The 72,089-nt window shown below is 34.8% G+C and overlaps 5 protein-coding genes across 7 annotated transcripts in view; 2 read left to right on the forward strand and 3 right to left on the reverse strand.

Annotated features, from left to right (window-relative positions):
- The window catches only part of LOC111876121 (syntaxin-132), a 3,573-nt gene extending 2,254 nt beyond the window's left edge, over positions 1-1,319 (reverse strand). The window contains exons 1-3 of the mRNA XM_023872655.3: positions 1,153-1,319; positions 682-793; positions 33-143 (exon numbers count right to left, since the gene is read on the reverse strand). Coding sequence (XP_023728423.1) covers positions 33-143; positions 682-699 — 129 coding nt within the window. The 5' untranslated portion in view covers positions 700-793; positions 1,153-1,319. The remainder of the gene's footprint in view (positions 1-32; positions 144-681; positions 794-1,152) is intronic.
- Positions 1,320-17,681: 16,362 nt separating this feature from the next.
- Positions 17,682-19,672, reverse strand: LOC111876120 (eukaryotic translation initiation factor 2 subunit beta). 2 transcript variants are annotated; one of them, XM_023872653.1, is made up of 8 exons: positions 19,628-19,672; positions 19,448-19,550; positions 19,275-19,369; positions 18,710-18,784; positions 18,457-18,602; positions 18,038-18,180; positions 17,864-17,949; positions 17,682-17,759 (listed from the first exon to the last, which is right to left on the reverse strand). In XM_023872653.1, exons 1-8 carry the CDS (start codon positions 19,670-19,672, stop codon positions 17,682-17,684), a joined length of 771 nt encoding a protein of 256 aa, XP_023728421.1. The 2 variants fall into 2 exon arrangements, with proteins under 2 accessions (XP_023728421.1, XP_023728422.1); XM_023872654.1 differs by lacking the exons at positions 18,710-18,784; positions 19,275-19,369; positions 19,448-19,550.
- Positions 19,673-23,699: 4,027 nt separating this feature from the next.
- Positions 23,700-27,251, forward strand: LOC111876119 (receptor-like protein kinase FERONIA). The gene is made up of 2 exons (XM_023872651.3): positions 23,700-23,876; positions 24,388-27,251. The coding sequence occupies exon 2, from the start codon at positions 24,409-24,411 to the stop codon at positions 27,082-27,084; it is 2,676 nt and encodes an 891-aa protein (XP_023728419.1). The 5' UTR covers positions 23,700-23,876; positions 24,388-24,408; the 3' UTR covers positions 27,085-27,251.
- A 9,570-nt stretch (positions 27,252-36,821) lies between these two features.
- On the reverse strand, positions 36,822-39,987 carry LOC111876118 (endochitinase A). 2 transcript variants are annotated; one of them, XM_052767203.1, is made up of 5 exons: positions 39,529-39,987; positions 39,066-39,171; positions 38,561-38,670; positions 37,535-38,464; positions 36,822-37,444 (listed from the first exon to the last, which is right to left on the reverse strand). In XM_052767203.1, exons 2-5 carry the CDS (start codon positions 39,076-39,078, stop codon positions 37,055-37,057), a joined length of 1,443 nt encoding a protein of 480 aa, XP_052623163.1. In that variant the 5' UTR covers positions 39,079-39,171; positions 39,529-39,987; the 3' UTR covers positions 36,822-37,054. The 2 variants fall into 2 exon arrangements, with proteins under 2 accessions (XP_052623163.1, XP_023728417.2); XM_023872649.3 differs by having other exon boundaries at positions 38,561-38,687; positions 39,529-39,986.
- A 31,112-nt stretch (positions 39,988-71,099) lies between these two features.
- Positions 71,100-72,089, forward strand: part of LOC111876129 (V-type proton ATPase subunit E1) — a 1,847-nt gene continuing 857 nt past the window's right edge. Inside the window, exons 1-3 of the mRNA XM_023872663.3 lie at positions 71,100-71,284; positions 71,775-71,875; positions 72,003-72,089. The exon at positions 72,003-72,089 is cut by the window's right edge and continues 70 nt beyond it. Coding sequence (XP_023728431.1) covers positions 71,183-71,284; positions 71,775-71,875; positions 72,003-72,089 — 290 coding nt within the window. The 5' untranslated portion in view covers positions 71,100-71,182. The remainder of the gene's footprint in view (positions 71,285-71,774; positions 71,876-72,002) is intronic.

The raw sequence follows: 72,089 nt of genomic DNA on the forward strand, positions 1-72,089 counted from the left end.
TAGAAATAAAAGGATATAAGTATATAACACACCTTCTTGAAAAAATCATTCAACCCTAACTCTGCAGAATTCGAGTTATTTTGTGTTCCCATTTCAAGATCACCATGGCCATAATCTTGACCCCGAGGATTCTCAAATGATTCCTAAAAGACATTATTGGATAAGTATGTTTCAACATTTTAATAGAAAAGGACAGGTGTTATAAGTATAAATTGATATATACTAAATGAAGATTAGGTAATAAAGGTTTGACATCCAAAGTCAAAGGATCGCAGGTGAAAGAAAACGAAGAAATTAAGCTCAAAGATCCATTTGTAGTTCATATGCCTAATATTACCTAAAAGTAGCTGATACAAGTTTGAAAAATAGCTTTTTTTTTGTCCTTTTTGTTTAGAATCAGAGGTATAGGTTCAAATTTTCAATCGGACAAATTGATTACAGAGTTGATGTGACTAGAGCGCATAAATGAATTCATAGATTCCAGTTGATTACAAGCTTAAACACCAACATTCATCACCGATAAATATGAAACTGGAAACAAGATCTAAAAATTAATCTAAGACTTGAAGAAGGTACTGAGAATTTCGATAGCTGTGAGCAATGCAGCTTTTGTAGCTCAAAAATTCGAATTTCCCATCACCAAGAAATAAAAAGGGATAGAATTTCTGAAGAGAAACTTACAGATAAAAGATCGTTCATGGTGAGTCGCAGCTAGATCTTCTTCTCAAGACGAGGGATTTTTTGCATGAAACAATCAACTTCGAACAGATACTAGGGTTTCAAGTTTCGACTCCTATTGAAACAGATTGAGCAATTTTTAAACAGGAAACACATAAACATAACAATCAAATCAGCAGAAATACGACACACAATTGAGCAATTTTTAAACAGGAAACACATAAACATAACGGTATCAAGCAAATCCAAACACATAAAAAGGATCTAACTTCGAACAGATACTAGGGTTTCAAGTTTCGACTCTTTTTGAAACAGATTTGACTCAACCAAAGAAATAAAGTTTAAAAAAAAAGTGCATGAAACAATCAGATCTATGAAGTTTAACCAAAAGGGGGAAAAAGTTAGCTGAAATAAAGGGGAAAAAATTTCGAGTTCAATTAGCAGTGAAGAACAAGTAATTTGGGAAATGATTGCCTGAAAAAGATGTAGATTTGAAGTTGCGACGAGATGTTGAAATCAATGCAGTAGCGCTTAAGCCATAGATTGAAGAAACATCAATTGATTCTTGAAGTAAGAGAGACGAATGTGTGTTCATCAGAACGTGGTTGATGTAATAGCAGAGCATACGGTGGCAGATTGTGTAAAATTGCAAAAACAATCCTCCAAGTTATAGCCAATTTTAAAATACGTATTTTTATCAGATAAAATACTAAAAACGTAAGTAATTAGTTCAAAAACTTCCTTTAGTGTATCTCTTATTTTTTGCCACTTTATGTAATATAATATAAAATACTGGAAAATCTACTCTGATAAATGAAAGTTTTCATACTCTCATGGTAAGATGTCATTTTGTCATAATTTTCAATGTTTTAAAAACCAGTTTGAACCGGTCGGTCGAACCGGTTGGACCGGGAACCGGGAGAGGGAGCGGTTCAACTATCACCGGTTTTACATTGATTTCTGAACCGGATTGAACCGTCCGGTGTTTAGAAAAACCCGGTTGAACCGGTTAAACCTAATAAAACCACATGAAAAAAAAAAAACCATTTACATAATAAATTTTGGTGATTTTTTTCAAATCTATTTAGTTTTTTTTAAATAAAAATATATGATAAATTTTATAAATTTTTTTTTATGTGTTTGCATTCATCTAAAATTATATTTTGTTTCGGTATTATACTTTATTTTCTTTTTGACATATATGGATTGATATAAAATACTAAAACTTATGGTTATATGTTATTTTAATGTATTTATATTCATCTACAACTTATTTTTATATGTATTTTTAATGTTTAAACTTGTAAACATCAAATTCATAATTTATATATGTAGGTATGTGTAGGAAAATAGAAAAAAACATGAAAAATATAGAAACCGGTTCACCCAACGGTCGAACCGGTTAAACCGGTTGAACCGGGAACCGGTCACCATACCAGTTCAACTAAAAAACCGGTTTTTAAAACATTGATAATTTTAAGATATTTATTTTTCAGTTGTTATTTACTTCATTTATCATTATGGAATATATATGATTGATTTAGTTTCTATAAATTAAACATACCATAATAACTATATTAATTTTAAATTTCAAATTTCAAACATCAATTTTAATTTTAAATAAATTTACAATTGAAACCTTCGTATTTAAAATTTTGTTATAATTAACATATTTAATACTCTGACAAGTAAACACATAATTTTAATTTTATTTTTTTATTTTTTTTAATTTATACTTATTTCAAATTTCAAATTCAAATAAACTTTATGTTTAATCATTTGTATTTAACATTTTGTATTAATCAACCTGTATATTATATAGGTATCACAACTAGTGTTATATAAAATGATAAAACTTGCTGAATCGGAACAATTAAATAATTATTTTTTGATTTAAAAATATATTAATATCTTGATAAAGTAATTAAATATGTTTTTTTTGTAATTTAACCCAAAAGAATCAAGATCATTTTCTCAATGTTAATATTTGTACTTTCATTTGTGAAAATTATAAACGACAAAAACCATTATTCGTCTTTGCTGGGGAAAGATAAACGGTAAAAACATGTTGAGCAAAACACAAAAACTCGGTATGCAGGGCACTCAGACTGATGTTTGTCGAGCCATATCAGCATGTCGTACCCGTATGTATGCAGGGCACTCAGACTGATGAAACACATCAGCGTGTCCGACCCACTCATAACCCATTTTTTGAAGGTATCACTTGAGATTTCAAATCTATCCAGTTGTTTCGACACACACACTTTCTCTCTCATTGTTGCTTTTCTCACTTCTTTGAATAAAACCTAAACCCAATTTGAATCCCCAAAAAAGGTTAAAGATATAGCCAAAAATCCCTCGTCTTGAGAAGAAGATCTAGCTTCGTCGAATTTGTTAAGCTTCGCATCATCCCCATGTTAAGCTTTACTCATCTTTGTTGAGAAAAGATAAACGACAAAAACATGTTGAGCAAAACACAAAAGCTCGGTATGTCGGACACTCTGGTGTTTGTTGAATCATATCAGCATGCCGTATCAGTATGACCGAAACACATCAGCATTTTTGGGCCACACATAACCCATTTTTTTAAGGTATGACTTGGGATTTCAAATCCAATAAAATAAGATAAAAAATAAGATAAAACGAGCATAAGCCGATAACAAAAGCCTGTCTTCACGATCTGTCACCGAATTTCTCTCCCTCTCTTTATCCTGATGTTTCGACACACACACTTTCTCTCTCATTGTTGCTTTTCTCTCTTCTTTGAATAAACCTGAACCCAATTTGAATCCCCCAAAAGGTTAAAGATACAACAAAAAATCCCTCATCTTGAGAAGAAGATCTATGTCACAACTAGCATTTTAGCTAGGAAATTCTATTCTCATATAAACATCATCCATTGTGAAAGTCTATACTCTATTCTCGTTCAAATACATCTCATATGTTCAAATAAGGGTTGGAAACCCTAGAGAGCCCGATTCAAGTCTAATGTGCTCTAGGATTCTCTTGTTGGGCCTAATGGACCAATAAGTATCCAAGTTGACTACTTTGGGCCTAAAAACCCTAATTATGTTCTAATTGGACCCAATTCATAAATCTATAACTTTTTGGGCCATGATGGGCCATAAAGGATTTAATTAGCCCTAATGGGCCCTAAACTAATTTCTTTTGCCATTTTGGGCCGTGAGCCTCCTTAAGAGCCAATGGGCCAAAAAAATAATTTTTGGGCTCCATAAATATTCAAACAAGACCAAGGTTGAACCCAAATCATTTCACTCTTAATTCTTTGGCCCAAATCTCGGCCCAATGGAGATAATTATGCAATTAAAAAAAAAAGAAGGAGATTAAACATGCAAGTGCCACCTAATCTTTGCATGGTGGACTTCCATGCTTAAACCCACCATTTAACAATGCAAGTTACATGTATCTAGACAAGAATTACTCTCCATCCCTCCCTTCTTCAAACTCACGGCCATAAGGCCTCCTCACCACCTCATTCCCTTTCCAAAACCTTTCAAGAACACCTCTTCCCTTTCATCAAAAATTTCGAGAATTAGGAACATTCCAAGGAAGCTTTTCATTGAAAAATTACACCAAGATACATTCTACTATTCTAGTGGTAAGATCTCATAAGACTAAGTGATATACTTTCTTTATACACTTAATCATTCCTCTTACCACCTCAAATTCGTGACCATGCTCCCTATAACTCATCAAGATTCGAAGATCACATCAAGAAGCTAGCTAGAGTCATAACTTACACCACCTTCTTCTTATCTTCATCAAAACCGAAATCCAAACCCTAAGGTGAGTTCATACCCCTTGTTTTCTGTTTTTATATGATTTTTGGGGGAGAATACAAGTTGATTTGTGTAGATTTATGTGTATATGGATGTCTATGTGTGTTTTCCATGAATTATTTGGTGATTATGTGTTGATTTCTTCACTAATCTAAAAATATGTTAAGAAACTTGAAGTTTATCACTAGGATCTTCACATGAATCTTGAGAAAATTATGTTTTATCACAAGTATTACATGTGAACATGTAGATCTGGGATTTGTATACTTGACATAGCAAAAATAAGTGTTGTGTTCAAAGATCTATAAACTAAACCCACAAAACAGCCCTTGACAGAAAACTTTTGGTCCAATCTCGAACTGTTTTGACCATCCAAATGGAAGTAATTTTCAAAACTGTTTTACATGGATAAATTTCAGGTTTATAGATTTAAAATGACTACTCGCACGTTTTCATAAGATTTTTCTACAATTTTTGGCGAATTTTACAAAACTGCCTATCATATTTGAAATAATTTCGGACCAACCTGTGAAGATGAGTAATTTCACACTAGTTTGAAGCCATCAAAAATTATGAGAAAAATTTTGAACAAAGTAGACAAAATTTCCAAACTTCCAAAATTTACGGATCCAGATTTTGACTTACGATGAATTTTCTACAAATTTTCTAAAAACTAGTTCGGAAAAGCCAAAAACCAAAAAAATATGTATTTTCACAAAACCAAGCCAAAAATGATATTTTTGACAAAAATGGGTTTAAAATGCTATTTTTATCACAAAGTAGTCATCAACACAAGTTTTTAACAAAATTGGAGATTAAAGTGTTATTCTTACAAAATTGGGCCTTAATTGTACATTTTTGGCTTATTGGGCCAAGAATGTCATTTTTACAAAAAGTGGGCTTTAGATATCAATTATGTAAATAATCAAGCTAAAATAAACAAAACAATAACAAACGGGTTAAAAACGACATTCATATACTTATTGGGCCTGGAAATAATATACATTTTTAGTGGGTCTTAGTGTCATTTTACCTGTATATTGGGCTCGAGATAGGTATTCATATCCTTATTGGGCCTGGAAATAATATACTTGTTTAGTTGGCCTGAGTGTCCTTTTACATGTATATTCGGCTCGAGATAGGTATTCATATCCTTATTGGGCCTGGAAATAATATATTTGTTTAGTGGGCCTTAGTGTCCTTTTACATGTATATTGGGCTTAGGATAGACATTCACATTCCTTGAGCCTGGAAATAATAGACACGTATAGTGGGCCTTAGTGGTGCACTTACATGTTTATTGGGCCTAGGAATGGGTTTTATATGCGTTATTCTTTTTATGCTATTTTAGTGGATACTATTTGCATGCTATTTGGGCCTATAAATACCTTACATGTGAAATGGGCCTTAGTTGTCCTTTCACATATATTTTGGGCCCATATTATATAATCTTATTCCCTTTAGGTCTTGAAATGATTTACATGTTTAGTGATGCCTTAGTGATTCACTTACATGGATCATTGGTCCTAGAATGAGTTTATACATTTTCTTCGCATAAATTTGATTAAGGATCTAGCGAGTTTTTATCGGTTGGCACCTATTAAGTGTACGATCGTAGCCTGTAGTTATAACCAGAGTCTCTTGGAGGGAGAGCGGGGATTTGTGTATAGATCTATACGGGGATGCCACCCCACACCTGAGCTGTTCGCTACAGTTAGACTAACTCAGTCTAGGGTGACAAAAACCTTATTCTATTTTCCGTCGGCGTCCAACGACGCCAAGACAGGCGAAATTGTCATTATTTAGTATGGTTATGACGGCTCGCTTAGAGGAATTAACGTTATGAAGTTTACGGAAGACCATTCACCATTCACCATTCTCTTGGATTACTCGGAAACATTCTCTTACTAGTACTCAACCTCGGGGGTTGGTACGACAACTTTCTCTTGTACAGACAACATCGGGTTGTCTGGGAATATTCTCTTTACATGCTCTTACATTCTCTCTACGTTCTCTTTACCTTTTTAGTCAAATAAACAATAACATACATGCATTAATACAAGATCTAACACAAACACACTAAACAATTTTCAGAAAATATCGGATTTTTTGGTGGTTTTCAAAGTTATACAAATCATTTTCTCAAACATGCTTATGAACTCACCAACATTTTTATGTTGACCGTTTTCAAAATAACTTGTATTCTCAGGAAATCGTTGAAGCAGGATGAACAAAACAAACTAATGGATATTGTGTTATATTTTGTTTCATAACACTCTTACTATTTTGGCGTGTAATATTCAAATACAATACACGATGTAAACAATGAATGTTGTAATATTACATGTGTGATGATGATGATGTTATGTTTGAATTATATTCACTGTAATGATATTTCAAGATGAAGTCACGCACAAGCCCCTGGATGTTTCCGCCGTCTGGTTCGGGGGTGTGATAATCTAGCTTCGACTCACCATGAACGATCTTTTATATGTAAGTTTCTCTTCAGAAATTCTATCCTTTTTTATTTCTTGGTGATGGGAAATTTGAATTTTTGAGCGACAAAAGTTGCATTGTTCACAGCTATAGAGATTCTCAGTGCCTTCTTCAAGTCTTAGATTAATTTTTAGATCTTGTTTCCAGTTTCATATTTATCGGTGACGAATGTTGGTGTTTAAGCTTGTAATCAACTGGAATATATGAATTCATTTATGCTCTCTAGTCGCATCAACTTGTCTGATTGAAATTCTATCCTTTTAAATAGGCTTATGGTACTAAAAAAACTCAATATCATTGTGAAATAACCTATAACACCGTAAATTTTCAAAACAAAATTTTCATTTATAATCACATAATTCTCACAACACTTTTTACAAAATCTCATTTATTTAATTGACAATTCGCAACTCCATAATTGTTTGATTAAAATCCAGGATCTTCAAAAAATAACTCTTTCACTGGTGCGTACAATCAAGTCGGTGCCTTCCCGCGATTCTGAGAAAAACCAGAAACACATAACACGGTAATCACGAAGTTTAATGAGTTCCCCAAAATACCACATACAACACATTAGCCACTCGAGGCTATAACTCTGTAAGACCCTCCGGTCTATGTGTCTCGGTGGGACCCTCTGGTCCGGTCTCAGTGAGGACCCTCTGGTCTCACAGCTCGTTGGACCCTCCGGTCCGGTCTCGGTAACACATAACATAGCATATATATCACACAGACAAAATGCATAACTCAAGTAAGCACAAAAGACTCTCTGGCCACACATAAATACCACTCAAGGTAAAGTATAGAGAGAAGACTCAACTTACGAGCAGAAAGCAAATAACCTCGCATCTGAATCTCGAACTAGCCTCCGCCTATCACAAGGATGAATATCTCTATTTAATACTCTTTTTTCACGACTCTAATAACTAAAGGCTATTCTTTCTCTCCCTAACTCTTGAATAGGGTAGAAGACCATTTTACCCCTCCATGGTCTCCATTACTCATGTTGACCAAACCCTAAAGTCAACAGAAGTCAAACTCAAGTCAACAATACATGTTTGGCCCGACTCGTCGAGTCCCCTCGTTTCCTCAAAAGTATCAAGAAAGTCCAGCTCAACTAATCGAGTTTGCCCCGCAACTCACTAGGTTATCGCACAATCAAACCCATCGGTACAAACCCTCATCGACTCGTTGAGTCAGGCCATGGACTCGGCGAGTCTGTTGGGTCAAAATATGGTTTATACTTTGCTTTTATGGGCAATTATATTTTTCTGTAATATTTTTTGAGTTTACGGTTGAGTTTACGGTCGTAAACACCTTACGGCCGTAAACCCAATTACGGCCCATGTTCTCCAAGTATAAATATAGGTGTTAGGGTGAGGAGTAGAGATTGATGAAACGAAAAGAGTTTACGGCCAGAGAGAGAGAAGAACTATTGTGTGTTATTGTGTGTGTGAATCTTTTGTATCTGGAACTTTAACTCTAATCAATTCATACAGAGATTCATATTATTCTTCTTCTCCTTCTCTTCTATTTGATATGAAATCATCCGTTTGATTGGGATTCCGCACCATCAAACGGATCTGACTGATACACACGCAAATTAGGGACTTACAATTGGTATCAAAGCCAAGTTGTATCAGTAAATTTTGTCAGATTTGGGGCATTATTTGATCTTATTTTCAAAATATTCTTGCGTTTTTGGATAGGTCTCTGAAAATTAAGGGGGGTTTGTTCTTCGTGTTTTTCATAAAAAAGGGTTTTTGATCGAGTTTTGGAGCAAAAAATGGCAAAAATCACTGTTTTTGGTCGTAACCTGCGAGGGGGTGGCGGCCAGCAGCTAGGGTTTCCGAGGAGTTCACAGCCCGAGGTTTACGGCTCGGAGTTTGCTGCCTCGGCTCGGAGTATACGGCTCAACAGTTTGCGGCTCGGTCTCACACGTTTTCGGCATCTAAGTTCTCGGCCTCACACCTCGGCCTCGCAAGCGCAGCCTCACAAGAACCACCCTCGCTTCGCATTTAAAAAAATCAAACATGACTTTGGACTTGCTAGGGATCGAACCCGCGACCTCTAGCTCGCATTCCTTCAGCGCCTTACCAACTACTCTAGGTCACAAGTTGATACACTCCTTCCCCATTTAATTCATAACCCGTCTTTTTCGCTTCAAGTTTCGCATTTTTTACACTTTCAGCCCAAAATTCAGTTCCTTTTAATTCTAAATTCTTTTTTCATCCAAAAAAAAACATTAAAAAAATAATAAAAATAATAATAAATAAATAAATAAATAATAAATTAAATTAAAATTAATAAATAAAATTATATTTTAATTTTTTTTACTTTTATTTTTTTTTTAACTTTTGACCTTAAATTTTGACTTCGACTTCCAAGTTTGACTTTTGACTTTAAACTTTGACTTTCTCGTTTGGCTTTTAAATTTTCAAATTTAGCTTTTCAGTTTGACTTTTGAGTTTGACGTTTTAAATTTGACTTTTAAGTTTTATTTTAGCTTCTAGTTGTGCTTTTTTAATTGATTTTAAGGTCTACGAAGGAGTTGAAAACATGAAAGAGAGTCGTCAGGATATGTTAAGACAAAATTTCAACATTTTCGATTATATCCCTGGAGAAACCTTCGAAACTCAGTTGCAACGATTTACTACACTTACTACTGAGATGAATATAGCTGGGATCTTCTCGTCTAAGTTTGAGATAAACAAAAAGCAACTCAATTCACTTCCGAAATCGTGGGATATGAACGTGACTATCATCAAGAAGACAAAAGATCTCAATCATCTTAGTCTTGCTGATGTAATTCAAGAACTTGATGCTTTGATGTGTAGAGAAACAATGAGTTCTGAAAACATTCTGGTCACTGAAGTTACATGTACTCCAGCTTGTGAAACTACGATTAAGTTTCTTCGGGAACAAATTGATTTATTAAAAGGAGAAATTGAGGACCTGAGATATGAAGGATATCAACTCAAGAAATGACAGAAATCCCTGAAGGCTGAATTAGATGCAAAAACCAAGGACTTTAGGAAGCTTCAGGAAGAGTATAGCAACAAGTGTGAAAATTATGACTATATTAAGAGACAACTTGCTGCTGTGACTGAAGAACTTGACACTTTGAAAATTAAGTGTGGAAAAACAGATGTTAGTTTTAAAAATTATATTGTGTCAAGTCAGACAGTCGAGTCGTTATTTGAAACCCAATTAAAATTCAAAGACAATCAAAACAAGGGTTTAGGGTATGATAATGTTCCTCCACCTTTCAATCATAACTACACATCCATCCCTATGACTCAGGAAGAAATTGATAGGGAGGCACATCTTCGATATGGCAAACCAGTTGGGTTTGTGTCAGGAGGTATTCAGGTAGAAAATACTAATGTTTCTACTTCATGTGCAGGTAAAGTAGCAGAAGATGAGAACAAGGAGAAAACTACTGAACAAACCAATGGCTCCTTGAACTCAGAATCTGTTTGCTTCGAATTCTGTTACTCCTAACAAACATGTCGTTGAGAAATACAGGCCACCAATTCCAGTGAAACAGAGTGTCTGTTGCAAGTGTGCATGTGGGAACAATAAGAGACAAGGCAAGGATACGCCACCAGGGGCAGGAACAAACAACTTCACAGTGAAGAAAAAGACATGTTTTCACTGTGGAACACCTGGACACATTGCCCGAAACTGTCCAAATCGCGCATACGTTCCCTACAGCGCACAAGGATGGCAAAACGCACCAAGTGGGTGATACTTCAAAAGAAATCCTTCCAGTTCACGTTCAAACAATGGTGACTGGAACGCATAGAAGGCCAAGAATCAAACCCACAAGGCAAAGAATCTGAATCCCAAGGGCAAGAAGGGAATGCCGGCCAAGAAGCCAAATCCAAGAGATGCTCCTGTGAAGCCAAGACCGGTTAGGTCAAAGTCATCTCGGCAGCCGACTTCAAGTTCCAAATCAAGTGCCGAGGCACCCATCGGATCGAACAAGAAATGGGTTAAACCCGAATATAGATGGGTACCAAAGGTGAAAACTCCCAAATCCTTTAATGACTTTAATATTTCATCGTCTCCTGTTTGTGACAATCAGGATATGTCATGGGAGAGGGTATTGTGCGTTGATGATAAAGGTCAACCCCGTTTCAAAATGGACTGGGTTCCAAAGACCAAATGATCCCGCTCTGTTTCGGAGCAGCTATGGAGGCATATCATCAGACTTCGGTTTGTTGGTAGTGGTTGCTCCTGGCATATGATTGGGGACATCTCTCAACTGTACAACACTCGGAACATTATTTGAGAGTATGCGTCCTTTTGCGGAAAGGAAAGAAAGGAAGGGATCACTCATGGGGATAGTACTTAACGATGTGAAGAATTTTTGGATCAGTTCTAAGATTACGCATGCTGTTCTCAGACCTTTTGGATGCAAATTCAATCGGTGACTTACGTTTGAGTTTTCTTCTCTATACTACGGAGTTTTTCTTAAGTTGATTCGCTTTAAAGACTAATTTTTGTTTTAGGATAGTTTAAATTTGCGCATTTACTTTCGTTTCTCTCCTATGCGCAAATTTAGGGGGAGAAATAAAAACAAAACAAAAATTAGAAAACTTAAAAAAAAATCCAAAAACATTAGAAAATCAAAAAATCAAAAATATGGTGTTAATGGAATGTGCTTGCAAGAGATGTTTTGGGAAATGAAAATAGCAAGTGATAAAGGGAAATCTGAATTGGCGTAACGTACCTAAGTTGAATCATCTACGCTCTGTGCTCGATGCGCTGGTAGGCACGAAAGATTTTAAATGGACTTGACTAGGAAAAGTTGAACCTAACAAATTCAAGGACTTGACAAACTTTGACCTAGTTAGATCCGTTTAACCTGATGTCACGACGCTCGGATAGGTTGAGCAGGGAGATATACATGGGAATCTGTCAGTCACATTAAATAACCCGTATCTAGAACTGTGGATTCACTTTTCCTCGATGTGCGGATTCTGTCCTTAATTCCGGTTGGATGGGGCGACTGGTAAATTCTGATAAATTAGGTCTGTTATCATTTTCTTTCTTTCTGTCTGTTAGTCATATGTTGTCTCCTTTGCGTGACTTCCAATTCGACCTGGTACACAACATATGCAACTCTATTTCTCTGCATGTTATACATATGAAATTCCTCCTATATGTTAGCCATATGTTGTCTCCTTTGCGTGACTTCTAATCCGACCTGGTACACAACATATGCGACCTTCTACTTCTCAAGCCCTCTTAAACAATAAGTAATAGAATTCTGAATCTATCCCCCTCATGGTTGCCTTATTTGACTTATATTGCTGAGGAACCCCCGAAGCATGTGCTGTCGCCTCGATGAAATATTCTTAAACTAGGTCCCTTATGTTAGTTGTCTTAGAGACGTAAAGTGAGAATAACGGGAATGGGTAATTGGGTTATTGTTGGTTGGTGGAAGTTAAATATGATTATTTATTGTGGGTTGAAAACCCTATATGCTCACCAGGCTCCCAAGCCCGACCCACTCAGTTTATTTGTATTACAGGTAGTGGCGCAAGGGCATAGGATGGATGAACCATCAAGTTATTTTGTTTACAAGTCTGTATATGTATATATTTGTTGAATGACTTGTAATGTTATCGTTTATACTTTATGGTCTGTATCGGAACATGACATCCCGAGTTTTGATTATATAATGAAAATACATTTCTTTATGAAATGCTTTGGTAAATATTATTTTATCATACTTTGTTTTTGGGAACAAATTCCGCAACTCTTTCAAATCAAAAGGATTTACTCTGAAATTATTTTAAAAGCATAAATGAAAATCAGTCTTTTCTGGCCGGGATTTTGGGGATGTCACATCATCATAGTGTCCAAAATTCTTGAATACACTTTCAATATAATGGGATTGAGTAAGAGTGTAACCATCTGGTCTTCTTTGAACTATTACTCCAAGGATCACATCTACTACTCCCAAGTCCTTCATGGAAAAAGAGGAGTGTAGCCTTTTCTTGGTTTGATTGATCACATCCAAATTAATACCCATTATAAGTATATCATCCACATACAAGCATATGATGACATAAGCATTCTTGTATTGTTTGACATAAACACATTTATCACGTTCATTTATTCTAAATCCATTAGAGAGTAATGTGTTGTCAAACTTCTCATACCATTGCTTTGGAGCCTGTTTTAGTCCATAAAGTGATCTAACTAACTTACAGACTTTGTTTTCTTGAGCTTTAACCACAAACCCTTCAGGTTGATTCATATATATCTCTTCATCTAGTTCACCTTACAAGAAGGCAGTTTTCACATCCATTTGGTGTATTTCCAAATTGTGAATGGCTGCAATTGCTACTAATGTGCGAATTGATGTAATTCTTGTAACGAGTGAATAGGTGTCAAAGAAGTCTTGACCCTCCTTTTGACGATACCCTTTCGTTACTAGACGAGCTTTGTACTTCTCAATTGTACCATCAGTTCTAACTTCTTCTTGAATATCCATTTGTGTCCAATTGGTTTTTGCCCAGGTGGCAAATATACCAATTTCCAAGTGTTATTCTGCACAAAGGAGTCAATCTCACTTTTGATTGCTTCTTTCCAAAAGGGAGCTTCAGAAGAATCCATAGCATCCTTATAAGTTTGTGGTTCTTTATTCACTACATAGGTCATGTAATCAGCTCCAAAATATTTGGCTATTTTGCCCCGTTTGCTTCTTCTAGGTTCTAAGATCTCTTCTTGAACCTTTGAAGAATTCTCTTCATTTGATTGTAAACTTTTGTCTGGAATGGTATCATTCAGTCCATCATCTAGAGGTCTTTTCCTAGAGCAAGTAACCTCTTTCCCTTTATCCTTAAAAGGAAAATTATTTTCAAAGAATTCAGCCTCTGCTGATACCATGATGGTTTGGTTATGGATATCATCAACATGTGATTTATACACAAGAAACCTATAGGCTGCACTATTCATGGCAGGGCCAAGATAGATGCAATCTATGGTTTTTGGTCCAAGTTTAGTCCTCTTAAGAAGAGGTACTTGTACCTTAGCAAGGCAACCCCACACTTTCATCCTTTTGTAAGAGGGTAACCTCCCTTTCCACAGATGATAGGGTGATTTATCACTCTTTTTATGAGGAATTCTATTAAGTACTGAATTTGCTGCAAGATATGCTTCTCCCCACAGATTATGTGGTGCTCCAGAAGTAATTAACATTAAATTAATCATGTTTTTCAATGTTCTATTCTTTCTTTCTGCTACTCCATTTTGTTGAGGAGTGTATGGAGCAGTTGTTTGATGTATAATACCATTTAAAGAACATAATTCGACAAAGTCTTTGGATTCATATTCTCCTCCTCGATCAGACCTTAGAATTTTGATCTTTTTGTCAAGTTGATTTTCAACTTCAGCCTTGTAATTCTTAAAGGAACTCAAGGCTTCATCCTTGGTATTTAACAAATAAATATAACAATACTTGCTGCAATCATCAATAAAAGAAATATAATAATTTTTCCCTCTTCTTGTAGGTGTTGCTCTAAAATCACATAGGTCAGAGTGGATTAAGCCAAGTATTTCATTAGATTTTTCAACTGATTTATGAGGATGTTGTGAAAATTTTGATTCAACACAAACCTCACATTTTATATTTTTGTCTATTGAACATTTTGGTAACATGCCAAGTTTTGCCATTCTTTGAATAGAGCGAAAATTGACATGTCCAAAACGAGAATGCCACAAAAATGAAGGATCATGCATATACATAGAAGAGGGGCTAGTAGTGCCCATTATTGCATTAGCATTAACATTGGTTACATCATTGTTTGGTGTTTCAACACCATAGTACAAAGGTAAGACACTGACTTTGAAGAGACCCTCACTAAGGTATCCCTTTCCAACATACATCCCACCTTTGGTAAGAACAAACTTATCAGACTCAAATACAAGTTTAAATCCCTTGTTACTAAGAATAGGACCAGAAATCAAATTCTTAGTAATTTCAGGAACATGCAAGACATCACATAAAACAAGTTCTTTTTCAGAAGTCCGTTGTAGTTTCACTTTTTCCTTTCCTTCAACTTTTGCAGTAGAGCCATTCCCCATAAACATTAGTTCAGAATCCGAGACTTTCTGGTATGTAGAAAACATGGTTCGGGAGTTGCAAATATGCCTTGTGGCTCCAGTATCAATCCACCAATCCACACAATTGCTAACCATGTTGGTTTGAATCACAACAACAAATTGATTTGGTGATTCAACCATGTTGGCTTGACCAGAATTTCCTCCACCAGAATTGCCACCATTGTTTCCATTGTTCCCTCCATTGTTTCCTCCATTATTTCCTCCTTGACCCCTCCTGAATCTGCAATCTTTGGCCTTGTGTCCAGTTTTGCCACAAACATAGCATGGACTAGAATTCTTCTTGAAATTCTTCTTGTTTGGGCCATGGTTTTTGCCATCTTTTGAGGAGTTTTTGGAGCCTTGCTTCCCTTTCTTATTGTTGTGCTTTGTCCTTGAAGTACTTGCTTCTCCAACAAAGTTTGCACTTGGTTCCAAGGAATTTGCATCTGCCTTATCGTTCAATATGTTATCTTCTTCCACACGAATTCTCAACACAAGTTGCTCAAACCTCATGTCATCAGTTAAGTGTTTAAGATATAGTTTGAAATTCTTCCAAGAAGGAGGAAGTTTTTCAATGATTGAACCAACAAGAAAGTTAGAGTTTATACCCATACCTTCAACTTCAAGATCATGTGCAATGACTTGAATTTCCTCCACTTGTTTGAGGACAGATTTGGTATCCACCATTTTGAAATTCATGAACTTTCCAATCATGAATTTCTTGGAACATGCCACTTCTGTTTTGTATTTCTTTTCCAGTAATTCTCATATCTCTCTTGCAGTAGTGATGGTAGAGTAGATATCATAGAGGGAATCATCCAGGTCATTTAGAATATAATTTCTGCAGTTATATTCATTTGTGTTCCAAGTTTCCACAGCCCTTTGATGTTCTGCCAATTGGGCTGCAGTGGGTGGTGTTGTTCCTTTTGTAGTGGTTACACCAGTAGGAAGAGAGGGAGAATCATCAGTGAGAACATTGGAATCAGGAAGAGTTGTTAGATATAACAACATCTTTTGTTGCCATCTCCGGAAATCTGAGCCTTTGAATTTCTCAAGCTTTTCCACATGTGTTTTGACGATGGAATTTTGATCCATTCTTCACTTTTTAATTTCTGTCTTAGATTGTTATGACAAAAGTATACAATCAACAAACTAACTGAAATAAAACAAACAAAATTGATATATATATATATATATATATATATATATATATATATATATATATATATATATATATATATATATAAAATATAAGAATCAATTTACAGAAAACATACTTGTATGATGATTACACAGGAAATTTAATCACGAAATTGTACAGATTGAGGCCTCTTTTGTAGTGTCCTAAGACAGAAATTTCCCTTGTAGGGATCTGTCAAGAGGATACAACAATCAACCAAGAACTTCTCTTGATTCTGACGAAATTCTCTATGTTTCCTTCATTGTATGTGGAGTACGAAATTATATGAGGAATCTGTGTGTGTTTTTTCCGAACCCGAATTCCGGTCTTTGGTGATCTATTTATAGATATAGATTGACTGGTTTTTCCCTCCAAAACTGCTAACCGAAAAATAATTGTCAAAACAGTTAAAACGAATTTAACAGATTTTTAATATATAATAAAAAGTCAAAATCGGAATTAATATATATATATATATATATATATATATATATATATAATATTGTAACTAGTTAATGAGACCCCAAGAGCTCAAGGCCCAAGGCCAATCTTTGACCATTAAATATATATATATTAATCTAAGCTTTCAAGACCAATTTGACTAGCCCAATCACCAAATCCAACCCAATCCCTCTAGTCCAAGCCTTTGATCTAATTAGTAAACAACTAGTAGGAGGCTTTTTAAGGGAGTTTAAGTTTCCTCTTTCTTCCAATATGGGACAAGTCCCAAAGAGAGTGTTTTCCATTTAACAAAGTTCCAACATCTTTTTTCTTGCAGTTAAACAGTCCGGATTTGTTTGATATGTACTCTGCGGGGATTGTGTTGATGTAAATGGTGATACCAAGTTTGAGGTCTAGTGCAAGATTGAAGAACTTTAACCTTGAATTGAAAGCTGTGAATTATGATTTGAAATTGTGGAGGGAAAAGACACGAACTAGACCTGATATAAGTATTCTTGATCTCGATTTTAGAAGAGGGTGGGACTTGGTTACGAAGCTTATCTCTGAAAGAGGGTCATTGCATAGAGGTCGTTTATCAGCTTTTGATGCACTCAGGCATCCCTATTTCTTATTGGGTAGTGATCAAGTTGCTTCTGTGCTTTCCAAGCTCAGTTTATCAAAGTAGAAAACTCAAAAAGAGAGAGAGATTCTTCTCTTACACTTTGATTTTCTGGTAAATTTCTTTGCTTGTGTAAAGCTTTCATGAGTATAAATACTAGCAAGAAGCAAGATGAATGAATCTGTAGGTTTCTTTCACTATTTTATGATACATATATAAGTTAAATCACTCCCAAAGATCCATTGTCAAATTAATGAAATGAAATAATACTTCAAAAAAGATAATAGGAGATTTTATAAATCCTTTATTTGTTACATTTTTATTGTGGAGTTGTTTACTTGAACTAAAACTAGGAGCCAGCTTTCCTACGGCCGACTCGTGCAACAAAACCGGTCTTGATGGGGGCCACCGACCTCCCAGAACCACACTGTAAACCAAATTCAAACAATATAATTATCAATTAACAAATAAAATAACAAAATGTGTTTTTCTAATGTTTTTTAGTTGTTATTTACTTATTTAATTAGTTACCTGTTCACATCTAAGGAAGAAGAGACGATTCTCTTTTGAAAGAATTGTATCTGGACTTCTGCACCCATTGCATATCACATATTCGTCTACAATCACAACCATTATAACATTTATAATCAATTTATAATATGTTTGGAATGGAAAGAAATTATAATAGCAAAGAGCATGAGTTACTTATGTATCTTCGAAGGATTCCTTCAAAATTCTTGGGAGCAAATCGACCCTTGACTACCAATCTTTGTTGACCATCAAGGGAACCACTTGTTCCCATTTCAGCCAGAAGGAAAGTCATCACATGATCCGGCTGTCTATGCATTCTGATAAATAAATAAATTGAACCGTAAGACCTTGTTTGTTACACATGACTGGACATAACTGAACTGGATGTAGGATTGAATATGACATAAATTAGACTTAGATTGGAACTGATAACAACTGTCCCACCAAACGAAAGGTTAAGTTAGGTGAGACTGTACTTGTCACCATAATTATCGAAAAATAGTCTTTCAAAGATTGTCCAATCCTCTCTTATCCTGTAGTGTGTATTAAAATAGTAAATGTAAAGAAAAATACTAAAAAGAAGACGTGCATACGTTCGACATAAATCCATAAAGTTAACAAAAACGGTCTTTTTTGTGCCTTCTCGAAGAACTTGTGGGGGTCTTATCACTGTCCTTCGTCTATCTCCAGCGAGTTCGGGGTTGTTTTCTCGCAAAATATGAAAAACCCTACTTAAAAGCTGTATATATACATAGTTTAACAAATATATTATTGTATTTCAATAACAAACGTGACAAAATAAATAAATAAATACATAAATAAATGTTAAGGTAACGTGGCACACACCTCCTCATATAAATAATCTCTGTCAGTTCCTTCCCATGGATATTTTTGTCGCGAGTTGTTTGTATCTTCTTCATCCTCACCACCATGCCCTATGTACAACATATAAGGGTGATGTTTCTATTTAATTTTATGGAGACATTATTTAATCTAGTAAGGTCTATATGTGTTTCTTTTTCATTTAATACAGTAAGAACAAATTAATAGAGGATGTTAAGAAAGTGAGCCTTAACTTTTTACAAATTTGCTTCCATTTGTTTTTATCTTTATATTTTTATATATTTTTAAACATCATTTATCCGAACACAAAATAAATATTTAAGAGAAATTGTGCACCTGTAAGGATACTTCCATCGTTTGTCAAATCGCTTCCCACCTAAGAAAACCACAATCAACAATTTAGGGGCAACTCTTTTTTTTTTTGGGTTATGGTCATAAAAACCATCAAGTTTTCAGGGTTTTGTCGGTTTTGCCCAAAGTTGAAATTTATGTTCGTTGTTACCCAAAAATTTTCGAAAAAATGTTCGGTTTTACCCTTTTACCCTGAAAACTTGTGGGTTTTTATGACATTAGCCATTTTCTTTGTTTGCAAATGTGTTATACTTACGGGTGTTTTCTTCTTCTTTTTCATACCCACAAATGCATTTTCTACTCCATCAGCAACTACAAGAAACCAAATACCATTTCTTAAACATGAAAAATAAAAGTTCGTTCGATGGTAAGTAATAGAAATAGACTGACGAGATAGGTTATCTATCTTCTCAGATAAGCGATCATCCTCTGCAATATCTTGGATTACAACCTTTTTCTTCTTCTTTTTCTTTGTGGGATCAAAGGGGGCAATCTGCAAAAATAGCTCATTAAAGCATGCAAGTTTGACTGCAAAAAAGTTATGTATAAATATGAACAATTTCGTCTTACTTCTCCAATATCATCTTTGGATTCAGATGAAGTTTGTTCAGCCATAATCAATTCAACTGAGAATAATGATTGGAAATATAACCTGGCTTGAAACATTTAGAAAAAAACATGGAGGCTTTTGGTTATGTTCTTATTCTTTGTTTTCCTTTAGATGCAAAAATATCGTGCGAGAGATTGGGATCTTACAGTAAGCCAATTCAAGATGGTTATTTATAGTTTATGATCACTTTCCATATTTAGAAAACAATTTACAAAAGAATAAGCTGAGTGATTTCAAAACTAATATTATTTGGTTATTTTTTATGATAAATTTTAAAATGTTTATTGGTTTCTGAACTCATAAAGAAGAACATTGTTTAGGAGAAAATAGTAGTTATCCCGACACATTGAGCAGGAAAAATTATGTGGTGGCTACGGTATTATTGAGTAATGTTGAAATATGTTGGAGGTTATCTTGAGACAAGTAAATAACCTGAAAATCATCGAGTTGTGGAGCTTTGGATGTTTAAATATCCAAATCCAAAAATCTAAAATCCGATTTGAAAATATCCAAAAAAAACCGGATATCCAATTTTTTGTATTCAGATTTGGATAACAATTTTGTAAAATTCGGATATCCGAAAATCCGAAATGCATGTATTTTTAAATTTTTATATAATGTAATAATTCAATGAATTTTATATAAAATTCCGACATTGTGATATGTTTATTGTTTAATAAAATAATGTTTAGATTACTAGTTACATATCACCGTCGTTTCCACTGTTTACTTATTAATGTTTCAACATTGTGGTATTTTTATTATTTAATCAAAGTAATTAATTTTTGGTGTTTTTAAAATTAAAGATAATGAGACATTGAAGTGTGACCATAAACGGGCTTTAAACTGTTTGCTATTAACTTTGTTGGCCATCGGTGTTCTTTTTCTTGTTTGTTGATTCACCACATCAAGTTATCGAAATCACTTATTTCTTTTTGTTCTTCTAGTTTTTTATAACTTAAATGAATTGATTAAGAAAGATAATACATTTTTGTTCTTCTGCGATGTGGGAGAATGAGATTGGGTCAGTGAAAATAGATTTAAAAAAAAGGTCATTTCGCAGGTGCATAATCCAATTTTATGGAGGACACCTGTATAATTCGTAACTATTTTCAGAATGTCCATAACTTTGCTTAATTTTTGAAAAAACCTTAACGGGATTAAATAAATGTTTAATTAATCTCATTATACATGAATAGTTTAGGTTTCAATATGAATGAATAGTGAGATTGATAGTCGGTAATGCAACTAAAAGAGACACAAAGACATACGATGGCACATGCCAAAGTGTTCATATGCGGCACCCACCATTTCTAGGCTGGACTCCAAATATAAAAACACATATTACTACTTTTCTATATGCTATTAGCGTTAGAGTTAACCAAAAAAAAAAAAAATCAAAATACTTTATAATCTTATAGATTGATATCATATTCCTTGTTAACCAATTGATTTAACAAATTTACTATTTTGTATGAAATTTACATAAATGAACAACATGTTAACGAGAAAAACAATAACATATTATGAAGAGGACATAATACAAAAGTCCAAACTCCGGCCAGCTAAAAGCTTGAAAACTTCAACCAAATGAGGTTTTATGCCTCTATATTATATCTTATTTCCAAAATAAGTCCTCCTATTATCAGTTATTCACACACTAACTCCACAAAATCATAATTTTTGTGGAAGATTAACAAAAAATCAAAACTATTTTAATGAATTCAGGGTTATTACTTCCTGATAACAAACCTATGTTCAATATGAAAAACCAATAATTATGTATAAAGTAAAAACACATAGTCAAAAACTTAATTTATAACATGACTTTTTCTTATCTCCGTTTTAGATGCAATGATTTTCAAATATACCATCTTACATATATAATAAAGAGTGTACCATCTAAAAGTGTATGACGCCATACTATTATAACTTTTATGAATGTGATATATGCTTTAGTTCCAAATGTAAACTAACTTTCTTCTCCTATTTGACAATCTGGCCCTTTGCTCCAAATACATATAGGATGCTTGGTTTGACATGAATTCGGTGTGTATTTCTAACATAAGTCGGGTATGTAAAATACTAAAATATTTACAATAGAAAACAATATTAGATTATGCATAGGGATAGTAATAACTATTGAGAAATGGTGGATATACGATGATTGGATTTTTTTTATGAACTTTAAACAAAAAAAAAATTTGAACACCAAAAGAATTTTTTATTAGAGAAATTAAGCTAGCAAGTGGCTAGAAGAAAATTACAAACATACCCGAGACCGGTTAGTACACCAATCAAGCCATTTGATTGGACATATAGAAATACATTTGATATTTTTACAAACATACTTGAGATGGGTTAATACAACAAGAAACTTTTAATATGTATATGGACACATAGAATACATTTGATATTTTTATATGTTATTTTAAAACAAGAAAATGATCCAAAAATCAAAATAGAGATATCAAGAATTAAAATCTATACTACATGCTTTTTTTACATAGATAAAAAGAGGGTTTTATGGTGGCTAGGAATAAAAAGTTGATATATATTTTTGTTGTTTTTGTGGTGGTAAGGAAGACATGGTTGAACATGTAGTTTTTACACATTAGTATGTGAAAAATTTTTGGAATTGGTTGGTGTCTTGGTCTTTTATTTTTTTCCTTCTCTCCCACTTATACTTTTGATCTCATTGAGATGTTGGATTCTCCACAACAAAGAAAAAACATACAGGTTGTTAAGGTGTTCTTTAATTTATACTTCTACGTGGCTTTCATGGAAGGCAAGGAATTGGTTTATGTTCAAGGAGATGAGAATCTCACCATACAAGACGACATATGGTATTCAAAGTATTTCGGTCAACAGAGATTAGAGGGAACATTGATAATTTGGGAGGTGTTTGGCAAAAAAACTTATTACTTATTAGCCGACGACTTATTAACTTATAAGCTAATCAGTTATAGAGAATTAACTTATAAAAAATGATTTATTAGCGGTTTGTCACCGCCATAAGCTATTTTTATCCGAAAACCTTTTTAACTTATAACATTATGGAACCGCTAATAAGCTAATAAGTTGCTTTAAGAAATAAACATTAATTTGGATAGAATTGGTGTTGTATCCCTTATTAAAATGATTCTTGTAATTTTTTCTAGCATCTTACTAGCCTTTTTGTTTTTAATAATATATCTACTATTCAAAAAAAAATCTAAAAAAAGTAATTTATAGAGGGTCGACTGCAATTTAATATGATATTAGGGGTGTAAACCGGAATAATATTATAATTTAAGGATCGTAATTGTAATTACTAAATGATTGTGGGATTTGACGCGTACGCGGCTATAATATGCTGTCTGATGTACATTAGTGATCTGTCCAACTATTCCCCCTCATTTTGACGCGTTATTCAATTTGACCCCCAGGTATTTCCTCTATTTTATTGACCTATTTTCCCTCGGAACTTCCTTTTTGAAAACCTAAGTTTTAACTTTTAGAAAAAAAAATAAAAAAAATTCAATTGGGTGTAAAATAGATAATAAGTTAATAGTCTTTAAAATATGAAAATTACGTCCATTATAATGCTCACAAATGAAAGTACAAATATTAAAATTGACAAAACGGTCTTGATTCTTTTGGGTTAATTACAAAAAACATATTTAACTACTTTATCAAAGTATTAATATATATTTTTACTCATATGATGAAGCAAACTACTATTTCATACAAAAATAATTATTTAAATGTACCGATTCAGCCAGTTTTACCATTTTATATAACAATTTTCAGTAGTTTATATTATGTTACTAAAATGGTAAAAAAAAAAAAAAAAAAAAAAGAGATACAGTAAAAGAAGTTTTTGAACTAATTACTTACGTTTTTAGTATTTTATCGGGTAAAAAACTAAAAATACGCATTTTAAAACCGGCTATAACTTGGAGGGCTGTTTTTGTAAATTTACATAATCTGCCACCATGTACTCTGCTATTACATCAAGCACGTTCTGACGAACATATAAAAAAGTATAAAATCCGGCCACCTATTTTCATTTAATTTCTTCATCTCTCTTCTCTCTCTCTCTCTCGATAATCACATATTCGTCTCTCTTACTTCAACAATCAATTCATGTTTCTTCAATCTATGGCTTGAGCGCTACTGCATTGACTTCAACATCTCTTCGCAACTTCAAATCCACATCTTTTTCAGGTAATCACAAGATATGATTTTCCAAATTACTTGTTCTTCACTGCTAATTGGACTCGAAATTTTTTTCCCTTTATTTTAGCCAACTCTTTCCCCCTTTTGGTTAAACTTCATAGATCTGATTGTTTCATGCACCTTTTTTTAACTTTATTTCTTTGGTTGAGTCAAATCTGTTTCAAAAGGAGTCGAAACTTGAAACCCTAGTTTCTGTTTGAAGTTAGATCCTTTTTATGTGTTTGGATTTGCTTGATAACGTTATGTTTATGTGTTTGCTGTTTAAAAATTGCTCAATTGTGTGTCGTATTTCTGCTGATTTGATTGTTATGAGCTTGAAAGTTAATTGGATTTATCATATAGTTATCATCAATTTTATTTAGTATTTCAGCTTTTTCGAAATTGAATTTTGATCGAGTTTTCTCCAAAATATCTTAGATTTTTCGGCTTTGAGAATATTTAAACATTAAAAACTAATATTAAAAGCTAATTATGGTTTCTCGTATTTTTTGACTTTCAGGTTTGAAATTGGGGAATTACAATGAGAAACCCCGATCGGCATCACCTGCTTGATTTCCTTCTTTCATTTCTGCTAGTAGGTTGCGTAATTCGTCTAGTTCTAGCTGCCGACTATAACCCCTCCGATAAGATTCTGCTCAACTGTGGTGCAGTCGGGGAATTAAGCGACGATGATGGCAGACAATGGACCACTGATGTAGGGTCAAAGTTCGCATTAGCAGGCGCAAACTCCATAGTTTCCGATGCCGCCACCCAAAAACCTTCCGTTCCAACAGTCCCTTACATGACCGCCCGTATCTTCAGATCTCAATTCACCTACAGTTTTCCGGTAGCATCCGGCAGAAAATTCGTCCGCCTCTACTTCTACCCTGCATCTTACGCAAACCTAAACGCCTCCAAAGGCGTCTTCTCTGTCGTCTCCGGATCATACACCCTTCTTAAAAACTTCAGCGCATCTGAAACAGCCACCAATCTCAACTTCGATTTCATGACAAAAGAATTCTCAGTCAATGTCGATTCTGGACTCTTAAACATCACATTCACCCCATCTCCAAACACCCCCGATTCTTACGCTTTTGTCAACGGTATTGAAGTCGTCTCTCACCCAGATATCTACTCTTCTAATGGAAACGCCATGATTGTTGGCACCAGCACCGGTTTCAACATCAACAACTACACAGTTCTTGAAAATGTCTACAGATTAAACGTCGGTGGACAGGCTATTTCTCCCTCTGATGACACCGGGTTGTTCAGACCATGGGGAGGTGATAATGCGTACGTATATGGAGCTGCAGTGGGTGTCCCAGTAGCTACAGACCCCAACATCACAATCAGTTACCCTTCTGGTATGCCGGATTATGTTGCTCCGGTTGATGTGTACAAAACCGCCAGATCAATGGGTCCCACCCCTGGAATCAACATTGGTTACAATCTGAGTTGGTATTTCGATGTTGACACTGGCTTTTCATATCTAGTTAGACTCCATTTCTGTGAAGTTGCTCCTGACATTACTAAAATCAACCAAAGAGTGTTTGAAATTTTTATCAACAATCAAACCGCAGAAACCGAAGCAGATGTAATCGCATGGGCAAATAAACCCAAAGTCCCGGTTTACAAAGATTATGTTGTCTTTTTAGCTCTCGGACCTCCAAGACAAGATCTATGGCTGGAATTGCATCCCAATTCCGCCCGAAAACCGGAAAGATACGATGCAATCTTGAACGGAATCGAGATTTTTAAAATCAACTCAAGTGACGGGAATCTTGCGGGAACACTCCCGGCCCCAGCTCCGGTACAACAGATCATCGACCCCACAAGAGGGTTGTCAATAAAGTCAGGAAAGTCAAACAAAACCGCAGCGGTAGGTGGCGGCATTGGCGGCGGCATAGCCGCCATCCTCATCATCGGATTATTCGTTTGCTTCTTGACCCGTGGAAGGAAACAACGAAAAGATCCAAATTCAAGCGACGGACCATCCGGTTGGCTTCCATTATCCTTATACGGAAACTCCCATTCCTCCGGCTCCACCGCGAAAACCACCACCACTGGAAGCTACGCCTCCTCCCACCCTTCCAACCTCTGCCGCCACTTCTCCTTCTCCGAGATCAAATCCGCCACCAACAACTTCGACGAATCCCTCCTCCTCGGTGTCGGTGGGTTCGGGAAAGTCTACAAAGGTGAAGTCGATGGAGGCGCGACAAAAGTCGCAATCAAACGTGGGAATCCACTTTCCGATCAAGGCGTGAACGAATTCCAAACGGAAATAGAAATGCTCTCCAAACTTCGGCATCGGCATCTCGTTTCCTTAATCGGATATTGTGAAGACAACAACGAAATGATCTTAGTGTACGATTACATGGCACACGGGACCCTCCGTGAGCACCTTTACAAAACCCAAAACCAACCGTTACCATGGAAGCAACGTCTCGAGATTTGTATAGGCGCGGCGAGAGGTCTACATTATCTTCACACGGGCGCAAAGCACACGATTATCCACCGCGATGTGAAAACCACAAATATATTGTTGGATGAGAAGTGGGTGGCGAAGGTTTCGGATTTTGGGTTGTCGAAAACGGGGCCCGCGTTGGATCATACGCATGTGAGTACAGTGGTGAAGGGTAGTTTCGGGTATTTGGATCCGGAATATTTTAGGCGGCAACAACTGACGGATAAGTCGGATGTTTATTCATTCGGGGTGGTTCTGTTTGAGATTTTGTGTGCCCGGCCCGCATTAAACCCGACACTTGCAAAAGAGCAAGTGAGTTTGGCGGAGTGGGCCCAGCATTGTCATAAGAAGGGTATTTTGGACCAGATAATTGACCCGTATTTGAAGGGGAAGATCTCGCCGGAATGTTTTAAGAAGGTGGCGGAGACGGCGGTGAAGTGTGTGGCGGATCAGGGGATTGAGCGGCCGTCGATGGGTGATGTGCTGTGGAATCTTGAATTTGCTTTGCAGTTGCAGGAGAGCGCGGAGGAGAGTGGTGGGAAAGGGGCGGTGATGGAGATGGAGGATGGTGTTTATGATGATGTGCCGTTGAAAGGGAAGGCGGAGGGAGGGGGATATGAAGGAAATGTGACGGATTCTAGAAGCAGTGGGATGTCGATGAGTATTGGTGGGAGGAGTTTGGCGAGTGAGGATTCCGATGGGTTGACTCCGAGTGCTGTTTTCTCACAGATTATGAATCCTAAAGGAAGGTGATAAATTTGCATTTTCTTTTATTTTTTTTATTTTCACATACAGTTTGATGGAGGTTGTTACTTTTTATTAATTTATTTTGGTTTTGTACTTGGGTACTACTCTCTAATTATAATTATATATATATAAGTTGTATGTATTCACAAGTTGAAGAATAATTGTTTCTTTGATGGTGTTTTGTATGAATTTATGATTCTTATATTCTTTTTCTTTTATAATGTGTTAACATGTTTGATGACATGTAAAATTATGGAATATTGTCAATGTAGATGAAATATTGTGTAAGATAACGGTTTATTTAGTTTACCAAAGAAATAGACCTTATTGATACAATATTTCTCCCATACAGACTTTTTATAGCTATTTTATTCGCATAAAACTTCATGGAGGAAAAAAAACAACCCATTAGTCAACATTTATATTTTACGGCAACATTTATTCGGTTTGATTTGAGTTAGAAGAGAAAACGAGTGAAAGCGATAGGTGGTAAGCGTGGATTGAGGGGTGGGAAAAGTTTTTTAAAAGGTATTAAGATCATGTTCATGGAGGTCCACACACAGCACTCACCACTTGTGTGTTTATATTTAATTATATAGAAATTGTAGTAAAATTATAAGAGAAAATATGAGGGAATTTATATTTGTTTTTGCCTTTCTGGGATGTAGGTGTCATTTCAAAATATATAAGAATAGAAGTCCAAATTAATTATTATGTTTCGTACTTCGGAAGAAAGATAAAATATAAGGACAATTGTGAGTTGTGAGTCGTGAGTTGTCCAACATTATTGATGCACCAAACCTTAATGGGTGTTAACTGTCAACAGCATGAATTGGGTGTTTGTTTATGTTTATGTGTACATAGTATTTAATGAGACCTAAATAAGTTTCAATCTTAGTAAACGTTTAGAAATCAACCATATCCTAAAATTAAATACATTCATATCTTTATTACTTACAAAAGTAATCTCTAGCCATACCAAAAGTTCCATTACATCCATTATGGGATAGATTTATCCATGTATATGCAACGAAACATATGGTGAGAATGTAAACAATATAATGTTACTCTCTTAAAGTTTATTTTGTTTGAAAGTTGCTTAAAAACAAGATTCCTCTTTCTTTGAATCTTTGAATCTAATTAGGAGGGAAGTGCGTGTTGCTTCAAGTATTCACACATTAACATTTTGTTAGGGTGAGCAAAACTGAACTGAAAATCCAAACACCAACAAAACTAAAACCGAGAAAACCCAAACCGCCAGGTTTGGGTTTAAACTTTTAGAAACCAAAAAATGGGTTTTGTGTCCGGTTTTTAATACCTCAAACCGGCCCATATAACCCACTCAACCCGTTGGGTTTGAAACTGATCTGATCCTCTATAATATATTATTATATATTTTTCATACTAATTTTTTTTATTATTTGCAGATGAATTGGTAAGTTTTTTTTTTTTTTTTTTCATATTTATAAGTTTATAATTTAATACTATTCTTTTTTTATTTGGAGATAAATTGGGAAATGATGAAGTGATTCGTATGGATTAAGATTGAAGATTAAACTTGGTTGTAATGACAATTTGATTGTTTTAAACTTGGTTTGCTACTTGTTTTTGTTATTAAAAACTTGGTACACTTGGTTATTTTAAATTTAATTGTTGTAAACTTTTAGCAACATACTTTTGATGTTGTGTTGGTTTTGAAGTTGGTTTTTTTAGTTTCTTTAATCTAGGTTGCTAAATTTGTTTCATTTTTAAGTTATAAAGATTTGTTGAAAAATGGGTTACAACCTAAAACCCATCAACCCATGGGTTGAACCCAAAAACCGAACCCAATGGGTTCTACAACCTAGAAACCGAAATACACGGGTTAGGTTCGGTTTTACCGTAAAACTAACCCAACCTGACCCATGTTCACCCCTACAATTTGTACTTTCCAAATGATATTCCACATGCATTCCAGACTATGGTATTACCACACTACAACTACCATTAGTATCGATCCATTGGTATTATAGTCACTAAGACTACCAGGGTTATTCATTTATACTCCGTGGTATTTCAATCACCGAGACTACGACAATTTATGAACTTATACTCGATATATCACAGTCACTAAGACTATCCCAATTAAGATACTAATAATCATTTTCAATACCTTCAATCACATAAATTTTAACATTCATAATAAATTACCAAAATACCCTTCTTCAACATAATAGGTTGTAAATTACTTTTCATACACTTCACTTATAAGTATAACTCATAACACTTATATTGTTAGTTAGAATTACGGCGTTACATCGGACAAAACAAAAATAATGAAAAAATATACTAAGGTGTTGTTTGTTTTTCATTTACAGATCTTCTTCGCTTCTTCTTTCTGTGTTGTGTAGACCACGCGCAACATTAGACTTCACAAACTGTTTGTTTTTTTGAAGACTACAGACTTAAAAATGTCTGCATGTCCTCTTCTTGGCACAGATATGGATCAGAGTCTTCAAACATCTTCAAATATCTTCTAGCCTAAAAAAAGTTATTCCAACTTTATCTGCGATAAACAATATTAAAAAAAGTTACAATACTTAAAGAAAAAAGGTTCAACACACAATCACAACCTTTTTGATAAATTTAATAATTTATAAATAAAGATTTAATTATAATAATAGTAATTGGAACTATTTATAAAATATGAAAAAAAATCCTAATAATCTATATCTATCTATCTATCTATATATATATATATATATATATATATATATATATATATATATATATATATATATATATATATATCTATATATCTTATAAAGCTAACATTTTCCTTGAACCTCATGTATTTGAAACTCTCATGTATTTTTTCTTTCACCACATTCATTTGAAATTTCCATGACTTTTCAATTTCTTTCTAATAATAATTATAACTTGGTTAATAAGGTTAAATAAATATCAAACCTAAAGTGTAATCATATATAAACTAAATGTCAATATTAAAATAATATATTTACTTCTACTTATAAAGTTGTGTATTTAACTTTAACATATTATACTTAATTTATTAGTTTTAATATATTGTTGGATGTAAACGATTATCATTTTATTGATATAATTTTGGAACAATATGTATAAAATAGTTAACTTATTAATTTAAATATAACATTATAGGGTCAACTTAAATATAAATTTTAGTTTATCTTAAACAACCAAAAAAATATTTTGTAAATAGTTAAATGTAACATCCGAAATTTCAGGTATTATATTTATTCATTTATTTCAAGTTTTGTGGAAGAACTCGGTGAGTTGGTGCGTAGACTCGCCGAGTAGAGACGCGATTTGTCACCCGGATTAATGACCGGACTCGACGAGTCGCATTGGTGGACTCGGCGAGTCTGCGCTGTTTAATGAAACCCTAATTTCTTGGGTTTGGGACCTATTTAAAGGGCCTTATGGCCGTCATTTGTGCTCACCAGCCCCCAGAGCGAAACCCTAGTGAGCTTGAGCGTTTGGAGTGAGAGAAGGAGCCATTGTCGACCTTGGAGGTGTTGTCTAGCAAGGGAAAGGAAGCTATAGCTAAAGAGGAAGCAAGAGGGTTAACTTCCTGAAGATTTGAGGTCTAGAACATCACGTTTGAGGTACTATTTTCGAACCATTTTTCTGTTGTGGTGATGTTCATGTTGATTTAGGGCTTATTGAGCCCTTTTGTGACTAGATCTAGTGCTCCCATGGTCCCTTAGCGAGTTAGGTTCTGGATCTGGACCCATGGAGGTCCAGAGTGCCTCTTGGTCCAAGCTTTTTATGTGTCTATGGAGGTTTTGGTTTGGGATCATTGTATTTGAGGTTAAAACACCATTTATGAGTCAATAGGTGTGATATGAGCGCCAAGACATAAACTTTACGTGATAAATAAGCTTGGAAAGACTGGATCTATGAGTTAGTGGAACAGATCTGACCTCAGAAGGTCGTTTGGGGTTGTGCATGGAATCCACTTGTCGAGTCCATAGGCAGACTTGACGAGTTGGAGCGAGTTGTTCCGTGTTTTCGAACCAGGGGTTGAGTAACCGAGTTGGGTGGGTGACTCGGTGAGTCGGAAGAGATTCAGAGGAATTGGGTCCCCGTAGGGACTCGGCGAGTCCACGCCAGACTCGGCGAGTTGGGTTGACCGTTGACCATTAACCAGAGTTGACTGGTGTTGACTTGGTAGAATTAGTCAACCATAGTTGGGATAGTGTTAATTAGAGATATACTTGTGTTATAGGAGGACTATAGCTCGGGAGATCGAGCACTAGTGATTTCCAGGATTAACGAGTTACCGAGATACGCGAGGTGAGTCTTCTTACTATACTTTACCTTGAGTAGGTAATTAGAGTTGTGTGATACAGTGTTGTATGTTATATATGTGTTATGTGTTGCACTGCGTTATTCTATGTGCTTTATGTTGTGCATGCTACAGAGTTAGAACCGGAAGGTTCACAGAGATAGAGCCTGAGGGTTCATAGAGTTGGGTGCACGGACCCAAAGAGTTATAGCCTCGAGTGGCTAATATGTGTTATATATATATATATATATATATATATGGTATTTTGGGGAACTCACTAAGCTTTGTGCTTACAGTGTTTGGTGTTATTTGTTTCAGGTACTAGTGAGGATCGCGGGAAGGCGCCGACCTGATCAGTACACACATGGGATTTTTATGTTGTGAGATCTTGGGATTGTTATATGCTATGAATTTGAGTTTCAAACAATTATGTTTTTATGAATAATAAATGAATTATGTAATTATAGAATGCGAAAAACTGTTTTGAAATTTACGGTGTTACAAGTTGGTATCAGAGCCTTGGTTTGAGGGATTCGAGTACACCTTCGGACGTATTTGAACTCAAACTGAGGATTTGAGAAATATTTTCAAAAAGAGTAAAAGATTTTTGGAAAACGCAGAGCAGAGTCGTGTGTACGATCAGTCAGCGCCCGAACGGTGATTTCCCAAGATACCTTTATGTTATATGCTTATGATATTGATATGATGTATTCTTGTGCTAGAGTGGGCTAGGTACCCCTATTAGGACTAGAGTGGCCTGATTTGTGATGCCTTAGCCTAGGGAGTGGTGAGCTGCTATGAGATGCTTGAGAGTGAGTAGGTAGCAGCGAGGAGCTTATGAGAGATCTGTTAGAGAAAGGATTTGCATAATAGAGTATTTGGAACTTGGGATCCTAGGAGGAGGACTTGGGTTGTATACTGACGCGGTGTGGAAGGTAGTATTGGGCCCGTACTACTGAAAACACCGGGACGGTGTACAGTTTAAGTAAGAATCTTCGGGATGCCGGGAATCAAGGAGGGACGAGTTATCGAGTGCGAGTATGCTCGAGTGAGTTTCTAATATATCGTATGTTGTTTTTTAGAGGTAGATCATGGTGAGGACACGTCATGCGCCAGAGAGCAGCGAGACCAGTGATGAGGAGATCCGACGGATCATCCATGAGGAGGTGGCTGTGGCCATCAGGGCAGAGATACCAGAGATGTTCGGGTCTATCAAGACCACGCTGATTGAGACTTTTAACGAGCGTTATGCCGCTCTTTCTGAGGCTGTTGTTGCAGCGGCCACCGCAGCCATTGCTGCTGCTAGGCCGCAAGGGGGTGACTCGTTGTTGTTCAGGGAGTTCAGCAACACGAAGCCACCAGAGTTTGATGGGACGTAGGATCCGATTGCAGCGATGAGATGGGTATCTGACGTTGAGGGGTGTTTCTATACATGCTCGTGCCCGGAGCACTTGAGGGTTCGGTTTGCGCTGAACCAGCTTCGCCTGGGGGCGAAGGATTGGTGGAAGTTCACGACAGCACACTATTCTCCATTAGAGCTTGCTGTGGTGACCTGGGAGAGGTTCACCACCATGTTTTGTGATGAGTACGTTCCCCCGGTGGATCGGGATCGGTTAGCACAGGAGTTTTTGACCCTCAAGCAAGGTACGGAGTCTGTTACGGTTATTACCAGGATGTTTCATGAGAGGGCGATGTTCTACCCTGAGCACGTGTCTACTGAGCAGGCACGTATGAGCCGTTATTTGAGTATTTTGAGGAGAGATATTCGGGAGTTCATGGCGAACTCCTCGTACCGGAGATTTGCCGAGCTTCAAGCAAATGCCCAGAAGAGGGAGATCGAGCTAGAGACTCAGGCTAGGGAGGAGGTGGAGTCTCAGGGGAGGGATCGACGACCGGCACAGTCCCAGCCGGCAGCCAAGCGGGCCAAGCCCACTGATCCCAGAGCAGGGAGCCAGAAGGGCCGCACTTGTGGAAAGTGCGGCAAGGGTCATGATGGAGTTTGTAGAGTTGGATCTTGCTACAGTGTGTTTCCACGTTAATTTGTACAACTTTTTTTTTCAATTTTTTTATATTAATACAATAAAGTTGATTTACATTTGTTAATTATCTATAATAAAGTCATAAAATTATTGAAAAACTTTATTTAAGTTTTAAAAAAGTCAGTTTAATTATATTTTAGTTTATTCTAGCAGTCTACAGATGTTAAAAAACAAATAACGTTCTTCTTTCAGACTGGAGACGTTTGGTCCACCTTTTCTACTACAGATATCTGGAAATGTGATCCATAGACTGCAGACATTTTGCTTTAGAAAAAACAAACAACATGTAAGTAACCATATTTACATAATGACTAATGGAAACAAGACTTACAGAAAGTACATAAATAAAGTAATCATCATGAAGAGACATTAGATTGTGATTAAAGTAATTGTTTGATTTGCTTAAACACCAAAGGATCCATAGATGGCGCAAAGATCCTGATATTAAATTGAGGTGGGCGACGTGTCCATGGAGCATGACTAGATGATTGGTCTAATTGAGACGATCTATTTGGTTGTTGATGTTGCTAGAGAGGTCATTGTTGTTGCTTATTTTCTCTATTAAGAAATATAAGCATTAAGACTTCCAATGATTCTTCTGTTGTTAAAAAACATATTTATGTTAAGTTGTAGAGACTGATTCACTCATTGACCTAATAGTCGTTAGACAAACCAAGCATGAGGTCCCATTCCCAAAAGAGCGGAAGTAGATCAAAAGGGAGCCGCTCCTTGCGGGAGCTAGGGCTGCGCCCCGCTGATCCGAGAATAAATTTTTCATGGGTTAGTTCCTATATTAGATGCAACACTAAATTCTGTTATTGACCAGATTTATCAGAGTTGTTTTTTAGGCTTGGGCTTATTGGCAATTTTAGGGTTTCTCACTAGTATTTATGTTCCTTTAATTCGTGTAACCTACATCACTCAAGCTATTTGACAGAAATAATAAAGCTTTCTCTAGTGTTCTCCCCTAGACATAATCGATGATCGTTACACATAAATTGTTTGTGTTTTTATTATTAGTTTTTGCATTATTACTCATAATGAAATCGTTTGTTATTTGTGGAACTCCTTAAACCCTAACAATTTATCCATAGCAACGTTAGCATCAGGACTTGTGTAATTATTAGGTTGAGATCATTGTGGAGCTAAAAAAAATAACAGGAGTAATAGATGGTTTAGACCCATTATTGACATGAAACTTAAGACTAATCTCATTTAATAACAATTCATTGACCATAGAGTCAACAGACGGAAGAGGAGTATGATGGTGAATTGTCTCATGCGATCCCTTAAATTAAAACAAACAGCCATTGGGAATTATACCAAATAATTTTATTCACCCATAGTAATATATTGTGCAAATGAGTGCAACTCAATGGATTCCGTTAGCACCAACCAATCTCATATTTCAGCCCCAGTGGCATACAATCTTGAATGCTCATATCGTTATGTTCAAAAGCAGGAATATGTCTCGACTGATATTGTTTTGAAAAATTCAATTGGGTGTACAATCTAGCCAAATGATCCCAAACTTAATAATAATATATTTAGCCAACTTACAACCTATAAATTGGATGATATACTTGTTGACCATGTAGTCGTATTTTAAGTTTCTCAAGCATCGATTGTGTTGTATAATCAACAACTTTCGTCTTGTGGTTTAACCTTTAACGGGTATCCCACTAATGTAACTCCACATAGATATTTTATTATTATTATTATTATTATTATTATAATATTTATTATTATTATTATTATTTTAATCTCGATAGCATAACTTTTTACCATGTAATTGAACACTAATTTTTTTTTTTTTTTTTTTTTTTGGAAAGGGAACTTCCCTAACGAGGGTTTCCGGGCCAGCTTACGCGACACGGTGCTTAACATCAAAACTCTTTCTCAAACAATGAATGGTTATGAACAAACATATATCACTAACCCAAGTGCTGAAAACAGAATGTAACACTAGGGAATGCAATAATAAAAGATTGTCAAAATCACGATTTTGAGTGTATGATCGTACGATCTTAGGTAAGAAAACAAATGAGTTGGATCATATACGATAGGATCGTAGAATTGGGATCCGATCTAATCCTACCTTCCCCCTTTTTTTTGTTGAATAAAATGAATTTACCACTTTATGTATTTTAACCTTTATTAGTTTACCGTTTATCATTTCGTGTTTTGACTAATCTTTTGAAGTTTTATAGCTTCTAATGGAAAACTAAATGTTTAAAATATTTTTCATTTTCTAAAATTACAAGTTAAAAAATTATGTTTTATTTTGTGGGATCTTAGGATCCTGATTTTGTAAACCAAAAAACCATCCTAAGTACCGATCTTGACAAGCTTATAGTTAGGTATGAGCGCGGTGCGGTTCGGTGTGGTTATTAGCTAAAACCGCACCACTAACCGCAAATGCGGTTATTTCATTTTCAAAAACGCTTGGTGCGGTTATTTTTGCGGTGCGATTAGGCGGTTATTTTTGCAGTGCAATTTTGTTTTTTCTGTGTTGCGGTTATTAACCGTATGGATTTGGGGCGGTTATTTTGTGTAATTTTTAACCATAGTTTAGAGCTCAAACGGTTTTTAGAGTTCAAACATATTTCTTGTAATAATAGAAAAATCATAATGTATAAGACAATTAACTTAAATCACAAACAGTTAATATCTTAAAAACGTCAAATCAATAGTAATTAACAATAAATTTCTTAAAATTGTATAATTTCACCATTTTTCAAAGTTAAACATAACAAAAAACCATATTTTTGTCTTCTAGTATTTTATTCATCTTTCATTCATGAAACTTGTCTTATTTTTAATATTTAATATATTAATAATTAATAAAAAAAGTTGTATATAATATATGCGGTGCGGTACGGTTTTTCTGTGGTTTTTGAAAACTAATAACCGCACCGCACTGCGAATTTGCGGTTTTTGAAAAACAAAAAACCTCATTATCGGTTTTTATTACGGTTGCGGTTTTTGCGGTTAATTTTAGTTGCGGTGCGGTTTTTGCTCACCCCTGCTTATAGTAATGATCTATTAGGATGGATACTTAGGCTAGATGCCCAAAATCTCATGTGCTTGTAGGGTGTGTACGCTCATAAACTTCCCAACAAGAATAATGCAACGCATCCTAGTCATTTTTTAAATAGCTTTCAAAGTCCCACAAGTGTAACAAGCATGTATGAAATGACTTTAAGGATTTATTGTGTTTGGAAAAGATTGTTGATTTAGGCAAAGTTAGTTTATAGGTTTCTTCCTACAGTTTTTTTGCTTTCTCTTGTTTTTTCTTCTTGTCAATACTTATTTCTATTCTTCTATTCTTTTTCTTTTATGTGCATTCATATACACTTTTTTGGAGATGAAACTGCAATGAAACTAAACCAATATGCAAAGAAAAAGCTAATAAAAGGTATTATTAAAGTATAGATTTAATTTGAAGTGGTAACAAACCGTTAAAACCAAAATAAATATTTAAAAAGAAAAAAAAAAAGATACACAAATGACAAAACCCATCCTCTTTTTTATCTTTTTAGATATGATATTCTCTCTTTTTTTTTGTTTTGATAAATAACATTTAAAAAAAGAAAAAGAAAATATGAATAAGAAAGGAAATAAACGATCACAAAGGACTAAAAGGCTCAGGAAGGGACTCGAACCCATGATCAAACAAAAGAGCTTCATCAGTAGTCTTGTCATCCGCAGTGTGCAACCAGCTTGTGTTTTTAAGGTCTTCTTTGAGCAAAATAGCATCGTACCTTGAACTCTCATACATGTCAACTTCCGATGATAGTTTAGAAGAATGTGGGCTTTGATCTTCCATGGGCCCACCACCACCACCAGCTCTGTTCCATAAATATCCATTATTACTATAATTCCCATTTTCAGATCCACCGCCATCTACAGAACTTGCACGTGTAGCTGTAGGGTGGGCCCTGGAGTTGCTTGACCGAATGCTTTGTGGGAAAAGCGTTGACCCTGAAAGTGGTCGTACACCTCCATTTCTTATATCCTGTTACACATTTTAAAACATACCAATATTAATTAACATCTATTTATAAAAACTAAACAGAGTATTTATTGATTTATTCAATATTCATACCATATGTTTAATTGCCATATCCAGTGATTTCTTTGAGATATTCCTTCCAAATCCTGTTCCATTTTCCGAATTTGATGACTTTACAGGTTTTCTTGTTACTGATTGTGGCAAATGAGAAGTTCTTCGTGGATCCAAACTCTCAACAACATTCCCATTAGAATTAGGACGCGACCTTCCGCTTCCGGAAGGTTCCGGAATCCGTCCCCTAATCACGTTAGGGGACGAATGTCTTCTCGTGATGGTCCCACTTCCGGTGTTTGAATTGTCTAAATTACCCTTCACAGTAGTGGACCCACCTGGTCTTGACCTACCAGCAGACAGAGGTCGATCTGGTAAAGTCGTTCTAAGATTCGGCGGCGTTTCATGAGGGAAATCAATTATATTCATAGGCTGAGGTGGCGGGCGTACACGTGGACTAGGAGAACTCGGTCTTGAAGTGGACCCCACAGCACTACTATTACTACGTCCATTTGAAGTCAACCCACGTGAGGCTGAAGTCAAAGATGAGGTGGATGGGGTGAGAGAAGGTGTTAGGGTCCTACGTGTAGGGGTTGATGACCTGGAAGGTGGTCGAATTGTAGGAGAAGGTGTCAAGTTTCCAGGTGTTTGTGGTCTTGAAGTAGGTGTTGAAGGTCTTGTGTTTTGTCTTATTGGGGTGGGGGTGGGGGTGGGGGTAGGGGTGGGGCGGGTTCTAGAAGGAGTTGAAGTTCTTGAAGGGGTTGTTCGGGTCGATGGGGTAGAAGGTCTTGCAGTTTTGGTAGGGGTAGAAGGTCTTATATAAGAAGATACAGAAGCAGAGCTTGTGTTTAAAATGTTGGTGTTTCTGCTAGAATAGTTTGTATATTGTGTGGTGGAGATGGAGGATCGAGTCACTGAACTGCTTCTTGCAGGTCTTGAAGGATGATTGGTCTCAGATTGAGATACAGATAGCTGTAATTCAGCAACATTGATGAAGATGATGATGGTGAATGATTATCCTAGAATGTTCATTGTAAGAGATCATGGTAGTAGAATTAGGAAACTAACCCTTGAAGTTTTGTTTATGGAACTTGATCTTACTGAAGACTTGCTTCTTGCAGTGACACGTGCAGGTTGTTGAGACTCTTTTCCATCCAAAGAAGGAAAGAGAGGAGTTCCTGGGGGAGTTAGAAGCCTGTTAACACAAAAGGTAATGCTTCATATTTGTAATTCGAATCTGATAGTTTTAGAAATTGAGTAAGAAAGGATATAGAAACAGTTTTATTAGGTTCTTAAGTGTAAATGTAAGAGATGATGTCAGGTAATCAATAAGGATTCATGGAAAATCAATCAACAGACACAATAATTGGAAATGGGTAGTTAAGTAGTATACTGGTGTATAGAACAGGAGGGTATCTATTAGTACACAGCTGGAATCAGATGGAAGATGCAAGTAATCTACCAACAAGATAATATGATTTGACAGATCTGTCATTAAATACATGTGATTCTGGAAAAGAAAGAAGCTAGATCTGAACTAAAAGCGAGATCATGGAGTTACTAGAAATCTTACCAATCGTAGTCATTCTTTCCCCCTTCGTTAGAATTCAGAAGATCATCTAATATGCTTTTGGCAGGTTTTGCTGATCCAACTGAAAGTCTCGCTAATCTCGCTTGCACTGTAGAAAATTTCAATTAAGAAGAAGAAATTGTTATGTAAAACAAATAATCGTAGTGATTAAAGAAGTGGGAATAATCGAAACGTTAGCATAAATCCAAAGAAGAAGCATATTATAGGGGCAAAAAGTTAAAAGTTTATTGCAAATTCAAACTAGTCAAGCAAAATCCTAACATAAACGACATCGTTTTCCAGGATTCATCCCCAAAATACTCCAGCTATCGTTTTCAAATTGCGCTTTCTCATCACAAAACCATATCCTGCTTATACAACTCCGACAGGAAATCGTATAGAAGACATGAAGTATATGAATCAAGTCTAAGTACTAGAACTTAGAAAACAAAAAAGGTAAACATACAGTCCGATTCGTCGGAAGAGGCGGCTGGGAGACTAGTGCGACTACGAGAGAAGAGATCCATGTTGTTGCTGTTGTTGAAATTCTCAGATGCGTTGTTTTTTGTGAAAGACATTCCTCGCCGGTGAGACAATATTCCGTTGGTCATAGCATTATGATTGTTGCTATGATTATGATTCCGACCTCCGGCACCGACCATAGAGTCCTTGGATGAACTCCGATTCATCATGACACACCAATCAAAACTAGGAATTCATGTGATAAACTCTGGAAAACAGATAGAAAGAGAGAGTCGATGAGGTTGCTTGGCTCGTGCAAGATTTACGTCAGAGAGAGAGAGAGAGAGAGAGAGAGAGAGAGAGAGAGAGAGAGATCTGGTTGACGGAGTAGATGAGTGAAGTTTACGAGCAGCCATGTGACTATTTCATCCATCCACCTTCCATTCCACTGTATCAATTTTTATTTTATTTGTTTAATGCAAATCCATCTTCAAATCGGATCTACTTATAGTTACATTTAAATTATATTATAATAAAAAGTACATGTGTAAAAAGATATTTGCTTTATTACGTTTGATAATTTTATTATAAACAAAATTATTTGTTTTGTAACATTTTGTGCATTTCTTTTTTTTTAATGTTTTTGTTTCTAGATTAATTCAATGAGCGAAATAAAAAATCCGGTGTGTTATGTGAAAGCATTGAATTCAATTTTTTTAAAAATATAGCCTACCAAAACTCCAATAGACCATAAATGAGAATCTAAACTTGATGATCACTTGTAGTAATTGGTAAAACAAGTTCAAGTTATTTAAATCTCATGTGGTCCTTATATGAGAAAAAAATGAATAAATTAGAGAAAACAACTTTTACGAAAACATTTGGAATTACATGAAAATTCACAAAAAAAGAAACAAAAATATCTAATATAATAATAGTTAGTTGTATGAGATAGCAAATTAAATTAATAAAAATACATAAATAACATGTATTATATATGTAATGATGGTAAAAAGGGTTGAAACCACATAAACCTAGACACTGCCATCAAATCTTATTCATAAGATTAGTCCATGTATTCGCATTGCATAACGATAGTATCTTCAACTGTTGTGTTTACTCTATCGATGTTTCAACCATATACAACGTTATTCGCTTTTAACCCCGAGCAACTACAAGATTCCCCTTCATTACTTTCCATTGGTGATTTCTAGAGTCAACATGGGTCCTTCGACATCCAATTGACCCACTAATATCAACTTCATTTTCCGATTTGGAATGTACTTGACGTTTTTCAACATCTCATACAAATCTATGGTTGTCTTTCGGACAACATTACCAACTCCGTGATTTTTAGGCTTTTGTTATCGGAAATTCGTACTTTACCGTTGTAATGCTTGAAATTATGCATCATGTTTTTACAATGACTCATGTGAAACAAGGCATCTTGCCTACGCAAGCAAATAAGAACATCATCAAAATCTTCATCCATATTAACTTCCTCTTCCTTTTCTCGAAGGTTTTGGGAATTGATTTTTTAGGTGTTCATTATCTTTACACTTCTAGCAAGTAATATCCTTCATGCTTTGAGATTTCCTTATCCTCCCATATTTCCATATCCTCCTTGAAAGTTATACATAATCAACATAAATGAGATGTATTTATAGTGAGCAGTTACATTGACCTAAAATTTTGGGTTAGGCCAATAGGCCTCTGACAGACACACATAAAATCAAACTTGTTCTCCAAGGTAGTAAAGTCAATATTAAAGCTCTAACAAAAGTTGTTTTGTTGCCACTCGGGAATGAAGCATATCGGAACTCCACAATAAAGACTCTTCCGACAACTCTAAATCACAATAGAGACTCTTCGGACAACTCTGGGTCAAAGCTTTAACACTAAAACTCTACGAGTTGGAACCTTTGACCAAGACTACACTCTTTGTTGCGCCCTAGGTCAGAGTTGTTACAACAACTTCGCCTTCACCCTTTAGGTTAAGACTCCACTTCTCAACATCCATATCATCCCATTTCACTTATATATACATTATTTATCATTTTTTTAAATATTCTTTGTAGTTTGAAAATAATAACAATGCAATAGTTATATATGAAATGTTTTCCCCAAAAATAAAACTTAAAATTTTGATCTTTTTTGGAGATTTTGAAGAAATAAGGTTATGTTATAATGTGTATGAATTGTGTTCTTATGCATATAGTCGAATATGTCTGACCTTGGCATTACTTAATGGACTTTCCAAGCCTAATATAATATTTTGATATGTGCTCAAGTTAGTAGCAATCTAATAGTGCCTTTTGAGGAACCGATGAACTAACATTGATTTTTAATTAAAATAAGACTTTGTTTTAATACTTACTCTCCTATATTAATATGATGCATTTGTATCTCTTTTAACAACTTACTTATGTTTAATAAAACACTCTGTAAATATTACTTCATGGTATTTCGAGACCATTTATATGCGTCGATGAATTATGTACATTCGTATTCTTTAAGTGATTCCACTTTTTGATAGTTTTTTAGAAGGGGATATTGATCCTTTGGAAATACTTGATTAGATAATGTGTAGTCAACACGCATTTTACTTGATTCATTGATTATTTTTACCAAGGTTAGTTGCATATTCCAATGAGAATGTCCCCTTCAGATATTGTCTTCTACCAAATTTTACAACATCCACTATTGCTTTGCAAAATTTCGTTGCCACTTTTATTTTCTTATTTGGGATGATGTATGGTTAGTCTTTGTTTGACTATCTACATTTGTGCATCCATCGTGTTCATTGCTCGACTTGCAAATACTTAGATGTTGAACTTGTCACGATGTGTTTCTTATTTCCAAAATAGTTGGATGTTTTATTTCATTTAGCTCTCAATATCTAGTTTAATAGGTGTTGGTAGTGAACTCCATATTCTTTCCGATTTCTCGAGGTATAAGTCATTGATCATTACATTTTCTTCCTTTCCATTTCCATTTGGTCTTTCATTTCGATTATATGTGTGTGTGTGCGTATATATATATATATATATATATATATATATATATAAGTGTGTGTGTGTTATTTAGCTACATTTTTCTCTTGCCCGGGGTATGCTATCTAGCATAGCCATCCCCAACCCCATGGCTCTTGTGTAGAACGTAATCTATTAGAAGCGCACAAATTTCATGTAACTCGTGACAAGTTATGCAATCAATACATCTTTATGTTTAAGTATACCATAATAAAACAACTTGTTACATTATAAATATCATCTATGTTAGATAAATAAGGGTTTTGGTGGAATATTATTGAATATCGTGAAGTAAGAATAAGTATTACCACACATGTAAGAATAAGTGAGGAGACTCACCTGATACTGATGACACGTAAATCTAGCACCTGAATTGCCGGATCTAGATTCTGCCTAGTTAACAAAATAACTAACCCTAATTAATAATTAAGGTCCAAAACTCATCCGCGAGTCCAAATCCCACAACTAAACCTTATAAGGGAAAAGGACCATTTTGCCCTTCTCATGGTCCAAAACCCTAAATATTGACCATGGGTCAAAGTCAATGCTCAGTGAGTACGTTGAGTGTACCATTCCTTACGATGGACGTATAAAAAACTCAACTTTCATAGCGATTGGGGGGGGGGGGGGGGGATCGGCTACGTTGAGTGTAGCCAGGAGTACGCCCGGCGTACTCCATCTGCCTATACTTCCATAAAGTTTGTGTCTTAATCCTTTAAGATAACTAACCCAACCACATATCTAACTAAGATGTCTTAACCCATAAAGTCGTTGGCTTTAAGGCTTTGCATGGCTAGGAAGGACCCAATGTAACAATCTTTAGCTTCTAATGCACTTTAAGCTACCTTAAAGGGAATGATCAAGTAACTATTTTTATGGTTATATAGGTCTTAAAATGCATGAAAGGACAACTACAATTCCCTGAAGTGCTCCAAACTCATAAAGGTATAATCTTAAGGACAAAAGTTCATAAAACTTCAACCATGAAGATCTAAAAAATGACTTGCCAAGGTATAGACTTTATACCTGAAAATGATGTACAAAGAGGGAAGGTTTTTGGATCTACAAGCTTGCTATCTCTACTCCTTCTTCCACTACAAGCACCAAGAACACTCAAAAACTTGCAAAAGCTTACACAAGCAATATAACTCGGGATTAGGGTTTTAGAGAGAGAGAGTTTGGAGGCTGATAAGGATGCTTAAATGAAGACATAATGTTCTTTAAATAAGGGGCAAACCTTAAAATTAGGGTTTGAAATTTGGGCTAGTACGCCCGGCGTACCACACGTGATCATGGACATTGCATGAGTACATTGCGCGTACTCTTATGTACGCCCTGCTTACGACCACTTCCGCGAGCCTTTTACTTCCAAGGACCAAATGTGCCACTTTTGATAAAGATTCAAGAGATAATAGAATATACGTGATTTCGAGATGTTACATTAATCAATAATTCTTAAAAAATGTCAAGGTGGATATAAGTTCCCTTGTCCTAATCAAATTTTAATGAGAACAACTATTGAAATTTTAATTTTAATTTGCTGAGTTTTTTGCATTCCACATTTTTTAGTAACAAGGTTTGATTATTGGTTCATTTCAATATAACAATTTATTGGATGTAGACATTAAAATCAAGTTGTTTGGCTTTTATGAACATGGCATGTGTTAATTCCATAGGTTGAAAGATATAAATATATTGAATTAATGTGGAATACGACGTTTTGATCATGATCTTTGAAGAAGATGCAACACTTGATAGTCTAATAAGTGTAACTTTCATCATGTTTCTTGTTGCTTTCTCTCTTGCAACCCCACAACTAAAACAAATGGGTAGCAAAGTGGGTAGATTTTGTGTCGTGTAAGGAGTTTTATTGTGTAATATTTAATAGAAATATTGATATTGGTTAGTAACTGAGTATTACTATCATGAATTTAGGCCATTTTGATTTTTTTTAGAAAATTAGATACTTAAGATAGCCCAGTGACAAAAGTTTAATGGTTGAGTAGTGAAATTTTATATAAAAGATTTAAGATTCAAACTTTGATGCACCACAAATATTGATAGTGTTAAGCAATTGACTTTCTATGAGTTTTAGTACATGTTAACATACGCATGCACAAATGATACATTTACCATTTTTTTAAGTTTAAATTTTATTAATTGTTTTGATTTTTTTAATAGGAATACCAGTTATGTGGGTTAAAAAGCTACAATTTGACTACAATATAATAAATTTTTACTACAAACAGCATCAATATCAATATATACACAGGTTCAATAACGACCCAATTTTATCTCTTTCATATATAACAAAAATGCTAAATTAATACAATTAATACCACCGTATGTTCGTACTTTTTTTTCCTGCTCTATAAAGGATTCTCATGTCAATCGCTTCAAATAATCACAAGATTGCTACTGTACAGTTTTGTTTTTTTTTGTTTTTTTTGTTTTTGTTTTGTTTTGTTTTGTTTTTTTTTTTTTTTTTTTTTTTTTTTTTTTTTCTCTTTAACGGATTCACATGCGAATCACTTCAAAATCGTCAGGTTCCTTGATCTAATAAAAATAAGAATCCTTACTGGATTTTTTTCCCATCGCTACAATACACTTGTTAGTTCTTATAGTCCACATAATGGAAAAAAATTAAGACATGCCAATTGTAATCAAATATAATATGTTAAAAAATAAAATTTTCATATCTTGACTTGTGTATAATAAATTCATGAGAATAAAACACACACACACATATATATATATATATATATATATATATATATATATATATATATATATATATATATATATATATATATTATGATGAGATGTATTATATATAGCCAATATTACAAAAGGAATATACAAATGATAATTACATAGATTACATAACACAAAATGTAAAGAGATAAGTATGCTAAGATTTATCTCTATTATTTAAATTAACTTTTGATTTATCTCTAATACCCCCCTCAACCAAATCAGTGGTGGACCTAGACGAAGCATGAGTCGAAAAAAAATTCAAATTGTGAATGCGGAAGGATTTTAGTGAAAATGTCAGCCACCTGAAGCTTGGTAGGCACAAATTTCGTGTGTAGCTTTCTGGAAGACACAAGCTCTCGTATAAAGTGATAGTCAAGATCGATGTGTTTGTCACGCTTATGTGAAACTGGAATTTTCAGTAAAGAACAAGGCACCTTATCTAGCTTTGTACTGACAAAAGTGTTGTACGCCGTCTTGTTGGCTTGAGGCCGAAGAAATGCAGTTTATGGCCCCCGAAATAGTCCATCAGACTGCTGAAAAGTTAAAAATGATTAGATAAAAGATGTTAGCAGCTCAGGACCGCCAAAAGAGTTATGCTGACAAGAAGTGACAACCAATGACATTCGAAGTTGGAGATTCGGTATTGCTCAAAGTCTCACCATGGAAGGGACTTATAAGATTTGGAAAGAGAGAAAAGTTGAGTCTAAGGTTTATTGGACCATTCAAGGTTCTTCAAAGGATTGAGAACCAAACTTACAAGCTCGAATTACCAGAAGAACTAGATGATATTAATAACACTTTCCATGTGTGTTATTTGAGGAAGTTCACGGGAGAAGTTCCCGATATAATTCCACTTTCGGAGTTAAGGATGGATGAAAATAAGAGGTTAATCGAAGAGCCTGAGACAATTGTTGACCGTAAGACAAAGAAGTTGCAATGTAAGATGGTCGAATTAGTGCTTGTGTGATGGAAACATTCGAATGAGCCAAACCTCACTTGGGAAACAGAGAGTGACATGATGAGTCTCTATCCACATCTGTTTGCCGATGCATGATTCCGGGACGGAATCATCCTAAGGAGGAGAGAACTGTAACACCCGTGTTTTTAGGATAAGCATTAATATCAACAATTGTAAACTATTTTGAAATAATGAAGAAGAATTATTTGAGTATTATGTGATTTATGTTATTTATGTGCAATATACGTACTTATAATGGTATAATAAATGATAATGAAAAATATGCGTAAAATTATAATGAAGATTTGACCCTATATCTATGAAGAAAATTGAATTGGTCGCAACAAGGATTTCGGTGATATAAGGAACACTAAAATCCGACTTATAACGAAGATGTTATGACCCGTCGAAATTTTGCGACAAAACCGGCACGACGTTGTGTGTCTTAAAAAGTAAGTTTATGATAAAATACTTTTTAGCCTTAGCGATCTACACAAAAGTTGTAGTATACGTTAAACTGAGAGTGTGCATATAGAGAACGTCCAAATCTGGCTTTGTTAGAGGAAGTTATGATTTTTCTAAGATTTGGCATAACAGTATGCAACCCGGAAATTTAATTTTAGATCGATGGATTTTTAACCAACACAATCTAAACGAGAATCAAAGATCTCGTTAATAAGATCTCAACGATATAAAGACAGACGAAAATGGACGTCGGATGACAAAGTTATGAATTTTTAACGGACTTTATCTGTCTAAGCATGTTAAAATATAAATTTAAAAATAAAGTCAAAATTAGCTGACGAAATCTAAACAAAAGTTGTAGATCATGTCGCTACCTACGTGTGGATATAAAGAACGTTAAAAGTGGAGCTCGTATGCAAAATTTACGGAATTTAGAAGTAAATTAAATTATGGGATGATGCGAGGCTGACACATGGTGCCATCCCCACCCTTCCTTTCTCTCCACGGCTTCTCACCGGATTCCAACACATGTCCCTCGTATGCACAACGTAGGGCTTTATACGCCAAACGTACCGAGTACGCCCAGCGTCCTCTGAAGTTATGCCTCACGTATGTGCAACCCTCAACCTATAAATAGAGGCATATTTCTTCCATTTTTCTCACACCTTTCCCATTATTTCTCTCTCAAATACCTCTCTTATCCCCTCCCATTCCCTAGCACTTCCTGAGTGTTAGAGGTGAGTCCCAGAGCCCGGCTCCTAGCTAAACTCCATTGTAAGTGAGTTATGCTTACCCTACTTTAAATATAACGTATGCTTAAGTTCATTATCATTATTATGAACCTATAAGCAATATATGTGCTAAGTATAATAAAATATAAATTATACAAAATGTTAATATAATACCTTTTAACTGCTCGCGGTACGAGGAATCTAGTTTGAAGGGCCGCATAGGGTTGTTGGATTTCAGAACAACTTTAATGTCAAAATGGTCATACCCTCCAGTGTTTCATGTATGGCCCCTGTCTGTACATAGTAGTTGAAAAGTATTGTTTAACACTTATATAATACAAGAAAAACAATATTGTTCGTAGACCTTGAGTTAATCTAGACTAATAACTAGTCACAATAAATATTAGACTAAAATCTAGTGATAATGATACTAGGTTTCTGTAATATCCCGAAATCAGGTATATCTCCTTGGCCCTTCTTTTTCCCTAAGTTGTAAAATTTCATCCTTGAAATAATTTTATGGCAATTGAGTACGTTGGGCGTACTGGAGGGTATGTTGCGCGTACTCATGAGCGTGTTCTTGACGCGGAGGTTACCCAGTACGCTGGGCGTACCATAGTGTACGCTGTGTGTACTAGGTTTAGATTAAAACCCTAATTGTGGGGTATATTGGCCTCAATTTTAGCCACCATTTTCAAAAAGTGAAACCTTAAGAGTGTCAAACCCTCGTTCTAGAGCTTGTGTGTGTGTGTGTTTGAGCTTGATAGTGTTCTTGTGTGCCTTTGAAGAGAAGAAGGTGCCATTGAAGAAGCTAGAGTTGGAGTGCAAGCTTTAGATCTGAGCTTTTCAGAGATTGGAGCATCACTTGGAGGTAAAAAGCTCAAAGCTTTCTTAACCTTTTTGGATTTGTGCATTATGGGCCATTTAGGGTTTTTGTCCCAAAGGTGGAGACTTTATGAGTAAAGGAGCTCCATAGACCTAGATCTACCTTTTTTCAGTGTATATTGTGTTTTAGATCTATAAAAATCCAATCTTGGACGTTAAAAGTGAACCATGCAAGAGTTGTGAGTTTCTTAAGGAAGGAAGTGGTGTGATTTGGGTGTTGGTGACCTTTATAGCCATGCAAAGGCTTAAAGTCACCGAATTTATGGATTGAGATGCTTTAGAGTAACCAAATCTTGGATTTGAGCTCATGTCTTAACCGATTAAGAGCAAAATCATGAAGTTGGTGAAACTGGGGCGTACGTTGGGCGTAATCCCAATACACACAACGTAGGGGTCGAGTGTCCCGATTCTGTATAACATCCGAGTACACCCAGCGTACAGAGCTTGTACGCGCCCCATACTCCTTAGGATTGACTTTCGTTGACTTTTAGGGTTTAGTCAACAAGTGGACCTTTGGACCATTGGAGGGGTAGAATGGTCTTTTACCCTTCTGAGTGATTATAGGAAGGTACTAGTCTAGTATTTAAGAGTCGTTTATAATTAGAGGTGAATTTTGTATGTGTTTAGGCGGAGGCTAGATCGGTGTTTCGAGTCTGAGATCGTCCAAGTACTCGAGGTGAGTCTTCTCACTATATATTACCTAAGGTGGTATCTATGTTTGGACCGGAAGGTCATGCGTGTTTGCTTGATATTATGTGTTTTCGTGATTATGTATGCTATGTGCTATTCTGACCGGACCGGAGGGTCCAACGAGCTAGACCGGACCAGAGGGTCCAACGAGTTATGGGACTAGAGGGTCCCGCTGAGACATATTGACCAGAGGGTCGTATTGAGTATAGCCTTGAGTGACAAATTGTTGTATGTGGTATTTTGGGGAACTCACTAAGCATTCGTGCTTACCGTGTTATGTGTTATGTATTTCAGGTACCTCAGAGGATCGCGGGAAGGCACCGACGTGATTGTACACATACTTTTGATTTGGAGCTGTATTTGTGGATCCTGGAATTGAACAATTGTTTTGAAAACTTGTTAATTGGTTTTTGGAGATTTCATGATGAGACATATGTTTTATGAATATTAAAAATGAAAATTTTGGTTTGAAATTTCTTGTCGTTACAGTTTCGTCGAAGGAAAATAAAATTGTTAGAAGCGAAGCACTGCCCGAGTTTGGAATCATCACTTTAACAAGTGAGTGTATAGTTACTTTCATCTTACACATAGATACGAAGTATTTAATATAAATTACGTGTTATTCGTGTTCTTGATATCTATGATGGATTAACGATGTATACATGTTTTTACTTGATTTAAATTGTATATGTATTTTATACCTATCAATATGTTAAGAAAGATGGGTAGATGAAATAGATGATGAGCGATGAAATAAAATGATGAGAGGTCTCGATGTTGAAAGTTAACCCAGTTATCTAGTGAAGTATAGATGATGACCACAGACTATTTTAGACAGTCTAGTGGAATGCTGGTAGGCTCACAACCTGTAGGTGTTTGTGAACGATGTGTTCACCGGTGTACTCCATTCCCCTCGTGGTTTCCTTTTGACATATACTGCTGAGGAATCCCCTATGTAGTGTTGTCACCCCGATGAAAAAGCCTTAGGCTAGGTCCCTTAATCTTGATGCTTTAGGGACAGAAAGTGAGGATAACGGGAACAGGTAACCGGGTTGGCTGATTGATGAAATTAATAAACTTAATTATTGTGGGTTGAAAACCCTATGTGCTCACCAGGCTCCCAAGCCTGACCTACTCAGTTTCTTGTATTACAAAGTAGTGGCCATAGAGCATAGGAGTGATGATCTGATGTGAGATCAATGGATTATAGGCCATTAGAATAATAGATGTTGTAAGGCCTGTACTATTTCTCTTTATGCTTGTGTGGTTTATTGACAATGACATCCCAACGTTTTTAATATAATGAAAACACATTCCTTCAGGAATGCTTTGATAATTTACTTATCATATTTTTGGGAACATATTCCGCAACATATTTCTTCAAAAGTATACTCTGATTTTCAACTAAAGCATAATCAAATCGATCTTTTTTCTGGACATGAAATTGAGGATGTCACAGTATTCCATCTCGAGGATGACAAGACCTGTTGTGTATTGGCATTCAAACCCGATGGTTAAGGGGCATGGGGTATTCGAAACCGATGGTTGATTGGACCCGATATGATTGTATGGTATGTGGTGAGACTGGACTGCTTTGTGCATCATTCAATAGGCCTGCGGTTTTCCAACCTGATGGTTGATTGGATCCGACATGTTTGGTATTCCAACCCGATGGTTAATGGGATCAAATTGCTTATGATGCGAGGGCATTCCATCTCGAGGATGACTGAGCCCATCATAGACATGCCTGGTATTCCAACCCGAGGTTGATTGGGCCAGACATGAGTATTTTAGCATGCTAGTTTGTATATGTTATCTGTTTGTGTGGTGGTGTTTTGGAGGAACTCATTAAACTTCGTCATTACATTCATTTGGTTTATGGTTTCAGGTACTTCAGTGGACCGTGACAAGGCAAAGGCATGACCGTACACATCCTTGGTTTTCAACTGATTTGATCTTGGAGACTCTGATTTTAAATAATCTTTTGAAAACAATGGTTTTGTAACACTTCTATTCATAAAAGGGTTGTTTTTGAAAGTTTTAAATTTGTCAAATTTTTGGGATGTTACATTTATATTGGAAAACAATTAGCTTTTACTTCTTTCTTAACCATTAGGTGGTGACCTTAAGTTAATTCTAAAGAAATATTATTGTGCTTGCTTTTCCTCATATTGGCTGAATACATATCTATTTTGTGGAGGATGTTGACTACCTTTTACAGTTTCATCGAATCAACTTGGTTGGAGGCTCTGACTAACCCCTCAATTTTTTGGTATCTTTTTATCAAGTTAGAGTTTTCGAGTATTGGTGTTGTTGGAATTTTTCTTTAAAATGGGTGTTGTAGATGCTTTGATTCTTAATGGTTTATATCGATGTAGCTTTAGTATTTTGTTCACATAAAATTCAAGACAAAAATACAAATGAAATATTGTTTATTACAAGGGGTTCCTTTTAAAAGTTTTATTTTTCTTGTTGCTTCATCTATAATTAATCTTGGTGCTTTAGTTGGCATCCCATTGGCTTCTTTAATTATAATTCACCTTAATTGATGTGTTGCCGATCTATACATATTGAACTAATGGTATTATGTAATATTTCCTAGTTTTATGATGTTTATCAATTATTTTTTGCTTTTCTTACTTTTCTTTTTTATATTTTTACTTATCCAACTAGTTATATGTTGTAATATAACTAGTTATATATTGTAATATAATGGACAAACTTTAGTTGTAATATTAATCGAAACAAGGGTGGTTCCAGTTGTCCACACAAAGTTGGATTGACATGTAGTTTTTGTTTCATAAAATTGTTGTTGTCCATACAAAGTTGGATTAACATGTAGTTTTTGTTTCATAAAATTGTTGTATCATAATACTTTACATCGTAACATTTAGATCTTAACATTTTTTTAATCATATAACAAACTTTTGGAAACAACTTTTATAACTTGAATCATATAACTGAAATCATACTATTTTGGATCATAACTTTTTGAATCATATAATTGAAATATACCATTTTGGATCATAACATTTTGAATCATAGCATCTTGTATCATAACACTTTAGATCATATAATATTGAATCGTATTAACATACCTTTGGAAACAAATTTTTATAACTTGAATCATATCATTTTGGATCATAATATTTTGAATCATATAATTTTAATTCATATCTATCATTTTTAATCATATCCTTTTTGAATCATAACTTTTAGATCATATGTTTTGAATCATATCATTTTTTAAACAAATTAATTGTTTCACATAAGTTTTGGTTCATAAACAAGCTTTAGTTTCATATTTTGGATTATTACTTAATTAAAATGTTATGATGCAAATAGTATTATACTATGTTACACAACTATTTGTTCATATCATGTTTATCAATATGTTATGATGCGAACTTGAATACATATTAAATGGTTCTATGCTTGAACCATATCATTTATAATCATATAATTTTGAACTATGTCAGTTTTTTCAAATAAGTGTTGGATTATAACAAGTTTTAGATCATTACAGCTTTTAGATCATAATAGGTTTTGGTTAATAATTAAGATATGTGAATGTTGAGTTGTATGGGATAATATATATATATATATATATATATATATATATATATATATATATATATATATATATATATATATAACTTTCATTTTTATTTTTGGTTGCCTTGTTGAAATTGATTAAATCATTCCTCTACGTTGTTTGGTAAGTAGAAATACGAAAAACATGAAAACATGGAATGAAATTCGACAATAATGACAAATATACCCTTGTAACATGAAATGCATATGTAAACTTAATAGTTTCAAGCGCAACAAACTCTTATTATATATAAAAGCTACAAAGGATCAAATTAACACAAAAAGTTACTATTGAATCCAGAAACCAGTTATGTTCACTATAAGCACCCATGTTATAAGAAGCTATACAATGAAGAGTACTTCAAGAACCTTGATGGTCTAGTGATTGACTAAAAAATCATTGTATCATTGATCAACATGGAAACCACAAACATGTAACAAAAATGGATGATATCAATCATCAAGAATTTTAGTCCAAATTCATGAATTCATAATATGCAATATTCCAACAAAGCTAAGAAAGTTTTAGCAAATGTTTAAATGTTTTTTTAACCTTTAAACAATTATAAATATTTTTGCTTTGACATTTCATTGAACATTCACTTGATTGATTTGTTCAAAACATCCAACTCATTCATATGAACTAAAATTGACTGTTAAAAATCAAATGATGAGGAAAATGTAAAAAGACAACAATACATACCTTTCAATTGATATCAACATTAGCTCAATACTTCAATGATGACAAACCCACACTTTAATATTTATTAACACTTCAACAAAGTTTTCTTCAACTTCAACATCATGTAGATGAGCTTCACTATAAATCTTTTTCACCTTGTAAGTTTTCAAATGATTACATCCCTCTAAAGTTGTCAAAATTTTGGTTTACACAAACTAAATTCAAACAACAATATCTTACAAGCATATTTCTTTCTTATCTCATCTAGTTGTGGTGTTTATTCATCTAACTAGCATTTAAAATAACCATAAACATTATTTGATCTGCCACCACTTTAAATTTTCATATGACTCATTAGAAACAAACCACTTTTAGAATCCTCATTAAACTGTTTCTTTTTTAACATTTCTCTTAAAACAATAGCAAGTGGAATGCGATCCTTTTTCTTCTTTAATAGTGCTCTCATAATAGTAACAAGTGGAATGTGATATTTATAATAAAAAAGTATAAACTATTTTAATAAAAGTATTAAAATGATATGAAATATAACAAATATGATAAATACATGTAGCAAGGAAACCTTAATTAAAAAGGAAATGAGGTTACATCTATATGTATATCTTCTATTTTCTGCCAAGCTTTTTCCACAACACCGGTCACTTATCTGAATAAAAGAAAAAAAATCAATTTAAATGTATCTAGCATTCATTAAGTCTAAAATCATTGATTTTTAACATTACCTAAAGTTATGATTTATGTTATGATGCAAAGTGTATTTTAACATGTTAAATGTATTTATCACTTTTTCTAAAACCTAAAATACAAGAAAAACCATTCATGATTCTTATAAAAAAACTACATCAATACTTATCACATATAAACAAATGGATAATGATTTAAAAGGGTAATATATTTTTCGATTTGTACACATTTGGTCGCTGAGTTTTTTTTCGTCCACATTTACCCCTTCAACTTGTTAAACTGTACACATTCAGTCCTTATGACCGGTTACTCCAGGTTAGCCGAGAAAAATGACTTAATAAGGTAATATATTTCTCATTTTGTACACATATAATCCTTAATATTTTTGTACACATTTAATCCTTAATATTTTTTTTGTTTCAACATAAGACATTTTTGTTTTTGTACTTCATTCAATACTTATGAATAATTTCTTTAGGTTTTTTATCACGACATCTTACGTGGGACAATCATTGATGAAATGTGTGGAGCTGTTGATGTTTATGTGTAACGTCTCATTTTCACAACCAAAAATTTTCATTTTTAAATAACGCAAAAGTCCCTAATTATATGTAACGCCCGCAGATTCGGGCTAGCCAATTTAGAGACAATGAGCGTCAAAAATGAGTTTTTAATGGAAGATTATTTAGAAGTATTAATCTTAACCAAGTTTTAGAATATATCTCAAGGGTTCCGTACATATAAAGAACGCCGAAATCCGAGTTATAACGAAGAAGTTATGGCCCGTCGAAGTTTTTCGCCAAAACCGACACGACACCGTGAGACGTAACAAGTGAATTTACAATAGAGGACTTTTTAGCCTTAGTGATCTAAACCAAAGTTATAGTATACGTTAAACCGAGAACATCCATAAAAAGAACACCCAAATCTGACTTCGTATGAGGAAGTTATGATTTTTCTAACATTTAGCATAACAATGCACAACCCGAAAATTTGAATTTTAGATCGGTCGATTTTCAGCCAAAATAATCTAAACGAGAAATGAAGATATCGTTAATAGGAGTTAAACGATAAAAAGAAATTCGAAAACGGAGCTCGTATGCGAAAGATATGGACGAAGCTTAGTCTCTACTTTTCGAGAACGGAGCTCGTTAATAAGTAATTTGGCTATTATTATGGGTTATATAAGTATTGATTAACACTTATATAATAGTAATAACAGCTAGACTATTAATTAGTCTCGGCGAATAATAGACTAAACTCTAGTGGTAATAATACTAGGTTTTGTCGAAGGAAATTATTTTTTTAAGAAGCGAAACGCTGTTTGAGTTCGGAATCACCACCGTATCAGGTGAGTGCATAGTCCCTTTCATGAACATAATTTTAATACAAGTATTCATTGAAGTATTAATTATATGTTTATATGCGAGTTAATTGATGTTGCCTGAAATATGTGTTAAAGAACATACCTGATTATATATGATGATTTAGGATAAAGAGTAGACCTAAATTAATTATGAGGAATATTGGGTAGTATTTTCTTACGAGTACAAGTGAGTTATACTTAGAGAATAGAAATTTAGTATATGTCATTTATCCGGGAGCATGGATTAGACACAGTCATTGTCCCTAGTCCGAGAGTATGGATTGGACATAGTCAACTGTCATTAATTCGGGGGTATGGATTAAGACATAGCCAGTTGTCCTTAGTCCGGGAGTATGGATTAAGACATAGTCATTCATCCCTAGTCCGAGAGTATGGATTAGGCATAATCATTTGTCATTAATCCGAGAGTATGGATTAGTCATTCGTCCCTAGTCCAAGAGTATGGATTAGGCATAACCATTCGTCATTAATCTGAGAGTATGGATTAGGTAAAGCCGTTCATTTCTGATCTGGGAGTATGGATTAAGTAAAACGGGTAATCTTAGGTCTGAGAGTATGGATAGTCTCGTTGTGAAGATCGACGGGGTGGGATAAGAGTTGCTTATACATATATGGTGAAATTGTATATTTTGTGAGTTCTAAATTTATATATATATATATATATATATATATATATATATATATATATAACATTGTGGGATTGAAATCCCTATGTACTCACCAGGTTTCCCAACCTGACCCACTCAGTTTATTTATATCACAGGTGTTGATATGAAGTCACATTACACTGAGAGATTAAGGAGATATAAATCACTAGTGATAATGAATGTAAGTTCTGTTTATGCTTATGTTTCTGTATTGACGATGACATCCCAAATGTTTTAAAATGAATAAAAATACTTTTATTCGGAAATGCTTTGATAACGTATTTATCATGTTTTACTGGGAACAAATTCCACAAACATTTTTATTACAAGAGGTACTCTGATTTTTATAAAGCATAAACAAAATCGGTCTTTTTTGGCCGAGAAAATGGGGATGTCACAGTTAGTATCAGAGCATTAGTTTAAGTGAACTAGGAATATGGATTTATTTCTAGACTTAAACTTAGAATGCTAATTAAGCGATGATCGTGAGGAGTGTGTCCAATATATTTTCGGTAGTACACCTGAATAGACACATGCACTAGCTAATTTAGGGAAAATGCCAAACATGCTTTTATGTGCTAAATGATTTATGATATGCATTGTATGATCGATCTATGGTCTGTTGCCGACCAGATCTAGAAATTTTATGTGCTCAGGTTTCTAAACGTTTAATTACGATATTAGAACTGACATGTAACTTTTTGGAATAATAAGGAGGAGTGCACGTCTAATTCTTCCTCTATCTATATTCTCGTCTTGATACAATGAATGCCTGCTTTGGTGTATAGAATGTCATGATAAGAACTCATAGCAAACTAAGCAAATGGAGGAAATGAGAAGGATTACGATAGTGAATGACACTTATTGGAAGATATCGTAAGAGAGGTATATTTCCTTTAGAATGTGTCTAATAAGTAATACGTCTAGTACGGGAGAAGTACACATTCCATTAGCAGAAGGAAAAAACTTTTGGTATAATCCATGAAGTTATCCCATCTTATGGCATTTCCACCACCAACCGAGTTGAAGCAGAATTGATGATGGAATATATGAATGGAAGAAGTCCTAGTAGAGCCTAGAGAAAATTTTGTGATTGTTTGGACACATTTGTATTGTTTTTGTGATAATAACTTGGAAAACTGCAAGACAATACTTGGGACGAGTATGAGTAGGTGTGAATGGTAGTAGAGGCCTATAATACCGGAAGCACAGGACTCACACTTGGATCAGGGAAAGTCACAAGGTTACCAAGAAGCTAGTAATTGATTTCGTTTTATTCAAATATGTCATTACCATCGTTTCGGTAATGACTAAGAAGATGATTGTTATTCTGATCCTAATGGTCATATCGAATTGAGCCCGACTACGATAAGTATGTTACGTGGTTCAGAGAACCAAGTTTGATGTAACATCTGACTGAAGCCGCAAGATTGAAATAAAAGATAATCAAAGCAATCGGTAGAGGTATCGCGATAGTTGCTTGTAGCTAGAAATGCTACCTTTTAAGATGAGATTAGAACATGAAGGAAAGTATAGTCTGTTTTAGAAGACTCTAATTAACCTGAGTCTAAGCATTGCAACATACGATAATAGGTCATTAGAATATGACACACCGTTCCATTGTAGTAATAAAGGAACTTATTTTAAGTTCGTATCTAGTGAGGATCGAGATTATGACTTGAAAGTCATAATTTGGAGTCTAACGTGAGATAGGGAGCAAGTGCAAGATCGAGCACCGCCTACAGTCAAGGAGTCCAAGAGTTAGATACTCATTTGAAGAAACAAGGAAGTTACGATTATTTCCAAGGATGAATAGATAATGTATGGAGTCATTATACTGCCCTGTTTAGTTGATGATTACGGGACGTAATTATCCTAAGGGGGAGATAATTGTAATGCCCGCAGATTCGAGCTAGCCAATTTAGAGACAATGAGCGTCAAAAATGAGTTTTTAATGGAAGATTATTTAGAAGGATTAATCTTAACCAATTTTTAGAATATATCTCAAGGGTTCCGTACATATAAAGAACGCCAAAATCCGAGTTATAACGAAGAAGTTATGGCCCGTCGAAGTTTTTCGGCAAAACCGACACGGTACCGTGAGACGTAAATAGTGAATTTACGATAGATGACTTTTTAGCCTTAGTGATCTAAACCAAAGTTGTAATATACGTTAAACTAAGAACATCCATAAAAAGAACGCCCAAATCTGACTTCGTATGAGGAAGTTATGATTTTTCTAACATTTAGTATAACAGTGCATAACCCGAAAATTTGAATTTTAGATCGGTCGATTTTCAGCCAAAATAATCTAAACGAGAAATGAAGATATCGTTAATAGGAGTTAAAAAATAAAAAGACATTCGAAAACGGAGCTAGTATGCGAAAGATATGGACGAAGCTTAGTCTCTGCTCTTCGAGCGCGACGAATTCGATACAGTTTTGTAAATCTGAGATAGAATGAGAATTAGCCAACGGTGTCTAAATGAAAGTTGTAGTACTCATAAATACCAAGATATAAATAACATCGGAAACAAATCTCGCATGCGAAAGATATGGACGAAGCTTAGTCTCTACTTTTCGAGCGTGACGAATTCGAATACAGTTTTGTAAATCTGAGATACAATAAGAATGAGCCGACGAGGTCTAAATGAAAGTTGTATTACTCGTAAATACCAACACATGGATATAAATAATGTAGAAAACGGAGCTCATACGCGGAAGATACGGACGAAGCTTAGAGACTACTTTACTATAAAACTCCTATAAATAAAAGGGTGGGGTCCTCATATTTTCTTCACACCATAAGCCTTTCTTTCTCTCTCTTACTTCTTTCTAGCCTCCCTAAACCCCTCCCAAGTCTAGGGAACCTACCTAGCACGAGAAGGAATCCCCGGAGCGCCTGACGGCTCCGAGAAGAAAAACTTTCGGCTCAGAAACGCTGCTCCAGCGAAGCCCGGTTTTCCATAAAACCCGCTGTAAGTGAGCTACGTCTATGCTATTTTTTAAATAGCTTTTATTTAATTATAGTAACGTTATTAGGAACTTATAATAAGTACTGTGGCTATTATTATGGGTTATATAAGTATTGATTAACACTTATATAATAGTAATAACAGCTAGACTATTAATTAGTCTCAGCGAATAATAGACTAAACTCTAGTCGTAATAATACTAGGTTTCGTCGAAGGAAATTATTTTTTTAAGAAACGAAGTGTTGTCTGAGTTCGGAATCACCACCGTATCAGGTGAGTGCATAGTCCCTTTCATGAACATGATTTTAATACAAGTATTCATTGAAGTATTAATTATATGTTTATGTGCGAGTTAATTGATGTTGCCTGAAATATGTGTTAAAGAACATACCTGATTATATATGATGATTTAGGATAAAGAGTAGACCTAAATTAATTATGAGAAATATTGGGTAGTATTTTCTTACGAGTACAATTGAATTATACTTAGAGAATAGAACTTTAGTATATGTCATTTATCCGGGAGCATGGATTAGACACAGTCATTGTCCCTAGTCCGAGAGTATGGATTGGACATAGTCAACTGTCATTAATTTGGGGGTATGGATTAAGACATAGCCACTTGTCCTTAGTCCGAGAGTATGGATTAAGACATAGTCATTCGTCCCTAGTCCGAGAGTATGGATTAGGCATAATCATTTGTCATTAATCCGAGAGTATAGATTAGTCATTCGTCCCTAGTCCAAGAGTATGGATTAGGCATAACCATTCGTCATTAATCTGAGAGTATGGATTAGGTAAAGCCGTTCATTTCTGATCCGGGAGTATGGATTAAGTAAAACGGTTAATCTTAGGTCTGAGAGTATGGATAGTCTCGTTGTGAAGATCGACGGGGTGGGATAAGAGTTGCTTATACATATATGGTGAAATTGTATATTTTGTGAGTTCTAAATTTATATATATATATATATATATATATATATATATATATATATATATATATATATATATATATATATATATATATATATATATATAACATTGTGGGATTGAAATCCCTATGTACTCACCAGGTTTCCCAACCTGACCCACTCAGTTTATTTATATCACAGGTGTTGATATGAAGTCACATTACACTGAGAGATTAAGGAGATATAAATCACTAGTGATAATGAATGTAAGTTCTGTTTATGCTTATGTTTCTGTATTGACGATGACATCCCAAATGTTTTAAAATGAATAAAAATACTTTTATTCGGAAATGCTTTGATAACGTATTTATCATGTTTTACTGGGAACAAATTCCACAAACATTTTTATTACAAGAGGTACTCTGATTTTTATAAAGCATAAACAAAATCGGTCTTTTTTGGCCGAGAAAATGGGGATGTCACAGTTAGTATCAGAGCATTAGTTTAAGTGAACTAGGAATATGGATTTATTTCTAGACTTAAACTTAGAATGCTAATTAAGCGATGATCGTGAGGAGTGTGTCCAATATATTTTCGGTAGTACACCTAAATAGACACAGACATTAGCTAATTTAGGGAAAATGCCTAGCATGCTTTTATGTGCTAAATGATTTATGATATGCATTGTATGATCGGATCTATGGTCTGTTGCCGACCAGATCTAGAAATTTTATGTGCTCAAGTTTCTAAACGTTTAATTACGATATTAGAACTGACATGATAACGTATTTATCATGTTTTACTGGGAACAAATTCCACAAACATTTTTATTACAAGAGGTACTCTGATTTTTATAAAGCATAAACAAAATCGGTCTTTTTTGGCCGAGAAAATGGGGATGTCACATTATAAATCCATTATTAAGAAAAAAAAAACGTTTATTTCAGAATACATTTATCGAAAATCAGAGTAATATAAGAAACACGAAATCCTCAATACTGTTGATGAGTGTGTACAGTCATGCCTTCGCCTTCCTACGATCAACGATAGAACCTGAAAATATAAACAACTGGTAATCACAAAGTTTAGTGAGTTTCCCCCAAAATACTCGATACAACAAACGTATTATCATGCATAACGAGCCAACACTCATCAGATTGGAATACATTTGCCCAATCAGTCCTCAGATTGGAATGCCAACATGCAACATGTCCAATCAGTCATCAGACTGGAATAGGTAGCGTTTGTCGGTATGCCACTTTAACATATCCGCTCTTCTTGAGCCTCCGTGCCTACGGCTTACAGCCGACCCGTACTAGGTATCATGGCCTACAACATATAGCAGGACCACCTCAACCTATCCCACCACCATATGGTTATCCCACGTAAGATATCGTGAGAAAAAACCTAAAGAAATCATTCATAAGTAATAAATTAGTACAAAAACAAAAATGACTTATTTTGCAACAAAAAAATATTAAGGACTAAATGTGTACAAAAATATTAAGGACTAAATATGTACAAAGTGAGAAATATATTACCCTATTAAGTCATTTTTACCGGCTAACCTGGAGTAGCCGGTCAGAAGGACTAAATGTGTACAGTTTAACAAGTTGAAGTGGTAAATGTGGACGAAAAAAAATTCAGTGACTAAATATGTACAAATCAAAAAATACATTATCCTATTAAGTCATTATCCCATAAACAAATGAAAACAAAAAAAAAATCTCTGAAAACTCAATTTTTTCACGATGTGGTTTCGTTCAGACATTAGATCAAACACTTTGTGAGCATCTTTTTATTCAACTCACATTGATTCTTTTATTTAGTTTCTCCATCCAAAAATCTTTTTCAAACTCAAAAACTTTAGTGAATCAATCTTAGTATTTAAACAAAAAACAAGAAACATCGAAAATAATTTTAGTAAAAGAAAAAAATTAAACAAATATGTAGGAATCACTAAGTTCATGAAATTAGGGTTTAAAACTAATAAAAATGAATGTACCATGAACAATATCACAAAACACAACTAATCAAACATGCAAAATAAAGATATAAAGTTTACCTAATTCCAATTTAGTTGAAAATCTGGAAAATCGAAACAACACCAAAGCATTCATGTAGTTCGAACAAACTAACCAAAAACAAAAAGAATGAAGATGATTTTTGAACTTCACAACAACATATGACGACAATTACAAGATCTACAAAGGACTGACACATCAAATAACAAGAAATCGGAGTTCTAAGGAACAAAATGAGTGTTCGTCATATGAAAAGGGGAGACGTCACGATGATAATCTAAACCAGGGTAATAGAAATGCAAATTGGCCAGCTTGCCCTCTAAAACTTTTCCCTTCAATAGAAAAGTACCAAAAATTCATGTTATTCACAAAAATGCCATCGCCTAATTAATTACAAAAAACCAAATATTTGGAATAATCAAAACCACACATTTTTTTACATTAAATGATCAGATTTTTCATCGCTGTCCTCACCGAGTTTTGAGTACTCACCCGATCCTATATATATATATATATATATATATATATATATATATATATATATATATATATATATATATATATATGGGTTGAAAAGCTACAATTTATTCTCAGGGACGTTTTCTTTGATGTCTTTTGACGTGCCAGGATTTCCGTTAAAAAAGAAGCGGTTGTGAACTTTTTGACTGACCCACTGGACGAAAGATCCACACTCAGTCCAATTGACATTTTGGTATTTGGATGGGTATGAGGGAAACACTATTGTGTTGATCTCACTAGGGTCTCACCTCTTGTGGGCTTGAGGAGTGGAGGTTTCACGTCGGGACAGACTGCTTTGAAAGCCACCGTCTGCAAGGTGACCAAACACGAGAATGCATGTATTGAAAATTAACACATGTTTATACATTTTGCGTTTGATACTTTTCGTTTTTTTCGCACCAAAGACGGTGGAGCTCCTCAGTAGAGTCCACTGGGTCATGCATAGTAACGTAATGTCCCCTAAATCTACAGACAGTGTCTTAAAAAGAATTAGTTTTGACATCCAGAAAAGCCTAGCAGTGCAACTTGTTGTCGTTTGCCTTCTGTAGCTATGTACCGACTTCTTTTATTTGAAGGAAATGATACACACACACACACACACACACACACACACATATATATATATATATATATATATATATATATATAAGATCAAATAAGAACCACTAAAGGTTAAGAACCACTTTCAATAAGGGAATTTTGGTCAACCTATATTTTTCTTATCATTTAAGATCAAATTTAAGTTCATTCATATATATCATCGTATCTTAACACTTAGTCTCTCTCATGAGTTTTAAAATCCTCTAAACTTTCAAACACTTCATTCTTCTACAACAACCATCACCACCTACCTCTGACGACTGTACAACACAACCAACACTAACCTTTGACAAATATCCACCACCGCCACCTATTGTCTCCACCATGTCGCTTCCTCCTGACGCTGGCTAAACTCATTACCACCATCGCTACGTCCTTCTTCGGCGACTTCCAATGAATTTGAAAGATTTTGGTGGTGTTCGTAGTCCAAATCTGTATAGATCCGATCATATCTAGAACATTTGCCTTCAAATCTTTAACATTTTCCTTCAGATCTAGAACATTTGCCTTCAGATATGCTCTCATCGTCCTCACCTCAACCTCTTGCCACTGCCGTCGATTTCACCACCGCCGACCGCTAATCTCATCATCACGGACAACCACCTACCGTCAACTACTGTGCTTTGTCGGAACACCGAAAAATGTCACACTCTACTCTGAAGTCCAAATCTTTTTCTTCTCAAGATCTTTGATGTCCATATCTGATGGAGTACAAGAAAACTTCTCAGATTTGCTTCGCTGGTACAATAGATCTGACAGAATCACCACCAAGAGATCTAACGTCCAGATCTGATTCTACCATCATCGACGTGACTCCTCCTTTGTGAACACTGATGTCGCACCACCATTTTTGTTGCATGCCATTGGTACTCGTGGATCTGAAGCTAAGGAACAATCTTAGATCTAGAAACAAGATGCATTGAATGTGTTTGCTGAAATGCCTCAATGAAAACAATGTATATTTTTAAACTCTGAATAATGTGAATAAGTGTCTAAACTAGTCTATTAAGCCGTGAATGAATGTCTGGACTAATTTATAAAGTTGTGAATAAATGTGTTTTTTTATAATTATTAAGTTATTAATGCATGAATTTTATACATATTTGACTGTTTTAATAAGAAAACATACGTTTTAAGCTGTAAATGCATGGTTTTTTACGTATTAAGCTGTGAATGCATGTTTTTTTATAAGTATTAAGTTGTGAATGCATGATTTTTTATTAGTTTTAGCTGTGAATGAATGAATTTTTTATAAGTTTTAAGCAGTAAATGCAAGAATTTTTAAAGCTTTAATGTGAATTTAGAATGTGTTTTTTTTATTATATTCGTGTTTCCTTAAATAATGTGAATTTATATTTTTTTTAAGTTGTGGATTGTGATGAGTGTTTGAACAACTATCTAATACAACCTCCAAGGCTCCAAACATCACCAATATTAAGTTGTGAATTAAATGTTTTAAGTTGTTAATTGAGTGTATTAAGCTATAATTTTTTTTGCAACACCTGATTCAATGTATTTTACATTTTGACCCTTGGTATAAAAATAATTTGCAAAATTGCTCCCAAATGGCATTAATTGAAATTAGGAGCAGTGTGCATACGTGGTCAGGGGACAAACCCTAATTTTAGGGTTTGGACAATATTTAAACAACCTTATGCCCCAAGGTTCTATCATTTTCCAACCTTCATTGACCTTTAAGCCCCATTTCGAAAACCCTAACTCATTTAGAGTGATTTGACCCTTGTATGTGTGTTTGTGTGTTTTTTGTGGGTGTTTGGTGAACCTTCTAGAGGAAGAAGATTGGTGAAGGAGAATTGATCAAGTTGGAGCTTATAGATCCAAAGTTTACTTATATTTCTTAGCTTCATTGAAGTATAAAGTCTTGACCTTGGTTAACATAAGCTTAGATCTAGATCTAGATCTAGTGGAGTTTTGAACATATTCTGGTCCCATGTATGAGTTCTATTCGGGATTTATCACTCTAGAAGTTATGAGTTGCTCCTCTTGATGTTTATGAGGTCCCTAGTCCATAAAGTTTGCATATTGATGGTTGAAGATCAACCATTTATGAGTAAATGCTCATTTTGGTGAAAGTAGGATGCTAAATCTTGGGTTTGAGTCTCTTTAAGCCATGCAAAGGCATTAAGTTGGTAACTTTATTATTTAAGACATCCCCCAAGGTCTGGATGTGAAAAATAGATGTTTGGTCTTAAAGAATTAATTGTTTAATGAAAATGTAACACCCATAAAATTCATGCCAAATTTGAACCTTTAAAAACATTTCAAAACCGTTAAATCATTAAAAACATGTTTTCAAAATGTATCATATCAGAGTTTTCCCAAAAACATAAACAAAAACAAGAGGAGATGTACGATCATGCCTTTGCCTTGTCGTGATCCCCTGATGTACCTGAAACAATAAACTGAAACTGTAAGCCCGAAAGCTTAGTGAGTTACCCCAAAATACCAACTCGTATAACAATAATCATATCATATGAACAAATACAGAACAACATGCATAATGAGCCTTCAGCCTGACTGGACCGCCTCGCAGGGCCTACAACCTATCTGGACCACTCCCGAGCCTTCGACATGACTGGACCGCCTCGTAGGGCCTACAACCTATTCGGACCGCTCATCGGGTATGTTGGCCTTCATCACAAAGCAGGACCACCTCAACCCAATCCCCAATCAGAAAAGCATGTGCACATAAATATCATACGCTAGCTCATATCATATAACAGTCAAACTGATCTAACAGATCACTAATCATAGTAACATCCTAATAACCGGGATACAGACCTAACCGGTCACTAACATAACATCATCCTATAACCATGACACTGACCTAACCAGGTCACTAAGCATAAGCATACCACCATCCTAACTACCAGGATGTAATCAATAAACATATAATGCCATAATCCTAATACAAATATATAAAGGGCCGACCTTGGTGCCTTAGACCCATTGATATAGTGAGGATAACTCACCTCACACTGTCGACTCGAAGATAAACTCAAACTCTCAGATCGCCGACATAACTCCCCCACCTATATCCACCATAGAACCATACTTTTAAATTTCCAATTTCCCAAAATGTCCCCAGAAGCCAACTGGTCAACCCTTGGTCAAAGTCAAAGTCAACGGTCAAGGTCAACAATCCATGTTGACCTAAACTCATCGAGTACCCTCAGCTACTCGTCGAGTTCCTTGCATAACTTGTCAATTCGCTGAGTTACTAGAGTGACTCGTTGAGTTCCTAATGTTTGCGACCGTAAACTCCTTGGCCAACTCGTCGAGTTTCCCTTGCAACTCGCCAAGTTCAAATATGTCCAAAGGTTGGGAAAACCCTATCCGACTCGCCGAGCCCACGACAATCTTCATCGGAATCACCGAGTTGACCATACAACTTGCCGAGTCCCTTCAGTCCTTCATCCATACAAATGCTTTTTAAGCCATGCTAAGGTTCCATATTGCAGATCTAGCTTCCCAAGGCATGTTTATCAGGTAAAGTTGCAAACTTTACGTGCATGCAAAGCTCTAAAGTCTTAAAATGACAAAACCAATCTTGTAAAGAAGTCTTACACTTGAGGGGAGGTTCATACTTGCCAAACCTGACACTTTATGGACCTAGAGACCAAAGAGAGTTCAAATCTGGAGTTGCAAATTCAAATCTTAGCTCAAACACAAGAAGAGCTTCCTAAAATCCACCCAAAAAAGATCTAGAATGAATTGAGGCCAAGATAACAGCTTAATACCTTCCAAAGGATGCCAACTGAGGTAGATCTCTGATTCCCACGAGTTCCTTGCTTCTAATCACTTGTTCCCTAAGCTTTTCTCACCAAAATCCTTCTTCAAATCTTAAGACACACAAATGGAGTTGTTAGGCGTGTCAAACCCAACAAATAAAGGGTACAAATGACTCCTTAAACACTACTACTATGAACTAATAATGTAGTACAAGGTAAGCAGGGTCGATCCACAGAGACACGGGACAAGTGTTTATACCTTTTTGCGGAAGGTACAATAATGGTCACATAAATGGGGGGTTGGTATGCAAGGATTTAAACAAGAGGATAAAGCAATAACTAAATGATCAATTAAATGAAACAAATTCAGGATTTGTGAGAACTCCAACTCTATGCAAGACAATTTAACAATGTGATTCCAAGGATGAAATGATATCTACTAAATTCCACCTAAGTTGGTACTTGAAAGTGTTAACAAGCTCTAACACTTTCCATTCACCACAATAATTAACCAAAACAAGCTCTTTGATTAATCCTAACCTTACTAACCTAATCTAAACAAGCTCTTAGAATTAGATTGGAAGATTGCATGAAGCTTTATGTGAATGTTCCCAACAACACCCAATACTCCTCATAAGCTCGGGAGTGTAAAAGTGTATGTGAATAAGATTTACACTAAATCCATTCAATGGAAATCAATTTAGTGTTTGTTACTTAGTTCAATTCACAAAACAATTACGGATTTTGCAATTTGATAACTTGAATGACCTAACCCTAATTCAAATGGCCAATAAGAATCACAATTAGAATCAAACATTCAATTGAAACAAAATCAAATTCACTAGGTAGGAATTAGAAGCAAACATCAAATCACATGATTGAAATCACAACTAAAAAGTCAAGACATGAAGTTGGAGAAACTAGGGTTCTAGCTACTCATGACTAGAACAAGATCACAAATCTAGAAAATGAAATTAAAGTTCTTACAAAATGAAATCAAATGTTCCCAAGTGTTAATCAACTCCAAAATCCTCTAGAAAATCGCCTTCTTTTCTCCCAAAATCGACCCCCTCAAGTAAAAAGTCGGTTCCCCCCTTTAAGAATGGTGAAAAACTGCTTTAAAACCCACGTTTACGTTTACATGGCCCCCGTAAATTAACATTGTCATTTACACGGCCCGCGTAAACGCAAAAATATATTGCGTAGAAATCTACGTTTACACGGCCCGCGTAAACGCAAGCCTTCCATTTACACGGCCGTGTAAACGTCTGTAAAGCCAAAATCCTCATTTCTTTGATATCTTGCTCCTCGGTGCTCCGCAAGTCCTGAAATTTTGTCCGCAACTTTTATTTACCTCCTCCAACAAGATCCTACCTCCAAAAGTCACTGAAATATCACAAAATTATGTGAATGAAATTGCCTCATGAAAAATCCCGAAAAATATGCAAAATGCATGAGTTTAAATTTAAATGCAATGCACTTTTATGGAATAAAGCTACAAAATGGGTGCATAAAATGCACCTAAAAGGAGTACACTCATACGAGTTAGATTTTTTGGACTATCAAGAGCTGTAAAAGGGAGGATGGGGAGGCCAATGATCCTTTAAATAGGGTGCAAAACCCTAGAAATTAGGGTTTCATCCTCCAGCTGTTACTCGTCGAGTCCCCCCATGGACTCGGCGAGTAGGTCACTTAAACACGTGGACCAACCCGCTGCTACTCGACGAGTTGAGCAACCAACTCGTCAAGTAGGCCTTGAAATCAAGAAAAACTTATGCCCAAATCAATACCTGAGAATCGGGGTGTTACAGAAAAATTTTCAATCAAGGGATTACGTTGGGTGTACCCAGGTACGCTAAGCGTACTCAATTAGGGGCCATTTTGGGCTTTTTAGTTTTGGGCCACTTTTGGACTCTAGGTAAGGTTCTTATTGGGCTACAAGTCTTAGTGAGTTGGGCCTTTTTGGATTTGAGCCAATAATGGGCCTTAAGTGTCTTTATGGATTTGGCCCATTATTAAGCTTTGAGTGCAATTGAGTTTGGGCCATGGTTAATTAGGCTAATTAAAGGGAAGGGTAAAATGGTTTTTTACTCTAGGAGTCGGGGATAGTAAATTAAAGTACCGATTATGGTTTTTGACCCAATTATTAATTAAGGTTGTATTTGATTGGTTAGCGTAAGGATTCTCCGGTTCAGTAGCCCGAGCATCTTTTTGATTATCAACATTTCGAGGTGGTTTTTCTCATTATACTATAGGACACTAGGAATTATATGTGATTGTCGTCTTTGTGACTCTTGGTGTATGCCTATATACCTGTGTGCCTGTTTGCTATATGTATATGGGGTGAAATTGACCCGATACAACCTTGTGCGAACATATGAGTTGAAAAAGACTTGGAGATGAAATAAACTCGATGGTGAGGTGGACCCGATATAGCCTTGTGCTGACATGAGTTGAAATAGACTCGAAGGTGAAATTGACCCGGTACAGCCTCGTGTTGACGCATATGTATGGTATGTGATGTTTTGGAGATATCACTAAGATTTGTGCTTATGATTTTCAGTTTATGTTTTAGGTACTACCGATTCGAAGGGGAAGAGCTCAGGATGATCGCATTGCACACACCATGATTTCCGTTTTATTGGACTTTGATGTATTTTGGATATTTATTGATATACTTTGATTTCCTTATGGTTTGATAAACATGTTTGATTGATGGTTTATTTAATTTATTGTAAATATTTTTTTGTAGCATAAATATGTAACAATGTATTAGTTTTTATAATGCATTAAACTCTAAATTAGTAAATTAATAGGTTTATTAAACTGTGAATATAGTATTTAAGCTGACAATGTATGATTTTATATACAAATCTAATTTGGAAAGAATGATGGTTGCTACGTTGACATAGATGGTTGGTGCCGCTGTGTAGTAGTTGGTGGTGGTGGTAGTGGTAGAGTTTGTGTTTAACTTATCTGAATAAATGAATTATTGATATCATGATTGTATGAAGTTGTGAATTTTGTATAGTATACTGTCTATGAACTATATTAAGTTGTGTACTTTATATATTTTTGTGTCAAAATATGGATTGATGTATGAATGAAATCAATTCTAATTCTAGCTCTTGTGTGCGTGATGATTTGATAGAAGTAGTCAATATATGGTTTTACAAGAGAGAGAATCCACAAGATTATTCAAAGAACAAAGATATTAGAAACATAATTAAGACGATGAGAGTTGCAAGTCGATGGGTTGAAAGAGCAAGAGGAAAAGGGCCGGTGACTTGATGAGTGTGGTTAACAAAAACCGTATAAGGTTTTGTATTGTTTCTATATATAAAGGATTTCCTGAGATCTGTCTGAGGAGAAACACATAAACTCTCAAAAGGTTGTGTGTACATTGTACAATATAAACCATAATATAATATAATAATATTAATAACACTAATAAATTATGTTTTTTTTTTTGGATAACTACCATCGTTACTGATACTTAAAAAAAAAAAACTCATACATGTACCCAAATTAATTCGAAGAAAACGTGTCACATAAAACTCTCGTACATAAAGCCAAAGTCAAAACAAATGGATGAATAATATAAAAACATGCTTAGGGAATCACATACCAATACCAAGTCGAACTCTTACCACTATTATATAGCCCGTAATTTTAGGAAACAAACGAAAACTAAATTCAAAATCGTCCCTAAACTTACCATCAAATTACATATATCATTCCTACTATAAACTAAATACAAAATCGTCCCTTAACTTACCATCAAATTATATTATATCATTCCATCGAAATAAAAATTACCAATATAAATTATGATAAGCTTTTCGGAGCTTCTAATAAAGAACTTGCAATTGAACAACTAATTATTATTATTAAGTAAGAAATATATATACACCTGGAAATTGAAAAAAAGATAAAATAACCAAAAACATTTGGAGTTTTTAAGAAATATATAATTTTTGAAATAAAATATATATATGAGCGGATGTTTAAACTTTAAATGGCATATTTTCTTTTGTTCTTGTGTCATGTGAGAAACAAACAAGTTGTCTTACGTTTGCTGACACTAAATTGATACAATATAATGAGAATGGGGACTCGAATAGACATTTATATTCAATAGGGGAATATATGAAACCTAACTACAAGTGTAAGGACTATTCATGTAACACTTTTCGATAAAAACAAAAAGCCTATGTTGATTGATGACGATCTTCCTCTCCAACTTCCCTGGCATCTCATTGATTCCAATCGCCTGAGAGATTTGTTCATATTAACAAGCGGGATTGTTTGTTTTGTTTTGTTTTCGATTTCGAAAGAGAATTAAAGATGAATGACGCAGATGTATCCAAACAGATACAACAGATGGTTGCATTCATTCGGCAAGAAGCCGAAGAGAAAGCCAACGAGATCTCTGTCTCCTCTGAAGAGGTTCGATCGTTTCTTTATCCTTTCTTAAATTGATACATAGAAATGATGGTTTTAAAACGTGGGTTCTTTTTCAATTTTCAAGAGAATGTTTGAATATTTCCCATGGAACCCTACACATCGATGATATATGGTTAATCCTTAATATGTAAACACAATATAAATCCATATATCAATATTTTTCATGTTTGACGATATCATGACGGGTATTGGACAAATAACACAACACTTTTTCGGGTTAATCTTGCAATTCTGGACAAATCTTGTGTGATTTTTTATTTCGTTGTTCATGAAAATCTAACATCACAGATTGACATGAATGTGTTATTTTCCCTTTCAACACTTAAGTGTCAGCGACGCTTGACGTGCATGCAAGTTAATTACTTTCTTTTTGGAGCATAGTTCATCATATATAATTTCCATAAACATGCTTAATTAATTTTTTGATATATAATCTTTTTATCATTATGCATGCCTATGGTATACTTTATAGGAATTCAACATTGAGAAAATGCAAATAGTTGACACCGAGAAAAAGAAAATCAGACAGGACTACGAACGCAAGACAAAACAAGTGGAGGTTAAAAAGAAAATGTGAGTACGTTTGCATCCTTTTTAAATATATAGATCTCATTTAATATAACTATAAACTATAAAGTATAAATTGGTATGTAGATGAGAAGTGAGTGTGTGATTAATTAATTAATAATGGTTGTTGCAGTGAATACTCAATGCAGTTGAATGCATCCCGAATCAAATTTCTTCAAGCACAAGATGATTTGGTAACTGGGATGAAAAATGCTGCTGC

Source organism: Lactuca sativa, chromosome 9, assembly GCF_002870075.4.
Source record: "Lactuca sativa cultivar Salinas chromosome 9, Lsat_Salinas_v11, whole genome shotgun sequence".
NCBI lineage: Eukaryota > Viridiplantae > Streptophyta > Magnoliopsida > Asterales > Asteraceae > Lactuca > Lactuca sativa.

Coding starts and splice junctions, on each gene's coding strand:
- LOC111876120 (XM_023872653.1), bottom strand. CDS start 19,672: ATGGCTGAACAAACTTCATCTGAATCCAAAGATGATATTGGAGAA. Junction 19,551..19,627: donor CCAAAGATGATATTGGAGAA/GTAAGACGAAAT, acceptor CTATTTTTGCAG/ATTGCCCCCTTTGATCCCAC. Junction 19,370..19,447: donor GAAGATAGATAACCTATCTC/GTCAGTCTATTT, acceptor GGTTTCTTGTAG/TTGCTGATGGAGTAGAAAAT.
- LOC111876119 (XM_023872651.3), top strand. CDS start 24,409: ATGAGAAACCCCGATCGGCATCACCTGCTTGATTTCCTTCTTTCATTT.
- LOC111876118 (XM_023872649.3), bottom strand. CDS start 39,754: ATGATGAATCGGAGTTCATCCAAGGACTCTATGGTCGGTGCCGGAGGT. Junction 38,688..39,065: donor GGAAAGAATGACTACGATTG/GTAAGATTTCTA, acceptor TTGTGTTAACAG/GCTTCTAACTCCCCCAGGAA. Junction 37,445..37,534: donor ATATGGCAATTAAACATATG/GTATGAATATTG, acceptor AATGTGTAACAG/GATATAAGAAATGGAGGTGT.